At 44.0% G+C, this 72,089-nt stretch overlaps 2 protein-coding genes across 2 annotated transcripts; both read left to right on the top strand.

Annotated features, from left to right (window-relative positions):
* Nucleotides 1-29,166: 29,166 nt before the first annotated feature.
* Nucleotides 29,167-40,750, top strand: LOC115471057 (alpha-internexin-like). Its single transcript, XM_030204725.1, has 3 exons — nucleotides 29,167-30,222; nucleotides 37,332-37,456; nucleotides 40,486-40,750. The coding sequence occupies exons 1-3, from the start codon at nucleotides 29,167-29,169 to the stop codon at nucleotides 40,748-40,750; spliced, it is 1,446 nt and encodes a 481-aa protein (XP_030060585.1).
* Nucleotides 40,751-47,951: 7,201 nt separating this feature from the next.
* Nucleotides 47,952-69,740, top strand: INA (internexin neuronal intermediate filament protein alpha). The gene is made up of 3 exons (XM_030204724.1): nucleotides 47,952-49,010; nucleotides 64,974-65,098; nucleotides 69,428-69,740. Exons 1-3 carry the CDS (start codon nucleotides 47,952-47,954, stop codon nucleotides 69,738-69,740), a joined length of 1,497 nt encoding a protein of 498 aa, XP_030060584.1.
* The last annotated feature ends 2,349 nt before the right edge of the window (nucleotides 69,741-72,089 follow it).

Genomic DNA, 72,089 nt, shown 5'->3' with positions numbered 1-72,089 from the left:
TAGTATTACCATGCCCTTCACGCACATATCCAATGGTATAATCAAGGTTTTAAGAAGACATTGGCATGTGTTTCAGAATCTTGAATTTTGTCTCATAAAGAATTAATGATAGCATACAAAAGAGAATGTAATCCTAAGAGATCTGCTTGTGCCTTCAGCATTGCCTCAGATTATAACTAATAAGAAGGAACCCCCCACTGACCACTATCAATGTGGCAACTGTTCTGTTTATACAGTAAATGTTTTATTCATCTGACTGCTGGGGAAAATTTTGCTCTGAGGCATTTTTCCAATTATAAAACTGTTGGACTGGTGTAAGTTGCAGTATGTCCGTGTGGTCTGCTCTACATGGGGAAAAAACAAAAGAAAATTCAATATCAGCATTATGAAACACAAGGGTGTGATTAAAAGGCAAGCTAAGGATAAGCCTCTGGTAGACCACTCAACCCAAACTAGACAGTCTAAGGAGTTCATGGAGAGGAGGAGACCTGGATACCCTTCTTCAAGCAAAGCAAGGACTTGTTATATTTAGGTTCAAGTGTTTGACCCCAGTGGTCTCAGTGTGGAAACAGATTTATCAATGTTCCTTTATTTATTTATCCTTTTATCTAAAGCCTTTGAATTATTTAATTATGTAATTAATTTACTGATGTTTTTAAGTTGCAATGGAGCTCTTTCTACTAGTATGATTAACATGTTTGAAAGCTTTTTTTTTTGTTTTTGTTTCACACATATAGTTCCTGGTTTAGCTTCCATAGAGGTGGATTGTGACTTCATATCCCCTTTTTAGAAGTCTCTCCTGCTTTTTAACTTGTTTCAATGAGCACTTAGGTGTTTTAAAGCAGTGGCGTAGCCAAAGGTGGGCTCTGGTGGGCCCAGGCCCACCCACTTTGGGCTCAGGCCCACCCAGTAGCAGCACACCTATGATGTGACCGGCAGGGATCCCCAAGCCCCACCAGCTAAAAACTCCCAACAACTGTCCCTCCTGCATACCTTGTAAATAGCAGATCTTCATCTGCAGTGAGACGCAGCTGATACATACTGCTTACTCTGGCCCCACAGCCTTCCCTCTGATGTATTCCCGCCTATGCGGAAACAGGAAGATGCATCAGAGAGAAGGCTTTGGGGTCAACATGAGCAATGTATATTAGTTGCTGCTCGCTGCCAGTGAAAATCTGCTATTTAAAAGGTATGCAGGAGGGGGGGGATGTTTGATAGCCCATATGGCATGCAGGCGAGAGAGGGAGAGACCAAATCACTTGTGCGACAAGGTTCTTCTGCCCACCCATCTTACACCAAGGCCCACCCAAACTTGGGTGTCTGGCTACGCCCCTGTTTTAAAGGAGTTTCAGAAGTTTCCCTGCCATCATCTACCTTGTCCCGTGCTCAGAACGTCCAATGGCATCATCGACGTGTGATGCCATCATTGGAATGCACAAATTGGAATGCATGACGTTTTCAGCATTTTGAAGGCTTTCCTGGTAATTTAAACATGCAAAAATTGTGTTTTTGATGCTATTTTGCTTAGAATATTGAGCTCTTTCAAATAAGACCATTGGTTTTGAAACTGACACAGGTTTCAATTTTTTAGCGTTTTTAAGCAAGCATAATATAGTGCCTTTTAAACAGGGTCTTTTTATCGCTTAGTTACTATTTTATTTCTTATGTTTTTGAAAGAAATATCTTTTTACCCATTGACCTTTCACCCCTCTGGCTGGCTGCTGAGATATGTGTGCGACTCAGAAAACACATGCAGATTCACCACGTTCACATGCTGATCAGTGCTGAAGAAAGTGCTGGTAGGTGTTTTCCTCGTTGCCTTTTGACACTGCTTTTTAAAGACACATTGGGGTCCTCCTTTTACCAAAATGAATATTCATCAGTTAGATTTGCATGCACTGCCTTCATTGCATAAAAATCTAACCCATAAATATTCATTGCAGATATCCTGAAAACCTGACTGACTGGGGTTCTCTCAGGACAGGTTTGGGAACCACTGATATAGAGTGATTCGTATGTACTGGGAAACCTGTTGGTGCAGGTCACAGAGAACTGAAATACTAACAGCCTTATTTTCGAAAGTGATGGGCGCCCAGATTTTGACCCAAATCGGGAGATAGGCGCCCATCTCACAAAGGCACCCAAATCAGTATAATCGAAAGGCGATTTTGGGCGTCTTCAACGGCACTCAGTGGCGGGAACGAACAAAGTTGACGGGGGCGTGTCGGAGGCGTGGTGAAGGCAGGGACTGGGGCGTGTTTATCAGCCGAGGAGAGATGGGTGCCTTCGGCTGATAATCGAAAAAAGAAAGGCGTTTTTAGCGCGAATTTGGGTAACTTTTTTTGGACCTTTTTTTTCATGAACAAGTCCCCAAAAAGTGCCCTAAATGACCAGATGACCACCGGAGGGAATCAGGGATGACCACCCCTGACTCCCCCAGTGGTCACTAACCCCCTCCCACCAAAACCCCCCCAACTTTAACAACTTTGTTTTCCAGCCTGTATGCCAGCCTCAAATGCTATACCCAGCTCCATCACAGCAGTATGCAGGTCCCTGGAGCAGTTGTTAGTGGGTGCAGTGCACTTCAGGCAGGTGGACCCAGGCCCATCCCCCCCTACCTATTACACTTGTGGTGGTAAATGGGAGCCCTCCCAACCGCCCCCAAAACCCACTGTACCCACATGTAGATGCCCCCCTTCAGCCATAAGGGCTATGGTAATGGTGTAGAGTTGTGGGCAGTGGGTTTTGAGGGAGATTTGAGGGGCTCAGCACCCAAAGGAAGGGAGCTATGGACTTGGGAGGTATTTAACTTTTTTTTTTAATTTTTAGAAGTGCCCCCTAGGGTGCCCGGTTCGTGTCCTGGCATGTGAGGGGGACCAGTGCACTATGAATCCTGGCCCCTTCCATGACCCAATGCCTTGGATTTGTTCGTTTTTGAGCTGGGCGCCTTCGGTTTCCATTATCGCTGGAAAACGAAACCGCCCAGCTCAAATCCGCACATTTTCGATGCATTTGCCCGGCACAAACCGTATTATCGAAAAAAAATGGGCGCCCATTTTGTTTCAAAAATACGGTCTGTCCCGCCCCTTCACATACCTGTTCTCAGACACAGACGCCCATGGAGATGGGCGTTTGCGTTCGATTATGCCCCTCCACGAGAACTAAACTCACAGTGGTATTTTGCTTGGTTTTTCCTGGGGAAAAAGTAGGGAAATCCCACCTGCTAACACTTTTCTGCCCAAGTGGAGGCACCAGATGCCACACACTTAAGGGAACACAGCCCAAGGGGGACTCCTGCCAGTCAGGCCCCAAACTCAGGGATGCTCACAAAAGGGAGTTACATGTATACTTTAGAAGAAAAGAAAGGAGAGGTATGATAGAGTCATTTAAATAAGTTTGGTACAAATACAAGGTACAAGGTACAAATTAAAAAGAAGCTTTTGGAAGGAGGGATCATAGGACAAAGGTGAAAGGGGATAAATTCAAGAATAATCTGAGGAAATACTTCTTTATGGAAAGTGTAGTGGATGTATAGAATAGACTTCCCAGCAGAGGTGGTGGAGAAAAGACTGTATCTAAATTTAAAAAAAAAAGAAAAAAAGACATGAAAAGCACAAACAATGTCTGAGGGAGAGAAGAGATTGTCAAGCTTATTAGTCTACTAGGAAAAAATGCCCGTTTCTGAGCGGAATGAAACAGGCGTTAGCAAGGGGCCCCCTCCCTCCGTCCCTCGAAGCTACTTGCCTTGTTCGCTGTGGGCCGTTTCGGCCCTCGAGTGTCAATAGCTCCGCCCTCGACGTCATGACGTTTTGACGCGTCATGACGTTTTGACGCGAGGGCGATGCAGACACTCCAGGGCACACCGGATATCTCGGGTGCCTCAACTTCCGTGGAGGCTTCAGAACGTTGGGGTTGCCTTTTATATATATAGATATGGATGGGCAGATTTGATAGGCCATAGGGTTTTTATTTGCCATCATTTTCTTTTTTAATAAGTACTAAGTGGAGTGGAGTGGAGTGGAGGAGTGGCCTAGTGGTTAGGGTGATGGACTTTGGTCCTGGGGAACTGAGGAACTGAGTTCAATTCCCACTTCAGGCACAGGCAGCTCCTTGTGACTCTGGGCAAGTCACTTAACCCTCCATTGCCCCCATGTAAGCCGCATTGAGCCTGCCATGAGTGGGAAAGCGCAGGGTACAAATGTAACAAAAATAAAATAGATACTATTGGAGATTCTACATGGAATGTTGCTACTATTGGAGATTCTACATGGAATGTTGCTATTCCATTAGCAACATTCCATGTAGAAGGCTGCGCAGGCTTCTGTTTCTGTGAGTCTGACGTCCTGCACGTACATGCAGGACGTCAGACTCGCAGAAGCCTGCGCAGCCACATTGGTGGAATAGCAACATTCCATGTAGAATCTCAAATAGTAGCAACAGTGGAGGAGTGGCCCAGTGGTTAGGGTGGTGGACTTTGGTCCTGAGGAACTGAGTTCGATTCCCACTTCAGGCACAGGCAGCTCCTTTTGATTCTGGGCAAGTCACTTAACCCTCCATTGCCCCAGGTACAAATAAGTACCTGTATATGTAAGCTGCATTGAGCCTGCCATGAGTGGGAAAGCGCAGGGTACAAATGTAACTAAAAAAATAAATAAATACAAATAAAAATTACAAATAAGTGTGGAACGTTAAATCCCATTACCTGCCATCAGTACAGAAATCATGGAAATAGCTGGGCACCCAAAGTCACATGCCTGCCTTGTGCTGCAGCCTCTGAGCAATTTCAGAAGGCGTTTGTGTCACTACATCAGCATATGGAATGAGAAACATTCCCACTGAATCCAACTGGTGAAGCGAAGTACACAGCTTTGTTTACTGTAACACAGCGTCTGTGCTTTGAAAGAAAACCTTGTAGATGTTCTGTGTACAGGGTGATGTATTCCATATCACTTCAGCACCAGACATAGACAGAGCCAGGCACTTGCCAGTCATAGCAGTGATTTTACAAAGCACCATGCAAAATTATATGTTCTGGGGGGGGGGGGGGGGGGGGGGGGGGGGGGGGGGGGGGGAAGGGAAAGGGATTTGATATTCGGCCTTTCTGTGGTTATAGTAGAGGAGTGTGGTAGCCGTGTTAGTCCACTCTTAAGGTTATCAATAGAAATCAAACAAAATAAAACATGGAAAAGAAAATAAGATGATACCTTTTTTATTGGACATAACTTAATACATTTCTTGATTAGCTTTCGAAGGTTGCCCTTCTTCCTCAGATCGGAAATAAGCAAATGTGTTAGTTGATAGTATATATAAGTGAAGCTTCAAAGCATTTCAATGACAGTCTAGCAAGGTGGGGGTAGGTAGGAGGTATGAATGGGGACATCAAAGCATATCATTGATATTCTAACAGGATGGGTGTGGATAGGTGAGGAGTGGGGTGATCAACAGAGAATTACAGCTTTATGGTTTATAATGGGCTAGGAAACCCAGATCCTTGTGAAATATAAGGAACTAGACTTTGAGCCCTTAAAAACGGGCTATTATAGGAAGGGGGGGGTTGAAAGGCCCGCCCCCACCACCGAGTTCGCTGCTGCCCCTCCCCCTCCGAGTTCGCGCCCCCCCCACCGAGCCGTCACCACCCACCTTCCACCCGGCCGGGCCCTCGCTCCGCTATTGAAACAGCGAGGGTCCGGGAACGCAGCACTGAGCTCTGCTGAGCTGCCGACATCGGCCTTCGTTCTTCTAATCTGCTTGTCCCGCCCTCGTGTGACGTAACGTCATCGAGGATGGGACAGAGGCAGAGAAGAAGAAGGAAGGGCGATGTCGGCAGCTCAGCAGAGCTCAGTGCTGCGTTCCCGGACCCTCGCTGTTTCAATAGCGGAGCGAGGGCCCGACCGGGTAGAAGGTGGGTGGTGGCGGCGACTCGGGTGGGGGGAGCGTTAGACGGCGGTGTCCCTCCCTCAGCATTAATGTGCAGTACAGACCCTCTGTGTTCCGCCCCCGTCATCACGTATTGACGTGGGGGCGGGGCAGAGAAGGTCTCTACTGCGCATTTGCGAGTGAGTACGGTCACTCGCCGTTTATATGTTTGATTGTCTTTTGTCTTATCCGAGCTTTTCTGACCTAATCTTGGTTAACTTGGAAAAAGAAAAAAAATTAAAAACTAAATTTTCTTGCCAGAATAGAGGAGTGTGGTAGCCGTGTTAGTCCACTCTTAAGGTTATCAATAGAAATCAAACAAAATAAAACATGGAAAAGAAAATAAGATGATACCTTTTTTATTGGACATAACTTAATACATTTCTTGATTAGCTTTCGAAGGTTGCCCTTCTTCCTCAGATCGGAAATAAGCAAATGTGCTAGCTGACAGTGTATATAAGTGAAAACATTCAAGCATTACTATGACAGTCTGACAGGGTGGGAGGATGGGGGTGGGTAGGAGGTATGCATGGGGACATCAAAGCATATCATTGATATTCTAACAGGATGGGTGTGGATAGGTGAGGAGTGGGGTGATCAACAGATATGCTTTGATATGCTTTGATGTCCCCATGCATACCTCCTACCCACCCCCATCCTCCCACCCTGTCAGACTGTCATAGTAATGCTTTGATGTTTCTGTCATATATACTATCTGCTACCACATTTGCTTATTTCCGATCTGACGAAGAAGGGCGACCTTCGAAAGCTAATCAACAAATGTATTAAGTTATGTCCAATAAAAAAGGTATCATCTTATTTTCTTTTCCATGTTTTATTTTGTTTGATTTCTATTGATAACCTTAAGAGTGGACTAACACGGCTACCACACTCCTCTACTTAAGAGAAAAGGAAAAAAAGAAAAAAGGGAAATAAATAAAATTTACATCTTTGTCCACAATTTTTAGTCCAAGTATAGGAACTATCATTTACAGACATTTAACTGGTTATAGTAATATAATCATCTTTAGAATGGAAGGAGTTCAAAAATACACAGCCGAGTAGCGTTAATGCAATCGAGAGTGTCGCCAACTTACTTAATAACTTCCCAGGTTCAAGGAAAATGTATATAGAAGAGTTTAAAGAAACAATACATCTACAAGGAAATTTAAGGAGGAAAGTCCCTCCTAATCTAAGCAGTCTTGGTTTTAATGCCAAGAATTCCTTTCTTCTTTTTTGAGTGTCCCTTGATAAGTCCGGAAAAATCTATATTTTAGATCCTAGGAATAAAGCAATAATGTGGCGTAAATATAATCTAAACACATTATTCAGGTCTGGCTCCAAGGCAAATGTCACCAACATTGTTGTTCTTTCTGAAATAACTTCCATTGAGCTTTCTAGAAATTCTGAAAGATTCAAATCAGGCTGTGGATTTTGAGACAGTCTCTTTATCCCAGTAATATATTGAGCCTTAATTATTGGTGGAAACCCTTCTGGAGACATTCCCAAAATTTCTCTGAAGTATTTCTTCAACATTTCTATAGCTGGAATAATAGGAGATTTGGGAAATTTTAATAATCGTAATTTATTCCTTCTGGTCTGATTCTCTAAATATTCAATCTTACGTAATTGGACGTTATTGTCTTTTATTATTGCATTTATAGAATCTTTTGAGGATTTTACTTCTTTTTCCAGAACTTCTACTTTGCTGGCCTGATCTTCCACTTTACCGGATAATTTACTTTGAATTTGCTTAATTTCCATCACATCTCCCCTAAGGGACCCTGATATTTGTTGGAGAGTCTTATTCATTCCCTGAATTGTGTTCCATAGAGTTTCTAATGTTATTACAGCTGAGCTTGTTATTTCTCCAGTCTCACCGGAAGGATTAGTCTGTGTAATTACAGGTAATGGCGGAAAACACACCTGTTTTCCCTGTTGAGTTGTTCCCACAGGAGTCGATACGGCAACGGGCCCTCCACTCTCAGCCACCAAGTTCTCTCCCTCTCCGGGTGTCTTGGTCTGCTGTGATTCCGCTGCTGCCAATTCTCTCCCGGGTCTCGGAGGCGCTGTAAACGAGGGAGGACTAAGCGTCACTCCCTCAACGCTAAGGTCCTGATCATCTATTGGTCCTCCTGAAGTGTGCTCCTGAACTCCCGGCGTTCGCAGCCCCAGTTCTTCAAGGGTCGTCTGTCTCAGGGCAGGAACATTCACCCCACTCGTGGAGGTGAGCGTTATAGCTTTCCCTTTCCTCTTCCCCATTTCTGGTTAGAGGGTTGCTCCACTTGTCAGAGTTTTGCTAGAAGTCAAGAGCTGCGTCAACGCACTTCCACTCCAGGCGCCATCTTGGACTATTACTTATAGTCTTTCACATCTTTCAAACCCTTTTAGTCTTGCTTGCCAAGGTAGTAGCTGTAAGCTCCTCCCAGCTTCTTAGCTGTCAGTGTGTGGACGTGGCTGTATTGCCTAGGTCCCTCCTCTTTTGTCCTTGTAAGTCCACCATCTCCCAGTCCCCTCAGATCTCACCACTCTGCTAGAGAATCTTGGGCTGCGGCCACTGTGCTGGTCTTCCAGGTTGGCTATGCTTGTCCTTGCTGCAGCTTCCTGGAAGTTTTCCCTGAGTCAGCTGTCTTTCCAAGAGCTGTCCTCCTCCACTGGGCTTCTAATGCTGGCCATATCCAGTGAGCCTCCTCCTTGCTGGGTGCCTAGTGCCAACTTCACCCAGAGGCTTTGTGCGTCGTTGGTCCTATCTTCAAGAGGGACCTCTGGGGTTTCTCCCTGCTAGGGTGCTGGCTTACCAGCTGTAAACAAAGCTCTGCAACCACCAGTACCAGGAGAGGGAATCTTGTTATAGTGCTAATCACCCTCTCTATTGGGGTAATCCTTTCTCCATATACCGTGTGCCCTGGCTCTATCTCTGAAAAGACAAAACCTTATTTTAAATTCCCCTATTAGCATGAGATGGGTTAGTAATCAAGGGCCTGGGTGCTTGCTAATTACCCTCCTGCCAGTTTTTCAAGCACCTGCTCTTTCCTGATTCCAGCCCTACTGCTCGCTATGCAATGCATTCTGACTTTTTCCACCCTCATGTACGCACTCTTTAAAATTCCAGCCCTACTGCCTGTTGGGAAATGTAGTGTGGCTTTCTCCACCCTCAAGAATGTATTCCTTCCAATTCCAGTCCTACTTTGTCAAAGCAGCTTATGCTTTACATTTCTTTATGCATAAGGAATGGAAGTTAACCCTAACTTATATTCCTCTCTCACATGACAAGTGCTTTCTAGCTGCTTTTCACACTCTGAAACTTGTTGCCAGAGAATATAGAAAGAGCAGGTAGCATAACTGGGTTTAAAAAAGGTTTGGACAAGTTCCTGGAGGAAAAGTGTATAAACTGCTATTAGGATAGACATGGGGACAGCCACTACTTTTCCCTGAGACCGGTAGCATGGAATCTTGCTGTTCTTCCTGCCAGGTACTTATGACCTGAATTGGCAACTGTTAGAAGCAGGAAACTGGGTGTGGTTATTTATGGTCTATAAAATCTTGAGTGGAGTGGAACAGGTAAATGTGATTTGTTTACTCTTTCAAAAAGTACAAAGACTAGGGGACGCTCTATGAAGTTACATGGTAGCACATTTAAAACAAATAGGAGACATATATTTTCAGCTCTAGAACTCATTGCGGTAAAAGCAGTTAATATAACTGGGTTTAAAAAAGGTTTGGACAAACTCCTGAAAGAAAAGCCCATAAACCATAATTAAAGTAGACATGGGGAAAGCCACAGGAATCTTGCTACTTTTTGGGACTCTTCCAGGTACTTGTGACCTAGTCTAGACTGGCCTCCATTGGAGACAGGATACAGGGCTAGATGGACCCTTGGTGTGACCCAGTATAGCAATTTCTTATTTTCTTTTGGTCCCGTTTTTCCAAGAAATCTAGCCTAGGCAAGTACCACTATCAATAGGTACCAAGGAGGGGCTAAAAGAAGGAAGCCAACTGTTAAAAAATCAACTCTATCAAAATTCTATTATTCCAAGTAATCCAGCAAGTTTTTTTTTTGTTTACATAATTTTTATTGAAAACGTTTTAAATTACAAGATCATGTAGAGGTGCAGATAGGGTGATTGGATGTTCCGATCACGGTTCAGGGGTTCCCCACGCCCACACTCACTATTGAGAAGTTTTACAGAAAAAATGTGGAAATTCTTTAAACTATAGAGTGTGCAACTTTGAATGTTAGTTGAATTTCCCTTGATGTTCAGAATTTTTATAATGACAATGTTACACACTAAATCATGAATTAAATTGAAATAATTAATTGTACATGTCAATTTTGTACCTAAAAATTCCAATCAATATTGGCATTAAATGAATAAACATGCAAATGATCAATTGCAATCAAAAGGCATTACCTTACATGCGATTTTTAAAATTCTCTCTTTTATATCCCAGACGATGCGTGCACCTCCACCAAATCAGATAAGTACTTAAAACATTATCATAAAATTTATATTTACTTAAGCCTTTCATTCCCAAATTATGTTTAGACACCTCTCAGTTCTTGTAAGGACTGATCCTTTGTTTTTTTTCCTTTGCGGGTTTCTCACCTAGCCAACAGGTAAGTGGTTATTATAGTTTTTTTTCCCTTTAATTTCTCTGTGGTAAGTCAGACTTTGGTATAGTTCTGAATGGTATTACACTTAACTTTTCTTCCCGCTTTCTTGCAAACCTTCTTTTCTTCGCCTTTCTTTAACGTTGGGTACCGTGATACTGATGCCAGCTGGAAACAGGAGTCCGTTTTGCCGAATCTACTACTCTGAGCTTTAACAAAATCAAAAAGGCAAAACCCTATCCCTGACTAATTCAGCAAATCAATTCCCTTTTGATATAATTTTTAACTTATTCCCCTAACTAGCTTTCCCAAGTAAAGAAATATATAATCATTCAGCCCTGTTCTGATCCCTCCCACCAATAAAACTCCCCAGAATGTAAAAGTCTCAGTAAAACAATTTTACTTTATAATCACCCTTATCGAGACTACTGAGGAACATCAGAGGTCCGCCCTCACTGGCTTTTAAACCATATATTTTCCTCCTCTCAAAGTAATTAGCTATAGAATATACAGGGTTTTTCACTTATACCAGTTTCCAAAATCCCCTGTTTACACTTTAGCAATGCATGCGCATTTAAACAGAATCTTTAACCATGGACACTGTCCTTTTTTGTTAAACCTCCCCAGCTTAACGGACGGACGTTTTACTGTGGTATGGGCTATTAATCTGCTGTAATCTTAAAGCTTGCACTGAAGCCCCAGCACCAGTTGTCCCTCTAAAGCCAATAAACAAAAATTTAATCCTTAGTTCAGACACTCATTCAATGTGCCCTAAGCACTTTCACACTCCACCAAACCCCTTAATATAAAATTTTACTCCCAGCTGACCAGAGACCACTCATACAGGTCTTGTCAGCTTCACACCTACCTCCCAACTGCCAACTGTAAGGTTTAGAACCCACTTCCAGGGTTGCCAGGTGGAAAATTTTTTTCCAGCCCGATGGAGCCCAAAAAACAGCCCAAAACCCGCCCAAACACAAACCCCGCCCCTGACACCCCCACCCCCGCGTCATCACCCCCGCCCCTGCCGTCATCAACCCCACCCCCGCCGTCACCGGCCCCGCCTCCCACGTCACCGGCCCCGCCTCCCCGTCATCGCCCCCGCCTCCCACGTCATCGGCCCCGCCTCCACGTCATCGGCCCCGCCTCCCCGTCATCGGCCCCGCCTCCCACGTCATCGGCCCCGCCTCCCACGTCACTAACCCCGCCCAAAACGTCATTAACCCCACCCAAAAACGTCACTAACCCCGCCCCCCCGCGGCCGAAAAAACCGCCCTGAAGGCCAAAAACAGCCCAAAAAACCGCAACCCGCCGCGGGCAAAAATTTCCCGCGGCGGGTCGTGGAAAACCGCCCAATTGGGCGGTAAAACCGCCCACCTGGCAACACTGCCCACTTCCCAGCTCCAGCCACCAGCACAAGCCTCCAACACTCTAAACCCAGGTAAAACCCCTTTTAAAGGGGACATACTCTTATTTTTTTTCCAACCCTTTACAATCACATAAACAGTAACTAACAAACCAGTAATCCTTACACCACATATTATTAGTAGGATAACATGATGGGGAGAAATGAAAAAATAGACTTTTACTTCAGCAGATTTAGCCCATACGCAGCAGAGCTTTAGAAGTGTTAACTCCCATTTTTTTTTGTTCTCTCTCTCTCTCACACAGACTCTTGAATAAAAGATTCAATTACTCTCTCTTCTTTAACTTCCAAACAAAAATGATGTTTACTTACAGTTTCTTCAGATAACTATTTACATCATACTTGCAGTTACGGTTACCATATGGCTCCAGAAAAAGGAGGACGGATTGAGCCAGCCGGGTTTTACTTCCATTGCTTTCAATGGAAGTAATTGAGCCAGCCGGGTTTTACTTCCATTGCTGGCTCAATTACTTCCATTGAAAGCAATGGAAGTAAAACCCGGCTGGCTCAATCCGTCCTCCTTTTTCTGGAGCCATATGGTAACCCTAGTTGCAGTAGACATGGTAAAACTACTGAATACAAAATTCTGTCAGTTGGTTATCATACAGCTTGAAGAGAGATTGCTAACACCATCTTATGCTGACACAGACTGACTCACTCTCAGAGCAACTAGAGTGACTCGGACACACCCACAAGACATTACACTATATCCAATGACATCATAGCTCATAGAATTGTTGACAGTTAATGCATGCAGCACTTGTCTTTCACATATTCCTACATAACAAACAGATGTCACTTAAGTAATATTTTGTTATAAGATGGACGACTCCTATAATGGTTATAATTGAGTCAACTAGAACAAAATCTGGTAATAGGATTCCATCATTTCCTGTGAATGTGTTGAGTTTTGGAACGTTTAGCCATTACCAGTTTGTATTTATATATTAGACATACATTATTCCACCAAAGTTTAATATTTACCTTAGTATTACTTTTCCATTCTCCAAATACTGTCTTTATAGCAATAGCTAGCAATATATGAAGTAATTTGGTCTGGTCGGTGAAGAGGGTATGGCTAAAACCCAATGATAATCCAGCGGTTTTTAATGCAAACCTTATACTAAAAATAAAAGTGTCTCGCTTACCTATAAATGAGAATGGGGGGAAATAAATAAACACAACTTCAGAGCTGTCAAATTACCCAGTTCCAGGAGGGAGATTTTTGGCCAGTCTTGGATTTAAACTTACATCCTAAAGCAGTGTGGGATTTGTAGTACCTGATTCTTCCCATTGAAAATCAGCACTGCAGGGCCTATAATGCATCAGGATGAGCCTAGGAGAAATCCAGAACTGGCTTAAAATCGCCCTCCTAGAACTTGGAAGCTCTGCAACTAGCAGAGATGTTCAACAGTTCACTTGACAAGAAATTAGTTATCTCAGCAAGAGCAAGAGTGGGAGGCAAAAGGCAAGGAGATGGGATAATAGATGGTATGGATCACCAGACTGTCTACACTGCATGCAAATCTCTCTCATGAATATTCATTGTGGATATCCTGAAAACCTGACTGGCTGGGGTGCCTGGTTTGGGAACTACTGCCATATGGTCTTTATCTGCCTTCATTTTCTATGTTTCTCTATAAAGCCTGAAGTGCAAAGAGATAAAAAATCTTTTTGTTTGTTTTTTCCTCTGTACTAGCTATAAAGAAGAAATTTAAGGCCTTCCTTAAAACCTATTACTTTAGACTGGCTTTCCGTGTTCAAATATAAACGTTGTCAAGACCAGCACATGAAGAAACATTGATCTATTAATGCCATTTTATTAGAAAATCATTTTAAATAATGTTAGAATAATGTTATGTATTAGAGGGGAGGAATAGATAAATCCATCTACACCATGATACTAGATCTCTTCACAAATTAGTATTTTGAAGGCCATAATCGGAACAAAATCCATAGTCAGGTTGCTTAGAATAGTGGTTTCAGCTCCCTCATTGAAGCCTGGGGAAGCGATCAAGCAGCAAGGCTGCAATACTTAGGAGACAATATAGCAATCTGAAGAGAGATTCATCTGGAACACTGCATTTTGTGCTTTTCAATGAAATCCTGAAGCTCGTTCGGTTCCAAGTAATAAGTTGTTTTGTTGGCGCATGTCATCAGCATTCTGGCAGGGTAGAGAAGGCCGAATTTAGCACCAAGGTCTCTGAGATCATTTCTCATGACAAGGAAAGATTTTTCTCTTCTACCATAAGCCAAAAACGCTACTGCGGCTTAGTAAAAGACCCCCTGGTTATTATTTTGGCCACTTTGTCAAGACAGTCAGTTATTTGTATAGGTTGTTTTGACATTCTTTTTTCTTTTCCTTATTTTTAGTATGGATTATACACTGCTTTAGCCTGAATATAAGATTCAGCAGTATATCAAATGTAAATAACCATAAACAAATAAAAACAAAAAAAAACCAAACAGTTTGTTAGTTTGAGAGTGCAGTCTGTACAGTAGAGAATATAATCAACTGCTTAGAGAGCAGACAATCCATAGGAGCCAACTTTTCAGAATTGTTGGAGGTACTAAACCCAATGGCAATAACCCCTCCCTAGGCACATACAAGGAATCTTTATGCTGATGACACCCAGCTATACCTCTCCACACCTGACATCACTGCGGAGACTCAGGCCAAGGTATCGGCCTGTTTATCCGACATTGCGGCATGGATGTCCAACCGCCACCTGAAGCCTCCTCGATATCAGCAAAATTCGCCCTTTCCTCTCTGAGCATACCACCAGAACTCTCGTCCACGCTCTCATTACCTCTTGCCTCGATTACTGCAACTTACTCCTCACCGGCCTCCCACTCTGCCATCTATCCCCCCTTCAATCCGTTCAGAACGCTGCTGCACGTCTTATATTCTGCCAAAACCGTTATACTCACACCACCCCTCTCCTCAAATCACTTCATTGGCTTCCGATCAGATATCGCATACAATTCAAGCTCCTCCTCCTTACCTACAAATGCACTCAGGCCGCGGCTCCTCACTACCTCTCCACCCTCATCTCCCCCTATGTTCCCGCCCGCAACCTCCGCTCACAGGACAAAGCCCTTCTCTCAGTACCCTTCTCCATTACTGCCAACTCCAGGCTCCGCTCATTCTGCCTTGCCTCACCCTATGCCTGGAATAATCTTCCTTTACCCATACGCCAGGCCCCCTCCCTACCCATCTTCAAATCTCTGCTTAAAACTCACCTCTTCAATGCTGCCTTCGGCGCCTAACCGCTCGAGAAATATAAAATACCCCAATCTAACCACCCTATCAGATTAACTGTTCACTCGTCCTCTAGATTGTTCACTTGTCCTTAGTTTGTTCTCTTGTCTTTTAGATTGTAAGCTCTTTGAGCAGGGACTGTCCTTCTATGTTTGAATTGTACAGCGCTGCGTAACCCTAGTAGCGCTTTAGAAATGATTGTTGTTGTTGTTTGTTGTTGTTGAATCCTCTCAATATTGGGGGTGCTCAAGCATCCACAGAGCCGGCTCCATACTATTGAATAGTCATATAACTGATATCAGTCAATAGTATTGTGAAGCTGTTTTGTTTGTAGGAGATCAGGAGGGGCATAATCGAAAGGCGCTGGCCATCTCCAGCACCGCAAGCGGGCGGAGCCAACCGTATTTTCGAAAAAGATGGCCGGCCATCTTTTTCTTCGCTAATACGGTTGGGCCCGGCCAAATGTCAGACTTCACCAGGTTTGAGATGGCCGGCATCGTTTTTCGGCCATAATGGAAAAAAATGCCGGCGATCTCAAACCCGGCGAAATCCAAGGCATTTGGTCGTGGGAGGAGCCAGCATTTGTAGTGCACTGGCCCCCCTGACATGCCAGGACACCAACTGGGCACCCTAGGGGGCACTTCTAAAACTTTTTAAAAAATTAAAAATAGATCCCAGGTGCATAGCTCCCTTCCCTTGGTTATTTAGCCCCCCCAAAACCCACTCCCCACAACTCTACACCATTACCATAGCCCTAAGGGGTGCATGTAGGTGCAGTGGGTTTTGGGGGGGTTTTGGAGGGCTCACATTTACCACCACAAGTGGAACAGGTAGGGGGGGATGGGCCTGGGTACACCTGTCTGAAGTGCAGTGCACCCACTAAAAACTGCTCCACGGACTTGCATACTGCTATCAGGGAGCTGGGTATGACATTTGAGGCTGGCATACAGGCTGGCAAAAAAGTTTTTGTTTTGGTTTTTTTTGGGTGGGAGGGGGTTGGTGACCACTGGGGAGTAAGGTGAGGTGATCCCCGATTCCCTCCGGTGGTCACTTGGTGAGTTGGGGCTCCTTTTTGAAGCTTGGTCGTGAGAAAAAAGGGACCAAGTAAAGCCGGCAAAATGCTCGTCAAGCCTGGCTTTTTTTTTCCATTATCAGGCGAAGCCGGCCATCTCGTGAGCACGCCCCAGTCCCGCTCCCGTCCTGCCTTCACTACCCTACTGACACACCCCCTTGATGTTTCGCCGGCTCCGCGATGGAAAGCAGTTGAACCCGGCCAAAATCGGCTTTCGATTATACCGATTTCGCCGGGTTCAGGAGATCGCCGGCCATCTCCCAATTTGTGTCGGAAGATGGCCAGCAATCACTTTCGAAAATGAGCTGGCAGGTGTGTGAGAATTTGTTTGAAACTAGAGCCTGGTTAAAGTCTGCAGAGCCGTCCCTTGGAGAGACAATTGCCTAACAAAGATCCAGGAAAGCACCACTATCGAAAGTACACAGAACAGGCAAAGAGGGCAAGTAATAATAAAATTAAAAAAAAAAAGCATTCATAATCCTGTTTTCTGGAGAAATCCAGCCCAGGCAATCACCACTATCAAAGGTAAACACATAGGCAGTTTGCCTATTTCGCACGGAGTGGCAAGACATAGAGAAGTCAGATTAGTGGCAGAGGGAGAATTTTCTCCCCTTCCCCTAAGGTGAACATTGATTAGCTTACTCTCTCCCCTCCATTTCTTTCACCTTATCCTTGTGTTCCCTCTATACTCTTTCATTCATCTCTTTCCCTCCTGTCACACTCCTCTCTCTGCAACTTCCACACACATTCTTCCTCCCCACTGCTCCATAATTCCCTTATCCTTCACCTCTTTCTTCACTCCTCCCTCCTTGCTTCTCTCTTCCATACATACCACCGTTTTCCTCTTTCCTTCTTTCTACGTTTTGCGCTTCCCACATTTTTTCTCCCCACCCTTATTTTAGCAAGTTCCCTCCTTTCTCACCGTCCCTCTTCTCTTGCGTTTTTTTAATCTCTTCCCTCTACCACCTCTCTCTCCTTAATCTCCTTTCTTCTCACTCCTCACACCCTCCCCTCATGTCTCTCATTTTCCACCTCCCCAGTACACACCCCCTCTTTCTTTTCCTTCCTCCTCCTGGTACACACTGAGGCATATTTTCAAAGCACTTTGGGAGGCTAAGTTCCATAGGTTTCTATGGAACTTTGGGAGGCTAAGTGCTTTGAAAATATGCCTCACTGTCTCTCACCTCCGACCCTTTCTGGCACACCCTCTCCTCCATTTCTTTCTCCATCTCTCACTTCCCCTTCCCCTTCCCCTCCTTCCTGGTACTTTTCCTTAGAGGTAGGGGAACATCTTTTCATTGACACACGGAAAACATACACCATCATCGCCTAGTAAGAATAAGACTTCAAGTTACAAAACAAATATGTACACATAAAATTAAATGGCAACCCCAGACTCTATTAACAGTGGAACATTTAAGAAAGAGAAACAGAAATGTATTTTCTCCTGTACAGAACAAAATATAAGTAATGCACATTTTTTCAATGGTGACATTTTTCATTCTTTAAAAATTAAAAAAATAAATATTTTGTACCTTTGTCTGATCATGTATTTTTCCAGTTGGGTTGGTCATAGTAACATAGTAAATGACAGCAGAAAAAGACCTGCATGGTCCATCCAGTCTGCCCTACAAGATAAACTCATATGTGCTACTTTTTGTGTATACCTTACCTTGATTTGTACCTGTCCTTTTCAGGGCACAGATTGTGTAAGTCTGCCCAGCACTATCCCCGCCTCCCAACCACCAGCCCCACCTCTCACCACCGGCTCTGGCACAGACCGTATAAGTCTGCCCAGCACTATCCCCACCTCCCACCACCGGCTCTGCCACCCAATCTCGGCTAAGCTCCTTAGGATCCATTCCTTCTGAACAGGATTCCTTTATGTTTATCCCACACGTGTTTGAATTCTGTTACCGTTTTCATTTCCACCACTTCCCGCGGGAGGGCATTCCAAGCATCCACTACTCTCTCCGTGAAAAAATACTTCCTGACATTTTGGTCCTGGTCTGTCTTTTGCACTTCTTCTTATTTTTCTTAAGTCCTTTTACAGGATCTCACATCCATTTTCTGTTTCTTCATTCCTCCCATCTTCTTCCCTTCATCTCTCTCTGATAATGATCTTTCTGTTCCAGCTTTTTCTCCATTTCTCTTATCTGCCTTTTTATCTTAGCTAGATTTTATTCCCCCTTTTCCCCCTCCAGCCCTGCGTCCCTCTGCTTCATATGCTTATGTCTCAAGGGTGGTTGGAGGAGTAGCCTAGTGGTTAGTGTTGCAGCCTGAGAACACGGGGAACTGGGTTTGTTTCCCACTGCAGCTCCTTGTGACTCTGGGTAAGTCGCTTAAACCTCCATTGCCCTGGGTATAAAATAAGTGCCTGTATAAATTATGTAAACCACTTTGACTGTAACCACAGAAAGTCCCATCCTGTTAGTCTTCCCATTTCCATCTGTCTGTCATTCCCATCTTCCAGACACCTTCTAGTCCCCCATTCCCACCCTCTGTACTCATACCCTATCCAGTCTCATCCTCTGCCTTTCATCCCCTCACCAACCCTGTTCCTTCTCTGTCACTTATTCCCACTCCACCTCCAGAGCCTTTCTTTACATCTCACCACCATATCCAGGCTCCCATTCCCCTTTTTTACTTCCATATCTATCCTCTCTCACCTCCTTCAAAGATCTGTCTTTGTCTCTCAACCCTCTTCATGGCTCTCTCTTTTTCCCTTTTCCTCAGCATCCATTGCCTCATCTCTCCTTCATCTCTTCCTTATACCCCCCCTTCCCCAGCATCTCCATTGCCCCAGGTACCAAAACAGATTGTGAGCCCACTAGGGACAGAGAATACCTGCATATAATAAAATGAAAACTGCTTTAACTGGACCACAGAAATGCAGTATATCAAATCCTCTTACCATTGCCATCTGCCTACATATCTCCTCCTGCAATATTAATTCACCATGCTTTTCCTACTTGCTCCAGCATACATCCCTCTGCTTCTCTAGCTCCACCTTCTGTTGCATATGACCTTGCTTTGCTCCTTCAGCATTCTATCCTCCTCTTCTAACTCCCCAGCATCAATACCCGTCTCCCATTGTCACCTGCCAGCATCTTCCCTCTTTTCCCAGTTCCAGAATCCAACCCTTCTCCCCAAATCCCCTTCTCTCAATGCAATTCCCAGCCCTCTGCCCCCTTCTTTCAACCCCAGCATCAGCCTCTTTCTCCCAACTCAAACCCAAGCCCCAGCATGTCCCCTTCTCCCATCTTCACCGTCTGCCAGTCAATCTCCTTCTCTCACCCTAACATTTTTTGGTGTCATCCTTTTTATCTGTTCCCCCTGCATCCCCCCAATCTAGCATCTCCCTCTGTCTCCCTTATGGTTTGGCACCCTGAGACAACTTTTGCTTTTGCACCTCCACATTGGTGTCAAAGTTGTGGTATGAATTGTATGGATACCATGAGAATGGCCCCACACCAGAAGGTAACCTTTCCTCCAAGTCCCCGTGGAAGGGCATAATCGAACGCGAACGCCCATCTCCATGGGCGTCTATGTCCAAGAACAGGTATGTGAAGGGGTGGGACAGACCGTATTTTTGAAAAAAATGGGCGTCCATCGTTTGTTTCGAAAATACGGTTTGTACGGACCAAAATGCCATGGATTTAGTCGTTTCCGAGCTGGGCATTTGTTTTTTTTTAGCGATAATGGAAACTAAAAATGCCCAGCTCAAAAACGTCCCAATCCAAGCCATTTGGTCGTGGGAGGGGCCAGGATTCTTAGTACACTTGCCCCCCTGACATGCCAGGACACCAACTGGACACCCTAGAGGTCAGTGCGGTGGACTTCAGACAATGCTCCCATATACATAGCTCCCTTACCACGGGTGCTGAGCCCCCAACCCCCTCCCCCAAAACCCACTAATGTACAACACCGCCATAGCTCTTAGGGGTGAAGGGGGCACCTACATGTGGGTATAGTGGGTTTTGGAGGCCTCCCATTTACTAGCACAAGTGTTACAGGTAGGGGGGATGGGCCTGGGTCCGCCTGCCTTAAGTGCACTGCGGTACCCACTAAAAGTGCTCCAGGGACCTGCATACACGCAGGCCTCTAGGACTTGTTGCTGCTGTATAACCTTGGCACACCAGTTGACACCTGAAGACTAATGTCTCCGAAAACGTCCTTTACTGGAATAAACACGTTTACTCACAGTTAACTGCAGATCAGAGGTTGTGCCCCACTGGCAAAGAGTCTCCCTGGTACTGAGATTAGCAGTAGGTCAGAGTAGGCAGAATGCTGTACAATGCCCACTTTCAGTAACGTGGGTAGCACATGAAAGGGAGCTAAAACTGGCTTACAAAAATGGCCACTTCCTCATGAACGACCGGAAACAAAACAGGGCACACTCTGACCCAGTAAGCAGGGGGGAAAGCACCATGGGAGTAGAGCCTACCAACTACCAACATCGTGAGCATTTAACACAAGCTAGTGGAATCACGGAGCCCAATACCCTACACCCACCACAATGCATTGCTGATGTGACTCTGCAGTGCGCATAACAGAAAAGGTGTCACACTCACCCGAGAGCCACATCAGAACCAGGGAAAGGCTGTCAGAGGATAGAACACATTCTGCTGTCATGGAGGTGGGTACGGCATTTGAGGCTGGCATTCAGGCTGGGAAAAATAGTTTGTAAAGTGGGGTTTTTTTTGGTGGTAGGGGGTTAGGAACCACTGGGGAAGTCAGGGGAGGAGATCCCCGATTCCCTCTGGTGGTCATCTAGTCAGTTGGGGCACTTTTTTGGACCTGAAAAAAAAGGGTCCAAATAAAGCGGACCAAATTCTCGTCCAAAACGCCCTTCTTGTTTCGATTATCACCTAAAGACGCCCATCTCTCCTCGGCCGATAACCACGCCCCAGTTCCGCCTTCACCATGCCTCCTACACCCCCCCGTCCACTTTGTTTGTTCCTGCGACGGAGTGCAGTTGAAGATGACCAAAATCGGCTTTCAATTATACCGATTTGTTCGCCCACGGGAGAAAGACGCCCATCTCCTGATTTGGGTCAAAATATGGGCGTCTTTCTCTTTCAAAAATAAGCTGGATAGTCTCCAGCATAGGGATAAAGGTGAGCCAGTTTGGTGTAGTGCATGTAGATTTTCAAAAAGCCTTTGACAAAATCACTCATGAGAGACTCCTGAGAAAATTTAAAAGCCATGGGATAGGAGGCAATGTTCTGTTGTAGATCGAGAACTGGTTAAAAGATAGAAAACAGACAGTAAGGTTAAATGGCCAGTTCTCCTAATAGAAGGTGAATAGGGGAGTGCAGCAAAGACCTGTACAGAAACCAGTGGTTTTTAATATATTTATAAATGATCTGTAAATAGGAATGATGAGTGAGGTTATGTCACGTATGTGAATGTTTCCTTGTCTATGCTCACCTCGCCCTCTGGTGGCCAGAACCGGTGGCTGCTATGAACTGTCACACGTTCCAGACTTCAGCCTAGTCCGGTCCGGATCTTCCAGGCTGCCAGACTTGCTTTTCTTGTTTGGGCCTGAACAGCACCCGTAGCTGCCTTGTGATTCCTGCAGTGAGCTTCAGCAGCTGATGGGCTTTATTAATCACCTGGAAACTTCTGTGTTTGCCTTTGCATCGTCTCGGGTCCCTGGTTTGTTGGTGCTTTGTTGCACTTCTGCCTAGTCCGGTTTCTTGTTTGTTTCTTGTCCTGTTCTTGTTAGTCTGTGTGTAGTTTAGCTTAGGTTTATTGCTTATTTTTCTAGTCTTGTTTCTGGTCTGTCTTCCTGGTCTAGTTTCTGTTTGTCTATGTCTCTTTCTTAGTGGCTGCGTGGCAGCTTTTAGTCCTGTCTCTTTTCTGTCAGTGTTTGTACCGTTTCAGTGGCTGCTTGTCAGCTTTCAGTTCCTGTCCTTTAGCTTGTCCATTTCCTGCTTTGTGTAGTATTGTCTGTCTGTGAGTCCTAGCCCATTTTAGTCTTATGGGCCCTGCTGCAGATAACCCGAGCTAAGCTTTAGTAAAAGACCCCCCCACTATTTGCAAACTGAGTACCAAAAGTGAAATAAAATTCCCTTCTCTCCCACAAAAAAAAAAAAAGAAATGAATGCGGTTCACGCTTGATTTTGAAAAGAAACCAAACAAGCATGTTTCCTGGCATTTTTCATTTGTTTCAGTGCAAATGTGCATTCTTCCAGTGAATGTATTGTGCAATGCTCACCCCTGGGGCGTAGCCAGACAACAGATTTTGGGTGGGCCTAGGCAAGAAGTGGGTGGGCACCAATTGTTCTCCCCTTCCCCCAACCCCCCCCCCCAAAAAATCTCAGCTAGCGGGAAAACGCTTCTTTCCACCTTAGCAGTCTGCAGCAGGCACGCGCTGAAAACTGAGCATGCGTAGGTGCTGGTATCCTGGAGAATGGCGTTTTCATTACCATCAGGGGGAAGTCTTCTGCTGGCGGAGCTTGGGATCCCCACCTGCTACCGCTAATACGTGTGCCGCTGTTGGGTGGGCCTCAGCCCTAATTGGGTGGGTCCCGGCCCACCCAGGCCCACCTGTGGCTACGCCACTAGCTCACCCCTCCATGCTTTGAATTCTTCACAGAAGAGCCCAGAAGGCTGCAAATCCTTAAGGGGCCCTTTTACAAAGCGGTGGTAAGCCCACCATGGACTTACCACAAACCAATCTGGAGCTGCTGCTGACCCAATGCGGGTAGTTCCACCCCCAGCGTGTGCCATTTCCGGGGCTGGTGATATATTAAAAAAATATTTCCACTGCCCATTACCCGGCAGTAAAGGGCAGTGCAGCTTGCTACCCAGTTGCCGCTGGGTTAGTGCGGGAGCCCTTACCGCCACCTCAGTGGGTGACAGTAAGTGTTCCCCCTCCCCCCCAGCATGGCCAAGCGGTAAGTGCAATCTTACCACACAGCCATGTCATTTTTTTCAGCCTTTTTACCCACTGCAGTAAAAAGGGAACCAGCAGGCCGCAAAAATGGCCGCTGCCTCTAATGCAAGGCCTCTTTTACCGCAGCTTAGTAAAAGGGACCCTTAATGCATGAAGATGAGTTGTGAAAAGGCGTGCAATTTCTCCCCAAATCTTTCTATGAATGGTGTGGATACAGTTTGAAATTATGTTTATGTTTATCACTAACAGGCCCTTCTACTAAGCCGCGTAAGCACCTACGTATGCCCAGCGTGCGCCAATTCTGAATTACCACCCGGCTACCATGTAGCCCTTGTGGTAATTTCATTTTTGGCGCATGTCTGCTATGCGTTCAGGCTTATTTTCGAAAGAGAAGGACTCCCATCTTTTGACACAAATCGGAAGATGGGCGTCCTTCTCCCAGGGTCGTCCAAATCGGCATATTCAAAAGCCGATTTTGGGCGTCCTCAACTGCTTTCCATCGTGGGGAAGACCAAAATTCATGGGGGTGTGTCGGAAGCATATCGAAGGAGGGACTGGGGCATGCTTAACACATGGGCGTCCTCGGCCAATAATGGAAAAAAGAAGGGCGTCCCTGACGAACTCTTGGGCAACTTTAGTTGGCCTTTTTTTCTTTACGATCAAGCTTCAAAAAGGTGCCCGAACTGACCAGATGACTACTGGGGGGAATCGGGGATGACCTCCCCTTACACCCCCAGTGGTCACTAACCCCCTCCCACCCTAAAAAAAAAACTTCAAAAATATTTTTTGCCAGCCTCTATGCCAGCCTCAAATGTCATACCCAGCTCCATGACAGCAGTATGCAGGTCCCTGGAGCAGTTTTAGTGGATACTGCAGTGCACTTCAGGCAGGCGGACCCAGGCCCATCCCCCCTACCTGTTACACTTGTGGTGGTAAATGTGAGCCCTCCAAAACCCACCAGAAACCCACTGTACCCACATCTAGGTGCCCCCCCTTCATCCCTAAGGGCTATGGTAGTGGTGTACAGTTGTGGGGAGTGGGTTTGGGGGGGTTGGGGGGCTCAGTACCCAAGGTAAGGGAGCTATGCACCTGGGAGCAATTTCTGAAGTCCACTGCAGTGCCCCCTAGGGTGCCCGGTTGGTGTCCTGGCATGTGAGGGGGACCAGTGCACTACGAATGCTGGCTCCTCCCATGACCAAATGGCTTGGATTTGGTCGTTTCTGAGATGGGCATTCTTGGTTTCCATTATCGCCGAAAACCGGGGACGACCATCTCTAAGGATGACTACTACTACTACTACTACTTAACATTTCTAGAGCACTACTAGGGTTACGCAGCGCTGTACAAAATAAACAAAAAGGACGGTCCCTGCTCAAAGGAGCTTACAATCTAAAGAACGAAATGTCAAGTTGGGGCAGTCTAGATTTCTTGGGTAGAGGTGTAGAGGTTAGGTGCCGAAGGCGACCTTGAAGAGGTGGGCTTTAAGCAGAGATTTGAAGATGGGCAGGGAGGGGGCCTGGCGTATGGGCTCGGGGAGTTTGTTCCATGCGTGGGGTGAGGCGAGGCAGAAAGGGCGGAGCCTGGAGTTGGCGGTGGTGGAGAAGGGTACTGAAAGGAGGGATTTGTCTTGAGAGCGGAGGTTGCGGGTAGGAATGTAAGGGGAGATGAGGGTTGAGAGGTAAGGAGGGGATGCAGATCGAGTACATTTGTAGGTTAGTAGCAGAAGCTTGAATTGAATGCGGTAACTGATCGGAAGCCAATGAAGTGACTTGAGGAGAGGGGTGGTATGAGTGTATCGGTTCAGGCGGAAGATAAGACTTGCAGCAGAGTTCTGAACGGACTGAAGGGGGGATAGGTGGCTAAGTGGGAGACCAGTGAGGAGTAGGTTGCAGTAGTCAAGGCGAGAGGTAACGAGAGAGTGGATGAGAGTTCGGGTGGTGTGCTCAGAGAGGAAAGGGTGGATTTTGCTAATGTTATAGAGGAAGAAGCGACAGGTCTTGGCTATCTGCTGGATATGCGCAGAGAAGGAGAGGGAGGAGTCAAAGATGACACCGAGGTTGCGGGCAGAAGAGACGGGGACGATGAGGGTGTTATCAACCGAAATAGAGAGTGGAGGTAGAGAAGTGGGTTTGGGTGGGAAGACAAGAAGTTCGGTCTTGGTCATGTTCAGTTTCAGGTGGCGGTTGGACATCCAGGCAGCAATGTCGGATAAGCAGGCCGATACTTTGGCCTGGGTGTCTGCAGTGATGTTAGGTGTGGAGAGATAAAGCTGGGTGTCGCCAGCATAGAGATGATACTGGAAGCCATGAGACGAGATCAGGGAGCCCAGGGAAGAGGTGTAGATAGAGAAAAGAAGGGGTCCAAGGACAGAACCCTGAGGGACTCCAACAGAGAGCGGGATAGGGGTGGAGGAAGAACCATGAGAGTGTACTCTGAAGGTACGATGGGAGAGATAAGAGGAGAACCAGGAGAGGACAGAGCCCTGGAACCCAAAAGAGGACAGTGTGTCAAGAAGTAAGTTGTGATTGACAGTGTCAAAAGCGGCGGATAGGTCGAGGAGAATGAGGATGGAGTAATGACCTTTGGATTTAGCAAGGAACAGGTCATTACAGACTTTGGATAGTGCCATTTCTGTCGAGTGAAGGTCAACCTAAATGTTGAGATTTGAGCGTCCCCGACTGTATTATTGAAACGAAAGATGGACGCCCATCTTGTTTCAATAGTATGGGTTTCCCTGCCCCTTCGCGGGGACGTCCTGCGAGGACGCCCTCAGGAAAATTTGGGGTGCCCTGTTCGATTATGCCCTTCCACGTGCACCAAGTGGCATTTGACGTGTGTAGGTCATTACGGCCCGGTTACCATGTGAGACTTTACTGCTAGGTCAATGGCTGGTGGTAAGGTCTCAAACTCAAAATGGATGCGCGGCAATTTTCATTTTGCCACACGTCTATTTTCCGCAAAAAAATTTTAAATGCATTTTGTACGGGTGCACTGAAATATGATTCTGAACGCGTCCCAAACCCGTGCCTACACTACCACAAGCCATTTTTCAGTGCACCTTAGCAAAAGGACCCCTATACTTGTTATTACCACCCTTCAAGAAAAATTAAAGAAGATTACAACAATCCAAAATAATGCATAATAAAAAAATCAAACAACGTTATAAAGAAAGTTATATTTCAGCAGCAAAGCATAAAGAGACAAAGAGAAGAGAAGGACAGTGTCATTGAACCAGGTCTGCAGCTTTGCCTTCACCATCAACCAGTCTGCTGGCTCTAAATACAAAACTCACAGTTATCAAATGCCAAACTAAATAAATAAATAAAACATCTTCAGGCTAATTTTAAACTTCTTTAAGACTAATTTTTGATCTAAGATAATGGGGTACAAAATGCACCCTTACGCGTGCAATCCAAAAGCACCTTAACTAAAGAAGGCAGTGAAGTAAATGATAAGATTTGAGGGTTACCGAAAGCCAATATCAGTCACCACGAGGCTGTGGTTTCCTTTTCATGACAGAATTATTTAATATTTTCTTTTACTTTTCCCCATAAAAATCGATATCCATTCCAGATCACTTTTGCCATATCGTTAAGCAGACAAGGGGAAAAGTGTTGGGGGTATACATTAAATGAAACCTTTTTCCCCACAGAAAGTGAACTCTGCCTCCTGATCTCAAATTCCAGTAGGGATGAAGATGCTGCTTAATCGTAATGGGGTCTGGGGAAAAGGTATTGATGGAAACACAGTTGGTGTCAGGGGCGTAGCTACGGGTGGGCCTGGGTGGGCCTAGGCCCACCGAATTTCAACCCAGGCCCGCCCAGCGCCAGCCCCAGCTCCCATTGCCGGCCACTGCTGCTTTTCCTGATGAGCAGCAGGGCTGGCTCTACAAAAAGAAGAAGCGCTCAGCTGACTGAGCTGAGCCAACACTAACGACGACTCGACGAGAAAAATGTTTTTTAAAAAACGCGGCACCGCAGGCAGCCTCGAAGCATTGGCTGCTGGCTCTGCAGGCTCCTCCCGTCTCTTACGTCGTTAGCGTTGGCGCTCAGCTCAGTCAGCTGAGCGCTTCTTCTTTTTGTAGCGCCGGCCCTGCTGCTCAACAGGAAAAGCAGCAGTGGCCGGCAATGGGAGCTGGGGCTGGTGGGCCTGAATCGGGAGAGGGAAAACGGATGGCAGGATGGGGAGAAAGAGGGAAAGTGGAAGGATGGGGAGAGAAAGAGGGAAAACAGATGGAAGGATGGCAGAGAAAGAGGGAAAACAGATGGATGGGGAGAGAGACACTGGATGGAAGGATGGGGAGAGAAAGAGGGGAGATGGATGAAAGGATGCAGAGAAAAGGGAGAGACTGGAAAGATGTGGAGAGAGAAGGGACACTGAACAGAAAAGGGTAGAGAGATAGACACTGGTTAGAAGGAGGGAGAGAGACATTAGATGGAAGGATCAGGAGAGAGGGTAGATGGGTGGAAGGATGGGGAGAGAAAGAGGGAAAACAGATGGGAGGATGGCAGAGAAAGAGGGAAAAGGGAAGGATGGGGAGAGAAAGAGGGAAAACAGACGGAAGGATGGCAGCGAAAGAGGGAAAACAGACGGAAGGATGGGGAGAGAAAGAGGGAAAACAGATGGAAGGATGGCAGAGAAAGAGGGAAAACAGATGGATGGGGAGAGAGATACTGGATGGAAGGATGGGGAGAGAAAGAGGGGAGATGGATGAAAGGATGCAGAGAAAAGGGAGAGACTGGAAGGATGTGGAGAGAGAAGGGACACTGAACAGAAAAGGGTAGAGAGATAGACACTGGTTAGAAGGAGGGAGAGAGACATTAGATGGAAGGATCAGGAGAGAGGGTAGATGGGTGGAAGGATGGGGAGAGAAAGAGGGAAGACGCTGGATGGAAGGGTAGGGAGAAAGAGGTGACACGATGGAAGGATGCAGAAAGAAAGAGGGGAGACTACTGGAAGGATGGGGAGAGAGAGGGGAGAGACTGGAAGGATGGGGAGAGAAAGAGGAGAGCTGTTGCATGGAAAGGGGGAGTAGTGAAAGACTGGAGAATAAGAGGAAGGGGCATGGGGAGAACAAGGGTGAGAAAAAGATGAAAAGCCTTAAGTAGATGAAGGAAATTAAAGAATGGATAGTAAGAATGAATTAAATCTGGACATAGAGGCAGAAAAATATTGAAGAAAGCAAAGAAAAAGGAGAGAAAAATGACAAATGGCCAGGAAACCCTGGCAGAAGAGTTAAGCGAAAACGAAGGAAAGCAGAATCTAGAGACTGGGAGCAACACAATGAGAAAAAGTAAATGGCCATACAACAAAGGTAAAGAAAATAATTTTATTTTTAATTTAGGATAAAGTAATATGATGTTAATAAAGTTTCAGAGACCAATACTTCCTTCCTTAGGTCAGGAGAGGATCCCGTAACAGCATTATACTGACCTTAGTCAGGAGGTTTTGGCCTCTGAAAGCTCATTGAAAAGGGTGTTAGGCTATTAAATAAATTGTCTGAAATCTGATGCACTGAAAAGCAGCACTTTACCCTGTGTGACAAATGCATCTGATTAGTGTGACTAAATTTTGCTGGGGGGGGGGGGGGGGTGGAGTAGAGAGAAAATTTTGTGCCCACCCACTTTGGGTTCAGGCCCACCCAAAATTGGCAGTCTGGCAACGCCACTGGTTGATGTTGGTGGTGAGAATTCAGTGTGGCTAACATTTGCAGCACTAGTAAAATGGCCAGTGCCCCTCTTAAGCTCCCAGACAGGCGGGCACTCTTCAAATGCTGAGCACTGGCAGAATTCAAGCCAAGGGCAACGGGGAGCCCAGGGCAGGGGCAGGGCGCGGTCGGGGGGGGGGGGGGGGACGTGCGTGGGAGGCAGGTGTGTGTGGCTGAATTGCATTGAATTCTGGAGCTGCTCAGCCAGCATAAAAGGAAGGAGAGACGTGTAACTTCCAACCCCACATCCTATATCCGTCCTTCAAGATGAGTTTCAGCTCCAACTACCCCACTACTACCAACTACCGGAAGATCTTCGGAGATCCCCCGGGCAGTTCGACGCTTCTCTTCGGAGGAAGCAGCGCATTTTCCAAGACCACCTTCTCCGGAGGCGTCAGGTCCCAGTCTCTGTCTTACAGCAACGTCTCCCCCTTCAAGAGACCGGCTCCAAATGCCGTCTTCGCCTTTTCCTCCAGCGACAACATGCACGATGATCTGGCCCAAATCTCAACTCTGAACGACGAGTACAAGATCACCCGGACTAACGAAAAGAAGCAGCTGCAAGAGCTGAACGACAGGTTTGTCGTCTTCATTAAGCAGGTCCATAACGTGGAGCAGCACAACATGATTCTGGAAGCCAAGCTGGCGGCCCTAAAACAGACCCAGTTTGAGTCCTTCAGGCTGAAGGAGACCTACCAGCAAGAATTGCGAGAGCTCAGGGTTCAGCTGGATAAGCTGAGCTTGGAGAAGGCTCAGATCACCCTGGAGAGAAACAACTTGGCCGAGAATCTGCGGACGTTTAAAGGCAAATACGAAGCAGAGGTCAAAATTAGAGAAGAACTCGAGCTTAGTCTGAAAGCTCACAAGAAGGATGTGGACCAGGCCGCCTTAGTTAGGCTCGATCTGGAGAAGAAAGTGCAGTCCCTGAAGGGTGAGATCTCATTCTTCAGAAAGGTTCACGAGGAAGAAGTGGCTGAGTTCATGTCCATGCTCCAGACTGCTGAGGTCTCGGTGGAAACGGAGATCTGCAAGCCGGATCTGACCTTGGCTCTCAAGGAGATCCGAATCCAGTACGAATCACTGGCCGCCCAGAACGTGCATTCGGCCGAGAAGTGGTACAGCACTCACTACGAGCAGCTACGCAAGGAAGCGTCCCAGAGCAGCGAGACCATCCGCTCCTATGAGGAGCAAGTGAAGGAGTTCCGGAAGAAGCTGGAGTTCAGCACCACCAAGATAGACAGCCTGCAGGGAATCAAAGTGTCTTTGGAGAGGCAGATCCAGGAGATGGAGGAAAGACACAACGCGGAGGCAACCGGATTGCAGGTAAAAATGAACCCACTTGTTGTAACTGTGGTAAGTGTATTGGTGTTTTAGGGTCCAGAGCAATATTTGTAGTGCTGCCTGGCCATGGGTAAGGTACTTCCTGTTTGAATCGTAGGATTAGTGCTAATGTTGAATGTTTGCTGCTTCTACGTTGCGTTAGTAGTGGTGGAGAGGTTTGTATTGCTATTGCTTAGTTGACTTGAGAATCAGGATTTTTTTTTTGTTGGTATGGTGACTTCCATGGAGAGATGTCCTAGTTCTATTCTGCCATTGTGTGTGTGTGTTAAGCAATTCCGCCTTATCTTCATCAGCTTTTACATATTTCTCTCTTCCATCTTTGAGTCTCACAATGCCGCGTTTGCACTTCCTCCTACCCTGTTTCCCCAAAAGTAAGACATCCCCCGAAAATAAGACCTAGTAGAGGTTTTCCTGAATTGGTAGATATAAGGCCTCCCCCGAAAGTAAGACCTAGCAAATTTTTGTTTGAAAGCAGGGCCGCTGAGAGCCGGACAAGGCCGCCCCTGGGCCGCCCCCCACCCCCACCCGAGGTCGCTGGGCCCCCCCTCCACCCATCCTCCGTCGCTCCCGGAACTAACCTTAAACGCCTCCTTTCACCTTCGCAGCAAGCAGCAGCAGGGCAGACCTCTCCTTCCTTCCGTGCCCCGCCCTCGCAGACGTTACGTCAGGCGAAGGTAAGACACGGAAGGAAGGAGTGGCCTGCCCTGCTGCTGCTTGCTGTGAAGGTGAAAGGAGGCGTTTAAGGTTAGTTCCGGGAGCGACGGAGGGCGGGCGAGCCAACCCCGATGTTTCCCCGAAAAATAAGACAGCCCCTGAAAATAAGACCTAGTGCATTTTTGGGGGCAAAATTAATATAAGACAGTGTCTTATTTTCGGGGAAACACGGTATCACCAACATATCTAAAAAAAATGTCTTGTCCCCCCCCCCCCCCCCCCCCCCCCCCCCCCCCCCCCATTTACCGTATTGGCTATTTTTTTCTTCCATTTGCATCTTTGCTTTCCTGGCTACTTTACCAGCTTCTCTTACCTTTTCCAGATATTGTCGCCTCTCTTTCTCTGTCTATAGTCTCTTGTAGTTTATAAAGGCTAAACCTCTTTTTTTTTTTCTTACCCATTCAGCTACTACTTTGAGAACCAAAGTGGTCTCTTTTTCCTCTTACATTTATTTACTTTCCATACAAAAAAGGAAAGCTCCTTTAAGTTTTGCCCACCGTTTTCCTACTTCTTCCAGATTCTCCCTTCCAGCTAACAACTCCTTGAGGTAATCCCCTATCTGAACAAAGTTAGTTTTCGAAGTATAGAACCTTCACTTTTGAATAAAACTTCTCCACATCTGTCTTAATATTAAACCACACCATCCGGGGATCACTGGATGCCAGGTAATCACCCACAGAAACACTCGTCCCATTTGTAAGCACTGAGGGGTCCTTTTACTAAGCCGTGTAAGCATCTATGCGTGCCCAACAAGCGCCAAAATAGAGTTACCGCCCGACTACTGTGTGGCTGTTGCAGTAATTTCATTTTTGGCACGCGTCCGCTACACGCGTCTAAAAAATATTTTTTTATTTTCTGGCACGTAATGGACGCACGCCAAGTAGCATTTGGTACACGTAGGTCATTACTGCCCGGTTACGCTTGGGTCTTTACTGCTAGGTCAGTGGCTGGCGGTAAGGTCTCAGACCCAAAATGGATGCGTGGCCATTTTCATTTTTGTCGCACGTCCATTTTCAACAAAAATTTTAAAAAGGCCTTTTTTACAGGCGCGCTAAAAAAATGGATCGGCGCGCACTGAAAACCCGCACCTACACTACCGCAAGCCATATTTTAGCGCGCCTTTGTAAAAGGACCCCTTAAGTCCAGTATGGTCCCATCCCACATGGGTTCTCTTACCAACTTCTGGAACAGTTCTCCCTGGATTCAAAGTCCACCAGATATCAACCGTGTCCAATTCCATTACCCAAAAATGATTCTTTTCTGTCTCCCTCTTTTTGAATGGGTCTAGGTGGGTTTCAATCCAGGGAGGGGTCCATAGTAATATTATATGTCCTCCTGCTTCTAGATGATGCTCTTCAACCACCAACAACTGGGCTGAGTAAAACTGATGGTTATATTTGTTGGGGTTATATATACTTCTTCACTTACTGACCTTCAATCGCACTCATTGCTATGGTGAATACCTCTCTTTGGGATGTGGCATCTCTGCAGTGATCCAGGTATTCTGACATTTTCTAATTAAACCCAATGATCTTATATGAAGAAACAGTGGGTTTTAAGTCTGTAAAACGTATTGGATATTTTCCTGCCTTAATTATGTCCTAAAGTGTATTCCTCCTATTTGGCCAGCAGGTGGTGTTTCTGAATGTTCTTTTCTTTAGTTTAACACAAGCAGGAAGCAAGTAGCAGTATATTTTTGAAATCTTGTTGACTGGGCTCTGATTGGCACAGGAGCTCATTTCCTTTAGAGTGTACTGGTTTTGCCTCCAGTCTTATTTTTAAAATGTTTTTTTGAGGGTCGGAGGGGGTTAGTGATCACTGGGGGAGTAACGGGAGGTCATCCCCAATTCCCTCCGGTGGTCATCTGGTCATTTCGGGCACCTTTTATGCCTTATTCGTAAAAAAAACCACGTCCGGATGAAAACGTCCAAGTGTTCGTCAGGGACGTCCTTGCTTTTTTCAATTATGGGTCAAAGACGTCCAATTGTTAGGCACGCCCAAGTCCCGCCTTTGCTACACTTCCGACACGCCCCCTTGAAATTTGGATGTCCTTGTGACGGACTGCAGGTTGGAAACGTCCAAAATCGGGTTTCGATTATACCGATTTGGACGTTTCTGTGAGAAGGACGTCCACCTTCTGATTTGTGTCGAAAGATGGTCATCCTTCTCTTTTGAAAATGAGCCCGATAGTCATGCATGAATGTATGTGAGGGGATTCTACAAAGGGCAATGTGGAAAAGGGCAATAGTGGGAGGGTGGGGAGGATACGACAGGAGGGCAAGGTACCAGACAAGGGAGGAGAGGTGTAGGAGAGTTCAAGGGAAAAAGGGGTCACCAGGTTCACCTCAAGCAGTAGGGATCTCCAAGAGGCTCAGAGGAGAGGCCTTATGGGGATATGTAACTTTGGAACCTAAATGTGGAAAATATCAGATATGAAAACTGGGAATTGGCCAACTTAAAATTTCTTAGATTAAATGTTGGAGGGATAGTCTCCAATTAAACACAAGAACTTGCTAGGGTATTTGCAGAAGGAGACAGTGGGTGTGACACTTCAGTTGGAGGAGGGGGAACACAAGAAACTACAAAAGGGGTGGGAAGGGGACCTAGCATTTTCAGCCTATAATAGTTGGAAGCGAGGTGTGGCTATACTGGTGCACAAAAGAAGAGTAAGAAGGAAGAATGATCAAAGTTAAAAAAAAATGAAATTCTGAGAAAATGACTCCAAGGTTCTAAAGACTCCTTTTTGTATATTAAGAGGGTATTTTTTAAAGGCTACTTGATATCACTTTTTATGCGCTGCCTACTAGTGACAATGTTGATGACAAGTTCTGAGAATGAACATTAGAATGAAGCAGCACTAACTACATTTAATGTGTACAGGAAGGAGGAGAGGAGGGTAGGTGGAGGCGAGTGGTTACAAGTGGTTACGAGTCAAAAGCAATGTTAAAGAGGTGGGCTTCTTGTTCTGTTTTATCTGTAGTAGGTGTGTTGGTGTTTTAGGTGCCAGTGTAATATTTGTGGTGTTGACTATTCATAGGTAGGGTTCCTGCTTTTTGAATCATAGGATTAGTGCTTACTGTTGTATGGCATGTTTGCTACATATATGTTGATTTAGGAGTTTTTTCAGGTTTTGTGTTATTTCACAATGTCCCTGGTAATGGAGAGATTTATGTTGCTATTGCCCAGATGACATGAGATTAGAATATTTTTGTATGCTGACTTCCATGGAGAAATGTCCAAGAAGTGTAGTTATTAATATAGCTACTGTTAAAATATGTTATTTTACTATTAACTCATGCTATTTTATCACATGTTCCATTTTATGCAATGAGACCTAGTTACTAATAACTGGGGTTAACAGTAAAATAAAAGTCTTAACAGTAGCCCATATTGATAACTATGCCTCTCAGTTCTGATCTGCATGGTTACTTGGTAAATAGACAATAGACTCAGAGCCCAGCTTTGCACATGAAAGTTTTATATTGGGGGAGGTTGGAATTTTGTGGATGTAGGACCATGTTTAGATTTAACTCATAAGAAATGCTATATTATATCAGACCAAAGGTCTGTGAGGGTCATGTATGCAAAGAGTGGAGGAGTGGCCTAGTGGTTAGAACACCAGTCTTGCAATTCAGAGGTGGCCAGTTCAAATCCTGCTGCTACTCCTTGTGATCTTATGCAAGTCACTTAACCCTACATTGCCTCAGGTACAAACTTAGATTGTGAGACCTCCTGGGACAGAGAAATATCCAGAGGTGTGAGCAAAATCTAAATAAATATGTGAACATTTTCCATTTAGAGTATCCCAACTGATAAAAGGTTGAAAATCATTGAACTAGAGAGTCTTAGCAGCATTTAGAAAGCTAAACATGCAGATCATTCCAAATTATCCTGGTTACACCACTGGAAAACTTCCAGTCTCATATATCTTTTGGTGCAGGCCCCAAATCATTTTGTTGCCTTCCTCTGGACTGCTTCTAGTCTTTTTATATCCTTATCAAGATAAGGGCTCCAAAACTGAACACAATACTCAAGGTGGGGCCTCACCAGCAACTTGTTTAGGGGTATCAACACTTCCTTTCTTCTGCTGGTTACGCCTCTCTCGATGCAGCCTAGCATCCTTCTGGCTTTGTCACACTGTTTTTTTTGCTTTAAGGTCTTTGGACACATCACCCCAAGGTCCCTCTCCCTGTCTGTGCATATCAGCCTCTCACCTCCTAGGACATACAGCTCCCTTGGGTTCCTACTCCCCAAATGCATTATTTTGCACTTTTTTTGCATTAAATTTTAATTGCCAAATGTTAGGCCATTCTTCTAACTTTTGCAGATCCCTTTTCATGTTTTCCACACCCTCCGGGGTGTCCACTCTGTTACAAATCTTTGTATCATCCACAAAAAGGCAAACCTTACCTTTTAATCCTTTGGCAAGGTCACTCACACATATATTGAACAGAAGTGGCCCCAGCACCCATCCCTGAGGCACTCCGCTACTTACCTTTCCTTCCTCCAAGTGAATTCCATTGACCACCACCCTCTGGCATCTGTCGGTCAACCAGTTTCTAATCCAATTCACCACTTTGGGTCCTAACTCCAGCCTTTAAAGAAAGCTAAATAAAGAGCTTTCTATGAGAGATTGTGTCAAAGGCTTTGCTGTAATCCAAGTAGATTACATTTAGCGCATGTTGCCCAGTCAAAGAATTCAATCAAATTCATTTGGCATGTTTTACCTTTGTTAAAATCATGTTGCCTCGGATCTTGTAACTCATTGGATTCCAGAAAATTCACTTTTCCTTTTCTTCAGCAACACTTCCATTACTTTTCCAATAGCCGATGTGAGGCTTATCGGCCTGTAGTTTCCCACTTCTTCTCTGTCGCCACTTTTGTGAAGAGGGACTACATCCGCTCTCCAATCCCACGGAACCTCTCTGTCTCCAAGGATTTATTTAACAAATCTTTAAGGACCCACCAAAATCTCTCTAAGCTGCTTCAATATCTTGGGATGGATCCCATATGGCTTTGTTGTGGTTCTTCTCCAGGATTTTTATCCGAGAACACAGAACAGAAGTATCTGTTTAGCACATTCGCTTTTTCTTCATTGCTCCCCACATAGCTATCCACAGCATCTTTCAGTCTCACAATTCCATTTCTAGCCTTCCTTCTTTCACTAATATACCTGAAAAAATGTTTGTCTCCCTTCCTTGCATTTCTAGCCATTTGCTCTTCTGCCTCTGCTTTCGCTAGACCTATCTCCCTTTTGGCTTCTTTCGATTTCTTGTGGTATACTTTTCTGTGTTCCTCTCCTTGAGTTTTCCTGTATTTCATATTGGTTTCCTTTTCTTCTTGCTTTTATTTACTCTCCTCATGGAAAGGTCAGTAGCCATTTTAATAGCTCCTTTCAGCCTGGAGCACTGTCTTTCCACTTCTCATATGTCTTACCATCCCATCAGCTCTTTCTTCAGGTGTGCCCCCATTTTGTTAAAGTCAGTATGTTTGAAATCCAGGACTTTGAGTTTTGAGTGTCTGCCCTCCACTCTAGCTGTTACATCAAACCAAACTGTTTGATGATCACTACTGCCCGGGTGGGCACCCACTCTGACATTAGACACATTTTCCCCATTTGTGAGTACCAGATCCAGCATTGCCCCATCCCCATTTGTCTGAGTAGAGCACTTTGAAAGGCATCCACTATCTCCTTTCCGATTCTGCAGATGGAACTTTCCAGTCCACATAACAGCACTTCCCCTGTCTTTCCCAACTTTTGGACATCTGCAACCAGATCTTTATCAAGCTGCCCCGATTGTGTCGGAGGTCTGTAGACAGCACCCATGTGGATAGAAGTTCCATTTTCTCTTTTCAAGGCAATCCATGTTGCTTCTTGCTATCCCCAGACCCCCTGCATTTCAGTCGCTTTAATATTGTTTCTGACATACAGAGCTACTCCTCCACCTTTTCGACCATCTGTATTCTTCCTAAATAGATTATAGCCCGGTATGTTTGCGTCCCATTCATGAGAATCATTTGAATCATGTCTCCATGATAGTGACAACACCTAAATCTGCCTCTACCATCAGGGCTTGCAGATTGTGAATTTTGTTGCCTAGATTGTGAGCATTTGTGGTTATTGCTATCCAGCTACATTTCAGTGGTAGTCTCATCTTCTGTGTAGTTTTTTGTTTAGCCTCACCTACCGTTGTATTGCCAAGAAGTAAATTGCTAAGATTGTTGTACTGCTGTAGCTTGTCTTTTGTTGGGGCTGACTACCTGAAATTACCTGTTTCCAACTGCCACCCCCAGCTTCTAGTTTAAATGCCTAGACACATATCATCTGAATTAGAGGTGAATATAATTCACTGTTGTAACTGTTTGTTTGTTTTAAGGTTACGATAAGTCGGTTAGAAAGTATTCTGATGTCCACAAAGAGTGAAATGGATCGTCGTGTGAGAGAATACCAAGACCTGCTCAATGTCAAAATGGCACTGGACATGGAAATAGCAGCTTATAGGTAATGGTTCATTGACCTTCCTTCCCTCTTGTTAAAGAAAAAAAAGGTGCATTTTGCTGGTTAATGTTATTTGATGTAAAACCATATTGTCTAGTATTTCAGTTGAAAAACTGTGAAATCTGAAATTGTTGGTGTGCATAGACTTGTAATCACTTGAAGGTGGTTTTATACTTTTTTCCAATCCAACAGAATGTTGGAAAGAAATTATAGCCAGCAAACCCATATTTTCTGCATCCATTTCTGTGGCAAAATAAGGGGTCCTTTTACAAAGACGCGCTGAAAAATGGCTTGCGGTAGTGTAGGCGTGGCTTTGGGGTGTGCGCCAATCCATTTTTCAGTGCACCGGTAAAAAAGCCCTTTTTTGCCGAAAATGGATTTGTGGCAGAATCAAAATTGCCACGCGTCCATTTTGGGTCTGAGACCTTACCGCCAGCCATAGACCTAGCGGTAAAGAATCTGCGCATTAATGACCTACATGCATCAGATGCCACTTGGCGCACGTCCGTTATGCACCAGAAAATAAACAATATTTTTCAGACACACCTAGCGGATGCACACCAAAATTGAACTTATCGCAAGGGCCACGCAATAACTTCAATTTGGCGCACGTTGGCCGCATGTAGGTGCCTGTGCGGCTTAGTAAAAGGGGCCCTAACTTTCCAAAAATTGAACTACAAGGGGCCAAATTTGGCACATGGAGAAGGAGAACTAGAGTAAACACGTTGGGCTGAATTGGGCAGGGGGTTCTAATAACACAGTCCCCCCAAGAAAGCCCAGTACATTTCTAGCTGCTACAGAATGTTGAAGAGCTCTCCATTCCATTAAAAAAAAAAAAGATTTGGATAATTTCCTAAAAGAAAAGTCCATAAGCCATTATGAAGATGGACTTGGGAAAATCCACTGCTTTCTTAGATAAGCAACATAAAATCTGTTTGTTACTGTTCTGGGATCATGACAGGTACTTGTGACCTGGTTTGACCACTGTTGGAAATATGATGCTGGGCTTGATGGACTTGCGGTGTGATAGCTGTTCCTCCCATTCTCCCCCCCTCAGGGACATAACTCTCATTGGAATGTGGGTCGCAAGCTTTGTGCTCCTCCTGTGGGATAGGAGACCACCACCCCTGGTCTCTATGGTATAAGTGGGGAGCAGGGTGCTCCTACATTTCTTCTGCTTCAACAATGTGGTGAAAGTACACTGGTAACACAAATGCACATACCCTGATTATGGGCTGTATGCCCCTATGTTCCTTGTTTAAGAATCTAGGTGCAAACATTTACATGAGTTCTATGGCTTGTATAAGTGCTCGCACGTAAAATATAGGTGCATAGTTATGGTAGTATTCTATCAAGAAAATTTGGAACTTACTTTCTTTACTTTAGAATAAGTTCCAAACAGGCACCATTTAATAGACTTACCCTCTTAGTTGCCAGGGCCACAGCAATTTATACAATAAACAATGAATTTAATTATGGACATTTATATTTTACTTTACCTCAGGACGGTTTGAGGCAGATTAGAAATTAAAAAAGAGAGAACAATTATTATAAACCATTTCATTTGTTTCCTTGCAGAAGTGTTTCATTGGTGTTTATCAGTTAAAATCTAAAACCAGAGGCCCTGATTTTCAATGATTGACACAAACAACAAAGGCCATTGTCACTCAGAAAGACATAAGCTGGATCTCACCCTACCATCACTACTACTACCATTACTCTATTACCACCACTATCACTACTACTACTATTCAGTGGCGTAGGAAGGGGAGGCGGGGGGGGCGGTCCGCCCCGGTGCATGCCACTGGGGGGTGTCGGCTCCACGCTGGTGCACTGTTCTCTCTGCCCCGGAACAGGTTACTTCCTGTTCTGGGACAGAGAGAGCAGTGAACCAGTGCGGAGCCGACACACCCCAGCAACGTGCAGTCGGGGCGGATCGGCCCTCCCGCCCGTCCCTCGCCGCAGGTATGCGCTCCGGGGGGGGGGGAGGTATGCGCTCTGGGGGGGGGGTGCGTTCCAGCGGGAGGAGGGTGCGCTGTGCTGCACCCGGGGAGGATGCGCAGCGGCGACCTGCCCCGGGTGTCAGCTCCCCTCCCCACTACCGTTACTTTTAATACTACTGTTACCACCACCACTGTTACTACTATTACCATCACTACCATGACTACTACCACTAACACTACTACTGTTACCATCACCACCACTACTACTACTATTACCATCACTGCCACTATCATTACTACTATTACTACCACCACCACTACTACTACTGCTATTACCATCACTACCAGTACCATTACTATTATTACTTATCATTTCTCTAGTGCTTTCTGTACATCTTGACTTGAATCTGACAACAATTGTTTAGTTTAAATTGTCAAAGAATGCCAGATGGAGGCTGGAAACAGAAAACCAATGAATACTTCAGTTTCCCTTCAATATTAATTTCCTATGGCTTTAGGACTGATTTATAGCTTGGCATGCTACAGCACCCTGCCATTTCATATCTTGAGGTGACCAACCAGGTAGAAAAGGTGACAGCAAAAGCCAGAAGGATGCTTGGGTGCAAAAGGAGAGGAATGGTCTGACGGGAAAAGGAGGAGATAATGCTCTAAATGTGATCCTGTCTTCTTGGATTTGCTAAATGTGATCTCACCAGAGACTTATACAAAGGCACTATGTGCAATTCTGTAGATCACACCTGCAAAAAAAAGATGTAAACAGGATGGAGTTGGTCTAGAAGGTGGCTACTACAGTGGAGTGGTCTTCATCGTAAGGTGTATGGGGGCAGACTTAAGATCTCAGTATGTATACTTTGGAAGAAAGGAGGGAGAAGGGAGAGATGACAAATGCAGACTGTGACGAGTCTTTTTTATTGACTGCTTTTAATAAACCACTGGTTTGGAACTTCATTGGTCTACCCTCTTCTTCTATTTTTATTTCTGTGTTGTGACTCTTGTTTGGGGGTTTCTTCTTTTTTTTTTCTTCCATTTAAAACTAATATCTGTTTTTTTTTTCTAATATGCTTGCAGGAATTTGTTGGAAGGGGAAGGAACACATTTTAGTACCGGAGGAATCAGCATTTCGACTCTAAGTCTAAACCCCGATTCTCTTCTGACCACACAATTTAGCTCATCATCCCCAATATTTCTTAAGAAAGGGGAAAAGGATGAGTCTTTGAAGATGGTCTCTAAAACATCGGCTCACAAAGAGGAGACCTTTGAGAAGCATACCGAGGAGACCGTAGTGTCAACTAAGAAGCTGGAGAAAGCAAAGCACGAGGAAGTAGACAGCTAACCACAAAATCTGAAGCATGAGAAAAGTCAAGTTGATATCTAGGGAGAATAATATACACTTGATCCTTTTAGTTGCATACATGAGTAGTGAGGCTTGTTGCATAATGGAACGGTCTCAAGGCTCTAATATTAATCTCGTTCCCCAGTGAAACATCAACATCATAAGAAAGCATCTACTATAATCACTTTTCATTAGGAAGCACTGTAGTCCAGCAATAAAATTGGGAAGAGCACTGAAAATAGCATTTCCTTTTGTAAAGCTTTCCTCTGAAATCTGAAAGACTACTAAGAAGGAAAAACTTTCGTTGCACGGTCATTGCAATTGGAAGAAAGACAACATCTTCTCTGGCAGTCCTTCAGAATCAGGAACAGCTGTACACTGGAAAGTGTTTGAGGAAATCGTAGTATTTCTATATTTCTGAATTGAAAACCATGATTCCTATCAGTAAGTTCTGTTTCTCTCCTTCACACACAACACAACAGTGGAACCTGATAATGGTTTCGTAACTAAAATGTGACTTTAGATATCGATTTATCCTTTACTAATCATCACATAGTTCTTCTTCAGTGAAGATTAAAGATTGACTTTCTAATATTTACTGTAAACCACATTGAAGCCAGTTTTGGCCTTTATGATATATCAAGCACTTAAAAATAAATAAAGAAAGAAAGAATGCCAAGGTATTTTAACAAAAGCATATAAAACTCAGTAATTGCCACCCTCAAGAACAAGTCGTAGATAATCAGTGAGGCTTTGAATTTTATAAAGATCTGTTGAAATATAGAAAATAAATTAACAGATCTGCTCTACAAATAGTGAAAGGACCAATGCCAAAGAACATCTGTTCCTTAGCTCTTCCTGCAGGACACTTGTGATCCCCCAAATTGTACAAATGTATAGTCATGATTCCTTAGCATCTTTTGGTGTATATTCTTCCCCCTTTAGCATTGTCAGGTTTTTGAAGTTTCTCTACGAATTACCTGTTCAAAAGTTTAAAAAATGCATGTTGGTCATAGTGGTTTATCATCACATTCATTTCACATCATTCTCTCTCTCTTGTGCTGGCCATGCAACATCTCATCTCTGTTTCTTTCCCCCATCCAACATCACCCCTCTGTCATTTTCTTTCTCTGCCTTTCCCAGCCATCCAGGATATCTTCTGTCTCTCTCCCCCCCAATCTAACATTGCCCCACTGTCTGTCTTGCCCCCACCATTGTATCTTTCTTCCCCCATTCCATCATCATACTCACCCAACATTGCCCCTTCTGTCTCTCTCCCCCACTATCCAGCATTGCTCACTGTCTCTCTCTCCTCACTATCCAGCATTGCCTCTTCTCTCCTCTATCCATCATTGCCCCCCTCTCTCTCTCCTCCATCCAGCATCACCCCTCTTTCTATCCTCCTTCACTATCCAGCATTGTTGCATTGTTCTGTCTCTCTCCTTTAACCTCACTATCCATCTTCACCCCTCTGTCTCCTGCCCCCTCCCCCACCCCATCATCCGGCCTCTTTCCTCCTATTCCCCACATCTAGCATCACCACATCACTCTCTCTTTTTCTTCCTATTCCCCATCGCTAGCATCACCCTCACCACTCTCTTTTTTTCTCTCTATTGGAGCAATCACTCACTCATGGGCACCTCTGCCAGTGAGCTTCCCCAACTCATTGCCCATCTGCTCACTCTGCTTACCCACTTGCTCGACCCACTGCCTCCCTGACTGCAAATGCATGCAACTTTGCAGAGCTATGAGCACTGTGAGCGCTGCTATCTGCTCTGCCGGTCCTGCCCCCTATGATGTAAGTTCCTGTTTGGGGAGGACTGACAGAGGCAGCAGCGGTGTACACAGCTGTATGGCCCCACATGCAGTTTCTCTTCATTTGCAGTCAGGGAGGTAGTGAGTCAGGCAGGTGGGTAAGCAAAGAAGGGAGCGGGTGGGCAGCAAGGAGAGGAAGATTACAATTTTTCTTTTCTTGTTCCTGCCCCGAACTTGAGGAGGCAGCGACCTGGTATGACAAGCTTGGTCCTCCGGGAGATGGGGGGCTCAGGCTAGGATGCTAGATGCTGCTGCATGCATAGTATGTTTAGCTCTCTGGGACCTGGTTTCACCAACCTACCCAGACACGGTGATACACCAGTTTTCCTCGTGCAGCAGACAGTAACGCATCCAGAATTGGGTTCCTGCTGCCTTCCTACACTTTTTCTGTTGGCTGCGCTGTAGCTGGCTGCAGACATTCCATGATCATTCTTCCTCACTCTCCTTTGCCTACAGCATTCTCACCGCTCTGGGATTTTTTTTAGCTTCGGGCCAGGCGGGGACTCGGGGAGGTGCAACTACAGCATTGCCGCCGGGCGGTCATGAATTTTGAAACTGCTTTTTGTCTATGTGTGGCTGCGCCATGGTGGCATACACAACAGAGTTCAGTTGCGTTCTTGTCAGACCCCAAAATATTGGGGGTGCTCGAGCACCCACAGAGCCAGCATCTGTGAGTTGTCATATCTAAATATCCATAGACACCCACTATTCAGTCATAAATGGATGTTAGCTGGTCTTCAGTGGCAACACAGTAGGAAGATGTTAATCTAGCTTTGAATCACTACGCAGGAGTAATGTAACTGCATAAAATTTAATTCTGCCAATTATGGGTGGAAAACTCCATGCTGATCTCTTTGAGTGTTACCTGTCATTAATATCTTTGATTCTCTGATTTGGTTTTGAGATTAGTGCTTGTATGATTTTTTCTTTATTGATGGGTGTGGTTTTAATAAAGATTATTAACCATAAATTTAATTTTGCCAATCATGTAAATGATAAAGGAAAGGGCTCCTTCTGTGCCCTACAGCATCATTGTAATGGCATTACAACCACCCTTCATTCATAAAACTGAAGACGGAAGGGGCACTTTGCTGTCTGTGAAGGGTTCTTGTGGTATCGTATTCCACTATCTTTTATGGCATGGGTCTAAATGTTAATGTGTGCACACCAAGACTGATGGAAAACTTCCTCACTTAGGGGGTCTTTTACTAAGCCACGGTAGCGTTTTTAGCTCATGGTAGAAACCAGCTGACAGTAAATGCCAAGATACCCATTATATTCATATGGGCGTCTCAGCGTTTACTGCAGCTGATTTCTACCATGTGCTAAGAATGTTACCACATCTTAGTAAAAAAAAACACCTAAATGGTCTTTAAATGCCTTAATAACAGTGTCTGTTTTACGAGACTGAAATATTTGTATACTGTGTGTTTTAATTATAGAACGGTTGATATCGCTAGAACACTGCCTTAATTTTTATGTATGGCACAAGTAAATAAAATTGATGAATCCCAGCATCCAGATTTTTGGTCTGTATTTTCTTTTACATAGCTTTACAGTGCAAAAATAAGTACACTGTCATCCTAGGGTACAAATTATATCGTAGTGATAGGGTGGATCGAATTGGTGGAGGGGTAGCATTGTATGTTAAGGAGAGCTTTGAATCAAATAGATTGAAAATTCTGCAGGAAACAAAACACTTATTGGAATCACTGTGGATTGAAATTCCATGTGTAAAAGGGAAAAGGATAGTGATAGGAGTGTACTACCGTCCGCCTGGCCAGGATGAACAGACGGATGTAGAAATGTTATCAGAAATTAGAGGTGCTAACAAACTGGGGAACACAATAATAATGAGTGATTTCAATTACCTCTGTTGACTGAGTAAATGTAACATCAGAGCATGCTTGGGAGGTAAAATTCCTTGATGAAATCAAGGACAGTTTTATAGAGCAGCTGGTACAGGAGCCGATAAGAGAAGGAAAGATTCTAGACCTAGTTCTTAGTGGAGCATATGAACTGGTGCAGGAGGTAATGTGCTGGGGCTGCTTGATAACAGTGATCATAATATGATCAGATTTGATATCAGCTCTGGAGTAAGTACACACAGGAAATCCAATATGTTAGTATTTAACTTTTAAAAAGGAGACTATGACAAAATGAGAAGAATGGTGAAAAATACCTTAGAGGACAGCTGCGAAGGTCAAAAATTTACATTAGGCCTGGATGCTGTTCAAAAATACCCATCCTGAAAGTCCAGGCCAGTTATATTCCATGTATTAAAAAAGATACACATTACTAACCACAGGATAAATTCACAATAATTAGTCACAAATATTAAATACCACTACCACCTGACTAATACATTACTTTGTTCTTTTAAACATACTCAAAACACATTGTTTGTGTGCATTAAATTTTTTACAAACTTTATTATGAAAACCTCACTAACAATAAAACACTATCCAATACACTCACAGTATTCTCTCCATGTAATATATTTCACAAATCGTTCATCCCCAGTACCACTAATCAAAATCAGCTGTAGCTCATTTCACAGTGTTCCAAATGTTCCACGTTGATGACCCGTTTCACCACACATTGTTTTCCCCCTAAATCAGAGACAGCACACGTCAATGAGCAAAATATTTCTTTCAGCTTGCTTTCAAATCTTTATTGGTTTCTGAGAAGAACTCATCAATCCAAAAAGAAAAACTGGGGGTTTATTCCATCCACTTATACTAAATAGCTTCTGGTCCCATAAAAAGTGAGGTGAAGGAAGCTATTAGAGCTAAAAGAAAATCGGTCATAAAATGGAAGGATTTGACTGAAAATATTAAGAAACAGCATAAGGAATGGCAAGTCAAATGCAAAGTGCTGATAAAGAATGCAAAGAGGGACTTTGAAAAAAAAAGATTGCGTTGGAGGCAAAAACAAATAGTAAAAACTTTTTTAGGTATATTAGAAGCAAGAAGCCGGCAAAAGAATCAGTTGGACCGCTAGATGATCGAGGGGTAAGAGGGGCGATCAAGTAAGACAAAGCTGTAGTGGCGAGATTAAATGAATTCTTTGCTTCGGTCTTCACCAAGGAAGATTTGGGTGGGATACCATTGCCAGAAATGGTATTAGAAGCTGAGGAGTCGGAGAAACTTAATGAATTCTCTGTAAACCTGGAGGATGTAATGGGGCAGTTCTACAAACTGAAGAGTAGCAAATCTTCTGGACCGGATGGTATTCATCCCAGAGTACTGATAGACTTGAAAAATGAACTTGCAGAACTATTGTTAGTAATATGTAATTTATCTTTAAAATCAAGCATGGTATCGGAAGATTGGAGGGTGGCCAATGTAATGACAATTTTTAAAAACAGTTCCAGAGGTGATCTGGGAAATTATAGACTGGTGAGCCTGACATCAGTGCAGGGCAAAATGGTACAGACTATTATAAAGAACAAAATTACAGAGCATATTCTAAAGTATGGATTAATGAGACAAAACCAACATGGATTTAGTGAAGGGAAATCTTGCCTCACTAATCTACTACATTTCCTTGAAGGGGTGAACAAACGTGGATAAAGGTGAGCCAGTTGATATTGTGTATCTGGATTTTCAAAAGATATTTGAGAAAGTACCTCGTGAAAGACTCCAGAAGAAACTGGAGAGTCATGGGATAGAAGGTGGTGTTCTATTGTGAATTAAAAGCTATATGCATCCAGTTTCTGTGTGTTTGGCACCCTTTTGAACCCTGTAGGATTTCAACATGTACCATGGCAATATTTTGTGAGATCCATGTTTATCTCCTATATGTTTATTCCACTTTTCAGATGTCTGGTGGTGGATAGAGATATGTCAATTTTACTAGACACACAGGTCTTGTGAAATATGTCACATGTTCTGCACGTTTTTACAACCATGTTGATATTCTCACATCCATGACCAATCTAAAATAGTGGTGTGTTTATCAGCCCATAATTGTATTCTTTTAAATTGGAGAACTAGAGATCCCCCAACAATAATGCGATGACAGAATGTATTATACCGAGTAAAGATACTGGATGCCACCATGTCAATCATGGAATCAGATATCAGAAAATACGGGAGCCTCTGTACCACACATGGCATGAAGCTGCTTATTAAACTATCAAGAAACACTAAGGATGTAATTTCCAAGTAGGGACTGGAACAGCTTTGGACTTCATCCAGATTGGGTGTCAGAGCATGACATGGATTCTGAATTCGAATGACTGGATAGGGAGGGGGAGGGGAAGGGTGATGATAATAAAATACAAAAGGAAAATATGATACCAATTAGACCGTTTAGATGTTATCCTGTTTATTATGGAAAGAAACTACCCAACTTGTAGAAGGGTACATTATACAATATTAAGATATGTTTATGATTTGTTGAAATAAAAATAATTGGAAAAAAATGTCCTAGAAAAAGTAAAACCATATCACACCCTTGTTGCCACACCCTCCTTCCTGAAACTGGTGGATATGCCTAATCTGACTGGAATATATTCCAGGAAACAATTATGACATTCTTAATCTCATTACTTGGAGAGGTGTATAAACCAGATGTCTGTTTCATTTTGAGTGGGTTTCCCCAGTGGGTTTTCATTTTGGTCAAATTCTTTTTGTTGCGTTTGGATATTAGCACATGCTATTTGCAAACTGCAGAACACCTCCCCCCCCCCCCCAAATCATGTGATTTTCATTTGGTTTTGAAAGGAAGGCAAATAAGCATGTTTCGTTTTCTTTTCTTTTTTTTCAAGGTAAATGCACATTCCTTCATTGACTGCATTGTGCAAAACTCGCCCTTCAACGCTTTGATTTCTTCACAAAAGAGACCAGATAGCTTCGAATCCTTAAATGCATGAAAATGAGTCCTGAAAGGAATACGATTTGTCCCCAAATCTTTAAAAAACAAATGTGTGAATACAGTTTGAATTTAACTGGCGAGTTACCTAATGCCAGTATCAATCTGCAGAAAAGGTATTGATTGAAATTGGTGGTGGGTTAAAAAAAAAAAAAAAAAAAAAAAAAAAAAAAATATATATATATATATATATATATATATATATATATATATATATATATATATATATATATATATATATATTCCAGTGTCGCTGATATCAGCAGCACTGCGGCAAAATGGCCAGTACCACTCTTAAGCAGCCGAGCAGGTTGGGGACTCTTCAAATGCTGCGCACTTTGATACAATTCAAAACGGAAGGCAAAGGGGAACCCAGGAGGCAGGGCGCGGTCAGAAGACGTGCGTGGAGGCAGCCGTGTGGTTGAGTTGCATTGAGTTATTGAGCTGCTCAGCCAGCATAAAAGGAAGACGAGAGGCGTCCTCCCCCTCATCCCAGCCAGCGTCCAAGATGAGTTTCAGCTCCGACCATTACCTCTCTTCCTCCTACCGGAAGATCTTCGGCGATTCCCCCCGCAGTTCAGCTGCCCGCTTGGGAGGGAGCAGCTCATCCTCAAGGACCACCGTCTCCGGGGGCTTCAGGTCCCAGTCTCTATCCCGCAGCAATGTCTCCTCCGTGGGATCCTACAGGAGATCGGCTAGAAGTACTGGCTTTTCTCCTTCCTCCAGCGAAAACTTAGATCTGTCCCAAACCTCTGCCCTGAACAACGAATACAAGATCATCCGGACTAACGAGAAGGAGCAGCTGCAAGGGCTGAACGACAGGTTTGCCATGTTCATTGAGAAGGTCCATAACCTGGAGCAGCAGAATAAGGTGCTGGAAGCCGAGCTGGGGGCCCTCAGGCAGAGGCAGTCTGAACCCTCGAGACTGGGGGAGATCTACCAGCAAGAAATGCGAGAGCTCAGGGCTCAGCTAGATGAGCTGAACTCGGAAAAGGCTCAGATCATCCTGGAGAGAGACAACTTGGAAGAGGATTTGCAGAAGCTGAAGGGCAAGTTCGAAGACGAGATCAGGGCTAGAGAAGAAATCGAGTATGCTCTAAAGGCTCATAAGAAGGACGTGGACGACGCTACTTTAGCTAGGTTGGATCTGGAAAAGAAAGTGGAATCCCTACTGGATGAGATCTCATTCCTTAGGAGGGTTCACGAGGAAGAGGTGGCTGAGCTGATGTCCATGCTCCAGGCTGCTCAAGTCTCGGTGGAGATGGAGATGTCCAAGCCGGATCTAACCTCGGCCCTCAAAGAGATCCGAGCCCAGTACGAATCGCTGGCCGCCAAGAACCTGCAGTCAGCCGAGGAGTGGTACAAGTCCAAATACGTGAACTTAAGCGAACAGGCAGCCCGGAGCACCGAGGTCATCCGCGCCAGCCGGGAGGAAGTGAACGAGTATCGGAGGCAGCTGCAGTCTCGCACCATCGAGATCGAGAGCCTGCGAGGAACCAACGAGTCCTTGGAGAGGCAGATCCAGGAGATGGAGGAAAGACATAATGCCGAGGCAACCGGATTGCAGGTAAAATTGACCTGAATGGCCTGGGGTGGGCACGGTAGTGGGACATTCTGCGCCTAAACCCAGTCCCACACGTCTTTCCCTCATTTTTATTATTATTATTTTTTTCTTTCTCATTTTCTTTTGCCTCTCCTTACCCTCTGCCTTCAGGGGAAAAATACAGCTCTACCTGCCATTTTAGTTGCCTGTGCACCTGCTGATAATATTTTAATTCTGGTTGTGTTTGGGGTAAGGGTTAATAATTTACTGCTCCTAGATTTGCATGGACCAGTTTAAAATCCTAGAGTCGCTGTTTGGAAAGAGAAACTTTCTTAAAACCATTCAGTGTTATTCATCATCCTCAAAGAGCCAAGCTGAATGGCTCCGGCGGGGAAAATGATGCCCTCCAGATTTAAGCCTCTTTGAATTTAATAGCTCATCTGGGAGAACAGCATGTACGTAAAATAATCTAGTGTCTACTGTATCCCTACTAGAATCATTGCAGTGAGAATGGAAAACGCGGTCTCTGTCCATGGTGCTGGTTCTGCTGAACACGGTCTAATTCACTCTAAGGTTACATGCTTCTTGCGTTTCATTAAATACTGGACATTTCTTGTTGTTTGTATCATATGATAAAATACTTTTTATTTAGACAACCTATTCAACTGTTTAGCCTAGGTATATTTACATTAAAGATGATTTATAAAGCCTAGTCTCTGAAAATTACCTTCTAAAGGAAGATCTTTTCCGAACTGCAGTCTTCAGCGTCTCGTCCTTTTCAGTAAGTTGACGCATCTATTTTTAACAATGTTGCACTGCCGTTGTTTCAAATTTTAAATATTTACTACTACCACTTATAATAATAATAACGTTTAGAGAGAAATCAGCAATGGACGTGTTAGCGATTCCCTCAGGTACTAGAACATACAGATAAAAATCCTCAGCTGCAGGAATACACTTGATAAGCTGCTGGACGTCCTCACGTTAAATCAAGTCCAAATTTTGTTTTATTAAGAATTATACATCTGGTATTGTTGTTACCGAGATGCTGCAAAATAAATAATATACAACCCTAATATGGTTCATGGACTGAAATTTTAAAAATAAATAAAATCTTGTATATCTGGATTAATTGAATTATTCTTGTGCACTTTTAATATTATATTCACTAAGGTAATATTTACTGATTTCTGACCTTAAGGACATCTATTCAACCTTCTCTCCAAAGTGAAAATCAGTCCAGTTTACATATCTTTATTCAACCTTTGCTTCCTCACCTATCAAAGCTATTCATCTGGGGATTTCTGTGCCTTTGAGATTTCCATATTATTTTCTCTGATAAGGTTTGAACCACATTTTTTTTCCTTGATCCTCAAGTTTGTACAGTTTTGAGGAGTATCCTAGTGGTTCCTGCAGTAGGCTTTGATCCTGGGGAACTGGATTCAATTCCCACTGTAGTGTCTTGTGACTCTGGGCGAGTCACTTAACCCTCCATTGCCCCAGGTACAAATAAGTACCTGTATATACTACATAAACTGCTTTGAATGTGGTTGCAAAAACCACAGAAAGGCAGTATATCAAGTCCCGTTCCCTTTCCCTTCCCATGCTCTTGTTATGTTGCCAAAGGGTTTGAAAGACAAAGGGAGGGGGAGAGCTTGGGCGTGGCAGTCCGCTGAGACAGTTCTCTTCAGACAAAAAGCTACACATCTTTCTTAAGCTTGTCAGAGGGTGAAGCAAATATAGTCTCGAATTAAATTTGATTCTTATTTTCCCCTTGGAATTTTATTTATACAATGAGAATGATTAATTGAGTATATTACCTATGTGTTGTAGGGTGAATAAATACAAACAAAAATATATTTAAAAATAATTACAACTATTCAAATACAGTGATAGGTGTCTTGGAGTGAAAGACAAAAATGTGAACCCAATGTTTATTAGAAAAAAATGCTAATTTACAAGGTAGGTGTCCTGGCTTTTCCATTTTATTTATTTTGGACTGAAATCCAGTTGGAGATATCAGTGGAAAGTGCTAGTTGAATCCAGTAACAACCCCTTTCAAACTTTTGTCTGTATTATAGCACTCACAACTTAGTTGAATTTCCTACAGTAATCTTCTGATTTGTTCAGGGGGGAAAAAAAGTGTTGTAAGGTCAAAATTGGATTTCATTACAAGAAGCCTGAATAGCTGGATGACTGTCCTGGCCAATTTCACTATGTATTGCTAACCAAAAAAAAGAGGCTAATATGTTATCAAGCATATATGCAAAAAATATGTTGCATATTGACCCTAATATCTACATAGTAACATAGTAGATGACGGCAGAAAAAGACCTGCATGGTCCATCCAGTCTGCCCAACAAGATAAACTCATATGTGCTAGTTTTTGTGTATACCTTACCTTGATTTGTACCTGTCTTTTTCAGGGCACAGACCGTATAAGTCCGCCCAGTACTATCCCCGCCTCCCCAACCACCAGCCCCGCCTCCCACCACCAGCCCTGGCACAGACCGTATAAGTCTGCCCAGCACTAGCCCCGCCTTCCAACCACCGGCTCTGCCACCCATTCTAGGCTAAGCTCCTGAGGATCCCTTCCTTCTGAACAGGATTCCTTTATGTTTATCCCACGCATGTTTGAATTCCGTTACCGTTTTCATCTCCACCACCTCCCGCGGGAGGGCATTCCAAGCATCCACCACCATATACATATACAAGTTGACCAGGCAAATAAGAAAATTTCTGGGTTATGATGTTTATAAAGCTTTTTTTTTATAAATAACATCTCCTAACACAATTTCTCCCGTTTAAGACAAGCACCTCTTAGTGCTCTATGCCCGCATGTCCACACCCATCCATTTACCCATGCATAATCAGAAATCTTAAGAATAGATTTAGAAAGATGCATTATTCCTCTGCTGTGTCCCACCTACGCTGACACAGGAAGTTGTGTCAGAGGAGGCGTGACACAGCAGAAGAAATGTATGCAGGGCTAGCCAGAGGAAGTTTGCTTTACTTTCTGATGTTGCTGGCAGGCATAGAAACACTGGAGGACTAGCGAGGAGGAGGAAGAAGAAAGGATGATAAATACCAGGCCCGGGGAAAAGGAAGAGTAAAAGATGCCAGACTGTGAGTAAGGGAAGGGAGGATGAGTAATTCCAGAATGCAGGGAAGGGAGGGACAGAGGCACAGAGGGGAAGATGCTTTATAGGAAAGAAGGGACATAGAGGGAATGATGGTGGACCTGGAGTGAGACAAAATGTCAACTGGAGAGGAGATCTAGAAACAGTAGCATATGGATGACACTTGGGGAGGGGGAGAAGGGGAACAGAGCTGAAGATGGGGTTGGGGGGGGGGAACAGAACAGAGAAGATGATGAATGGAGCTAGGGGGTGGGAAGAAAGGGAAAAGAGCAGAAGATGACTGAGACTTGGCAATCAAATGAGGGTTGAGGAACAGAGCAGGGAATTATAGACAGAAAAGATGGAGTGGGAATTTTGAGGGGATAGTGAGTACTTGGCAATTGGTAGTTATGAACAGGTATATGTTAATAGGTTGGGAGAATGAGTGAGAGTGTGAAATGAGAGATAAGAGAAGAGGGGCAAGAAAAGGGGATGACGTTTGGGGAAAGGTTGAGACATAATATGAATGACCTGGAAGATTGGAGAGGATGAGAGGCAATGAAAAGGGATGGGGTACTGGGGAGGGGTATGAGTCTCTGACATGGTTGAGTGAGGGTGGAAATGGGGATAAAAGATGGTGAAAGAGAGGCAGTAGGACATGGGGTATAGGATAAGAGACAGAAGAATGGTCTGGAGGAAAGGGAAGGAAAGAGAGATAGGGATGAAGCTGGTGAGGAGATAGGAGGCAGTGGAGGCCAGGGTAGAGGAGGATTTAGAGGATGGGGGTGGGCAATGGGAATGTTGGGACGAGAATGAGAAGAAGAAAGGAAAATCCAATAGGTAGATGAGAAGTGAAAAGGAGACCAGAGGGTGAGAGAATGGGAGCCTAATTAGATAGATAAAATTCACAGACAACAAAGGTAGAGGATACATTTCAAGTAATACTTTAGGGACTGAGATGTGCCTGCTTTGCAAAATGTACATTTTTTTTTCTAATTTTATTTTGCAAAGTACAGGGACAATACATTTCTGTTTCTCTTTTACCAACATTGACCTGCTTAATTTATAGTCTGGATTTCTTGAGGGGGAGGGGGGGGTCTCCATTTCAGCTTTTGTCTGCATGTTTCTTGTGGGCCCCTATTTTGTATCAGGTGAGGGTCTGTCCATTTTCTACATGTGCAGCTGAGGTGAAGGATTCTGCTAGTGTGTGGTGTCTGTGTAAGAATCTGTTAACGGTCCAGCTTGTTCCAGTTTCCCAGTAGCAGGTGCTCTAGGGCCCAGTGTAATTTTATAGTAGTAGCTTTTCATAGGTGGATTAGGACTGCTATGGTGTGGTAAGTTTTCTGTGTAGGTTTTAGTGTCTTTTTACAGGGCTTTGTGTTATTTCATAAACTGTCTGGCCTTATTTGAAAGTAGGCTCTGGGGCAAGGGCTGCCTTTGGTGGCCCTTTTCACCCAAAATAAAAATGCTCAGGACTAATGGGCTCCACATCCTGTAGAGTAACCACACAAACAAAAGCCCATCTGATTTAAACAAAGTTTCTACCGGTGAAAGGAGCATTCCTGAGGTGATAATCACAATTTGAATAATTTTACTTGCAGTTAAGACAGGCTGCCTGCACTGGCTGGTCCCGAGACCTCTGCTACCTCCCGCTTCCTGATGTAACTGCCAGTTTCCTTGTAGGTGGGATGCAGCAGAGGCAGCCCGTATTAATCATTGCTGGCCATAGTCACTGCACCTGAGCAACAATACCGGCACTGCTGCCTGTCGGACACTGACCAGCGCCTAATTTACAAAAGTCTGCTCCCCCTGATGTCAAAACCTGGCTACGCCTCTGGCAAGTCACTTAAACCTCCATTGCCCCAGGTACAAAATAAGTACCTGTATATATGTAAACCGCTTTGAATGTAGTTGCAAAAACCTCAGAAAGGCGGTATATCAAGTCCCATTTCCCTTTCCCTAGTTGAGATTCTACATGGAATGTTGCTACTATTGGAGATTCTAGATGGAATGTTGCTACTATTGAGATTCTGTTGCTACTATTTGAAATTCTACATGGAATGTTGCTATTCTACTAGCAACATTCCATGTAGAGGCCTGCCTTTGCAGATCAGTAACGCGGCTGCGCAGGCTTCTGTTTCTGTGAGTCTGACGTCCTGCACGTACGTGCAGGACGTCAGACTCACAGAAGCAGAAGCCTGTGCGGCCGCATTGCTGATCTGCAAGGGCAGGCCTCTACATGGAATGTTGCTAGTGGAGGAGTAGCCTAGTGGTTAGTGCAGTGGACTTTGATCCTGGGGAGCTGAGTTCAATTCAAAATAAATATCTGAATATATGTAAACCGCTTTGAATGTAGTTGCAAAAGCCTCAGAAAGGCGGTATATCAAGTCCCATTTCCCTTTCCCTTTCCCTAAAAGTAAATTAAAACAGCCGATACTATATATAGGAAACAGAAGTAAAAATGAACAGTGCCAAAAACCTCCACTTCAGTGGTATTCTATAAGCCACACCTAAAGTTTGGCACGGTTTACAGAATTAACGCTTAAGTGGAGAGGTTGCATGTGTATGTAGGCGTCGCCATTTGCACCAATGAAAACGTGGTGCAAATGTCTGTGCTTAAATTTATGCACGGAGCACTGTTATTCTATAATTATGCATGTAACTCAAAACCATGCACTCAATCCACCCGAAAACGCACATCTTCCATTTCCATGCCCCTTTTTTGGGCCTTGTGTAGATTTTAGGCATGGATCCTGTGCCTAAATTTATGCATATAAGTCCCAATGAAATCTAATTAGTGCCAAGAATTGCTTTAATTGGCTTGTAAGTCTATTAAATATGCACACACAAGTTTTGGCGACTTTTATACCAATAGATGAATCAAGTGAAAGACTCATTGCAACCTCTGATCTCAAATGTCTGCTAGGACGATATAACACAGATGTTCAAATATTTGAAAGGTATTAATCCGCAAATGAACCTTTTCCGGAGACGGGAAAGTGGTAGAACTAGAGGACATGAAATGAGGTTGAAGGGCAGACTCAAGAAAAATATCAGGATGTATTTTTTCATGGAGAGAGTGGTGGATACTTGGAATGCCCTCCCGCGGGAGGTGGTGGAGATGAATACGGTAATGGAATTCAAAAATATGTGGGATAAACACAACAGAATCCTGTTCAGAAGGAATGGATCCACAGAAGCTTAGCAGAGATTGGGTGGCAACACCAGTGGTTGGGAGGCGGGGCTAGTACTGGGCAGACTTCTATGGTCTGTGCCCTGAAAATAGCAGGGACAAGTCAAGGTCAGGTATACATATAAAGTAGCACATATGAGTTTATCTTGTTGGGCAGACTGGATGGACCGTACAGGTCTTTTTCTGTCGTCACCTACTATGTTACTATGTTATAGAATTGGGGATAGGGGGTAATTCTATAAGAAGATGCCTAGTATTAGGCAGCAATACTATGCATAATACCGATATTCTAGTCATTTATGTGTGGAAGGGCATATAACTCTGCCCTTCCAAAAAAATAAGAAATCCAAGTCAAAACTCTACCATCTAATCCAAGTTTAGCATACCTCAGTACCAATAGATCATGATTAATGATGCTACAGGCTGAGGACAAATCCATTAAAACTAACAGGTCTTGATTAACTGTATTGTTAGCCACATTGAACTCAGGTTGCTCAGATAATGTGGGGAATAAATGTCATAAATATATAAACAAAAAGTCTTCACCTCTATCCAAAAGCCTAAGAATAGATCTGATACTGCTATCAGAATCAGTTCTGTACTGAGCCCTTTTTGAAAACCCATCTGTTTCTCATCCAGTCTTCCAAGATTCTCCAAAATTTCTTGAGTACAGTGATGTGGTAGCCGTGATAGTCCACTTTTAAAGGTAATCAATAGAAATAAAATAAAACATAGAAAAGAAAATAAGATGCTACCTTTTTTATTGGACTAACTTAATACATTAATACAAGCTTAACACAAGCTAATCAGAAAATGTATTAAGTTAGTCCAATAAAAGAGGTTTTATCTTATTTCTTTTCTATGTTTTATTTTATTTCTATTGATTAAATTCAAAAATTCTGATATTCACAAAAAGGCTACCTTATCCAACAACTTAGCCAGTGTGAGTTGGTTGGGCACTGGTCTATAGCTACCCCAATCCAACCTGTCTCCTGCAGAAGCCTTCAATATTGGTTTTACCATCACTTATTTCGAACCCCTAGGAACTCCCTTTTGAAAAGACAAATCTAACGGTGATTTAAGAGAACCAAAAGAGGGCAATCTTCCAAACTATGCGGTCCTCATTTAACTTTCCTCAGAAGGTACTGTTAAGGCAAATTCCTTCATCACTTCCCAATTCTTATCAGCCTCATACTCATACCACTCATCTAAAACCTCCATATTGTTCAATAGCTAATCAAATTATTCTTCAAAGAAGTACCGTAATTGATCACAGTTAGGCATAGGGGCCAAACTATCATACCCAAAGCCGCTGCCCACCAAAGAGGACACCACCATGTACAATTCATGTAATGGGTTTGCAACAGAAGCAATTTTAGAAAAATACCCTTAAGCCTAACCATCTTAAGATATTTCCTACTTGCCATGGCCCACAATCTATGCACCTCCAGTTGCTTACACTTCCTCCATAATCTCTCCAATCTTGTCTTCCTTCTTTTTAACTCCATTAAATCCCTTACAACCAAAAGCCACTCATACCAACCCTCTCCTCAAGAAGGCCACTTCATCCAAAGCACTACACAGTGCCTCCTTCCAAACATCCACCCTCTTCTCCAAAACCATGTACCCTTTTACCACAGCCTCTACCTATGAGTAGAAATTATCCTGGAAGACTCATAGGTAGAGGCTGTCCATATAACTTAATTGACCTACTCTTTCCTATCAACATTTTAATCTAGAAGTTAGGTGTGATGTTATAGAATACTGTGATTTGCACACCAAGCTCCCCAAAATTAGGCACCAGCATTTATACCAGGTCTTGACAGGCGTAAATGCTGATGACTAAAGTTTGGTGTGAGAATCCACTCTAAGTGCTATTCTTTATGGAGTGTCCTGTATAGAATTCTAGTTTAGCACAGATCGTTCTGTTTCTGATTTTTCGGTGCCATTTACTGCCCTTAGAGCCTCCTATTTAAGATAAGTCAGTTAGTGAGTGGTAGGTCTAGTGCAGGGGTAGGTAACTCCGGTCCTCGAGAGCCGCAGGTAGGTCAGGTTTTCAGGATATCCACAATGAATATGCATGAGATAGATTTGCATACCATGGAGGCAGTGCTTGCAAATCTATCTCCTGCATATTCATTGTGGATATCCTGAAAACCTGACCTGCCTGTGGCTCTCGAGGATCGGAGTTGCCTACCCCTGGTCTAGTGCATTAAGCTGTAATAAAAGGGGGCCTGTGCCAGTATCAACACATGTTTTGATATGTGCCAAGGCCTCCTTTTACTGCAGTGGGTAAAAGGCTGTGTTTTTCTGAAGTAAAGAAATGGCCATGTGGTAAATGAAACACTTACTGCACGGCCATTTTGGAGGTGTCATGAAACACCTAGCAATCCGCCTGTGGGTACTCTGCAGCCACTTAGAGGGTCTATCTCCAGCACAGCTCAGGTCCACCTGCACCTGTCGCTTGTGTTGTACACTAGCACCCTCCTCCCACTGACTGGGTCACATCTGCCTCTGGGTGAGTCTCCCACTCTCAAATTATCCCCAGTGATTTCTAGGTTACTGGGGCCACTCCCAGCGGTCCCACAGTTCCTAGGAAGCACTCACAGAGCCAGACAAGCAGAGTCAACAACCTGAAAATGTTTATTGTCAGAACTTGAATAGTGAAACAGAAAAAGTGTACATGCTAATGGCATACATAAAGGCACTTAACATGTCTCTGCATTGGCTGTTACTGCACACTCAACCACCTGTTAACAGCCTAACGCAGTTTTGTAAAATGGCCCCATGTTATTAATAATAATTCTTATTTTGATGGACCACCACAAATCTTTTGAGACTTCATAGAGTGAAAAGTTACTCATCTCTTTGTGGAATTTAGGTAGCAAATATTTAAATGACACCATGGGGCCCTTTTACTAAAATGTATAAATATGGTGCACAACTTTGAGCAAGTCAGCAACAATAATCGGGTGCCAACAATCAATTATTGTCACTAATTGAACACAATTTGGATTTACACATTCACCTTGCTATGCACTATTCTATAAAGATGCACGTGTAAATCTTTTAGTGCGCAACTGGAAAGGGGGAATGACTGAGGGAGAGAAATGGGTGGGCCAGGGTGTTCGCTAAAGATGCATGCACTGTTATAGAATATGGGGGATCCATACGAGGATTTACACCATATCAGTTAGTATAAATCCTCACATTCAAAGTTGGGCATGGGTCCCGGCGCTACGTACTGTTCTATAAACAGCGTCCCACTCGGAGTGCCATTTGTAGAATAGCCCTCGGCACACACTTTTTTCAGCAGCCAAATTTGGGCACCATTTACTGAATCTAGTCCTTATCAGGTGGTTTACCGTGTGGTAACTGCTAGCACAGTACCACAGTAAGGGGTAAACCATGCGTTGAGGGCTTTTTGTGCTAGGGTTGAGGCATGGGTGGAGAATGAGTGTGGAAGTGTTATCCACAGTGCTGCAATTACTATGTGTTAATTGGCTAATGTGCAGTTCATGAAGGACTACTAAGGGCTCCTTTTACTAAGCCACACTAGAGATTCTCATGTGGCAAATGCAACAAAGCCCATTCATTCCAATGGGTTTCGTCACATTTGCTGCGCCAGGACTCATTACCGTGGCTTAGTAAAAGGAGCCCTAAGTGCTTCCCCGTTACTTGCCAGCAGGTACCATATGCTAAAGAGAACATTAATGCAGGACTTATACAGGAACATGCTGATTATGCCCCTACTACGTGTCCTGTTAAATTTGCAGTTACCATGTGGTAAAGTCCCGCATTAAGCTTAGTAAAAGGGCCCCTATATTTTAGGTTAACTTAATTTAGATAGGACAGATTATTTTCTACTTCTGTATACATTTTTTAAGAAAATGTTATGCTCCATTTGTTGACATGTTTAATTTTTGGGCAGTTTCTGTGGACATTTATAAGTGTCTTAATTCTTAGGTTAGGATAAAGCAATAGAGGGATATTGATAGGATATATAGGTAGTTCCCCGCCCCCCCCCCCCCCAGCGTGTGCCATTTCCAGCGCTATAAAAATATTTTCTATTTTTGTAGCGCTGGTGTTTACCTGACGGTAATTGGACAGTTACTGCCAGGTTAGTGCAGGAACGCTTACAGCCACCTCGAAGGGTGGCGGTAAGTGCTACCCCTAAAATGGCTGCACAGTAAGTGGTTCACTTCAGTGGCGTAACTAAGTGGGTCCTCGGGGGCCCAGCCCCCCTCTTTCTCCTCTCAGGCCCCCTCTACTCTGGTGGCCAGTCAGATGCCCGATTTTAGGCAGCACTTCAGCAAATGTAGTTTCCTGCAGCTTTGGAGGACATCGTTAATCTTGAAGTGTCCAACTTCCCAGCAACACTAGCACCTGCCCTCTGGCCCCCCCACACCGACTTCTGCCCATGTGACTCAGAGTGTCACAGGCACTGCTGTGGTGAGCCCGAATTGATACCACAAACCTTCTTGACTAGTTGACTGAGCCATGCAAAGAGCCCCACCCACAGATCAGTGGACGCATGAAGAGCGCCCCATTCATCGGATTGCAGGAGCTGCAAAGAGGCTGTGAGCCTCCGCCATCTAATCTGATCTAGAAAGCTGCCTGACTAAGGTGCCGCAGCAGCTTCTTCAAGAAAGCCTCTCTATTGCAGTGAAGGGCAGGCATTTGGAGCACTGCTTGCGAACTAAGAGCCTGCTCCACCTGACGAAGAAGGCAGGAGCAGAACCGCCTGCAGACCTCATCTACTTTGGGTCAGTCCCCCAGGTCCACAGATTTCCCGCTGCCTGCTGGCTGTGCCCACCCACTCACTCCACCGTTGCACCTCACATGTCAAAGTCCTACCTTCTGGACCTGATCTGAAAGCTGCAGCCCGTCTTTAGAGAGAAGCGGCCGAGTAACAGCGTCGTTTGCTGCTGCAGTACAGCTGCTGACTGAACGAAGACTCTCCCCTCCCGTGCGGTGCAGGCATTGATACTGCCTGCTCTGCTGCCTTGCCTTGAGTCACCTATAGTAATTTCAGATTGGGCCTCCAAGGCTCCAAGCCTCCACCACTGTGCCTGCCTGCTGCTCACATACTCCAGGTAAAAAATAAAAAAAATAAAAACTTGGGGGACAGGAGGTGATGCTGGGCTGCAGTAGTGTGAGAATTGTGTTGACTCAATGCCGGGTGGAGTTAGAAAAGTAGAATTGATGTTGGACTATGGGGATGGTGAAGTAGAGAAGAGCAGGGGGAGCTATGAGAGGGTGGGGTATAGAGAAGAGTAGGGGTATTGCAGGTCTATGAGGGGGTGGGGGTAAAGAAGGGCAAGGAATATGCTGGGTTTTATATGAAGGGGTTGGGGGGGTACAGAAGGGCAGGGGAAATGGAGGACCTGGTTGGGCAAGAGGTGCTTTATTTTTGTTGTAGGTGTAAATGTTTGGAATATTAGCTTATATGCGTTATGTGTCCACTTACATATGTACGGTAGTATGTTGTCTAACTGCTTCTGGCAAATACCCCTTTAACTTACATGGCATGTCTTTCTGGAATATATTTAATCCCTGTTGCTGGCGATGCTGTGTCTCACAAGTTTTCTTTTTTAACATTTCATGGGTATTCAGATAATTAATTTATTTATGAATTTCATTTTGGGTAGTAAGTGATCTTGCATTTTGCTCCCTACCGTCGATAATGCCTTTTTATTTTAGTTCTTCTATGCTGTATTGCTTTTAGAGAATGTGATTTCTCAGTATTTCCTGTTCTAATTGTTGGTGCTTTATTCTATCATTGGTGAGGGTTGGTCTGTGTTCTGTGAGTTGAAGGATATGTGCCGCTGCGGTAATTATTTTGCAGGATACTGTGATGTGTGTTGAGAGTTTGACCGGATTCAAGTCTACTGTAATGGCGAAGGTTAAATTACAGGATAATGCAACTTTATGTAAAAATGTCAGTGTTTCCAAGGTTTCCATAAATGTGTATGTGGTTTATATTGATGCAGGACAGACTTAGTAATCCATCATCAAGAACACTGTAAGGCACTGTAAGACATTATTTAGGAGTAGCCTTGTGGTTAGTGCAGTGGACTTTGATCCTGGGGAACTGGGTTTGATTCCCACTGCAGCTCCTTGTGACTCTGGGTAAGTCACTTAACCCTCCATTGCCCCTGGTACAAAATAAGTACCTGAATATATGTAAACCGCTTTGAATGTAGTTGGAAAAACCTCAGAAAGGCAGAGTATATCAAGTCCCATTTCCCTAGTTGAGATTCTATATGGAATGTTGCTACTATTGGAAATTCTAGATGGAATGTTGCTACTATTGAGATTCTGTTGCTACTATTTGAGATTCTACATGGAATGTTGCTATTCCACTAGCAACATTCCATGTAGAAGCCTGCCCTTGCAGATCAGCAACGCAGCCGCGCAGGCTTCTGTTTCTGTGAGTCTGACGTCCTGCACATCAGACTCACAGAAACAGAAGCCTACGCGGCTGCATTGCTGATCTGCAAGGGTAGGCTTCTACATGGAATGTTGCTAGTGGAGGAGTAGCCTAGTGGTTAGTGCAGTGGACTTTGAGCCTGGGGAACTGTTTGATTCCCACTGCAGCTCCTTGTGACTCTGGGCAAGTCACTTAACCCTCCATTGCCCCTGGTACAAAATAAGTACCTGAATATATGTAAACCGCTTTGAATGTAGTTGCAAAAACCTCAGAAAGGCGGTATATCAAGTCCCATTTCCACCTTTCCCTTATGACATCACAATATCAGAAGTGAGCCAAGTTATCAGGCAATCCAGCCATTGTGACATCACTGATCAGGTTGGCTCTTATTGGTGGAACAAGTGGAGGAGCAGCCTAGTGGTTAGTGCAGTGGACTTTGATCCTGGGGAACTCAGTTTGATTCCCACTGCAGCTCCTTGTGACTCTGGGCAAGTCACTTAACCCTCCATTGCCCCTGGTACAAAATAAGTACCTGAATATATGTAAACCGCTTTGAATGTAGTTGCAAAAACCTCAGAAAGGCGGTATATCAAGTCCCATTTCCACCTTTCCCTTATGACATCACAATATCAGAAGTGAGCCAAGTTATCAGGCAATCCAGCCATTGTGACATCACTGATCAGGTTGGCTCTTATTGGTGGAACAAGTGGAGGAGCAGCCTAGTGGTTAGTGCAGTGGACTTTGATCCTGGGGAACTCAGTTTGATTCCCACTGCAGCTCCTTGTGACTCTGGGCAAGTCACTTAACCCTCCATTGCCCCTGGTACAAAATAAGTACCTGAATATATGTAAACCGCTTTGAATGTAGTTGCAAAAACCTCAGAAAGGCGGTATATCAAGTCCCATTTCCACCTTTCCCTTATGACATCACAATATCAGAAGTGAGCCAAGTTATCAGGCAATCCAGCCATTGTGACATCACTGATCAGGTTGGCTCTTATTGGTGGAACAAGTGGAGGAGCAGCCTAGTGGTTAGTGCAGTGGACTTTGATCCTGGGGAACTCAGTTTGATTCCCACTGCAGCTCCTTGTGACTCTGGGCAAGTCACTTAACCCTCCATTGCCCCTGGTACAAAATAAGTACCTGAATATATGTAAACCGCTTTGAATGTAGTTGCAAAAACCTCAGAAAGGCGGTATATCAAGTCCCATTTCCACCTTTCCCTTATGACATCACAATATCAGAAGTGAGCCAAGTTATCAGGCAATCCAGCCATTGTGACATCACTGATCAGGTTGGCTCTTATTGGTGGAACAAGTGGAGGAGCAGCCTAGTGGTTAGTGCAGTGGACTTTGATCCTGGGGAACTCAGTTTGATTCCCACTGCAGCTCCTTGTGACTCTGGGCAAGTCACTTAACCCTCCATTGCCCCTGGTACAAAATAAGTACCTGAATATATGTAAACCGCTTTGAATGTAGTTGCAAAAACCTCAGAAAGGCGGTATATCAAGTCCCATTTCCACCTTTCCCTTATGACATCACAATATCAGAAGTGAGCCAAGTTATCAGGCAATCCAGCCATTGTGACATCACTGATCAGGTTGGCTCTTATTGGTGGAACGAGTGGAGGAGCAGCCTAGTGGTTAGTGCAGTGGACTTTGATCCTGGGGAACTCAGTTTGATTCCCACTGCAGCTCCTTGTGACTCTGGGCAAGTCACTTAACCCTCCATTGCCCCTGGTACAAAATAAGTACCTGAATATATGTAAACCGCTTTGAATGTAGTTGCAAAAACCTCAGAAAGGCGGTATATCAAGTCCCATTTCCACCTTTCCCTTATGACATCACAATATCAGAAGTGAGCCAAGTTATCAGGCAATCCAGCCATTGTGACATCACTGATGAGGTTGGCTCTTATTGGTGGAACGAGTGGAGGAGCAGCCTAGTGGTTAGTGCAGTGGACTTTGATCCTGGGGAACTGAGTTCGATTCCCACTGCAGCTCCTTATGACTCTGGGCAAGTCACTTAACCCTCCATTGCCCCTGGTACAAAAATAAGTACCTGAATATATGTAAACTGCTTTGAATGTAGTTGCAAAAACCTCAGAAAGGCGGTATATCAAGTCCCTCTTCCCTTTCCCTTTATTTATTTATTTGTTACATTTATATCCCGCATTTTCCCACCTATTTGTAGGCTCAATGTGGCTTACATAGTACCGGAGAGGTGTTACAGACTCCGATGTAAACAAATACAAAGTGATGTTGTGGTAAGATAAAGTTCATTTGTTTGCTTAATGCCCCCCCCAAGTTAACTCTGGGCCCCCTCAAAATGTCAAGTCTAGTTACGCCCCTGGTTCACTTACTGCACCACCATTTCTTTCTAAAAAAAAAAGCCTTGCGGGTAAAAGGGGGTCTCAGTGCGCATCAAAAACATGCACTGACGCTAGCGCAGGCCCCTTTTACTGCAGCTTAGTAAAAGGATCCCTAAGTAACAATACTAGGGGCCCTTTTACTAAGCTGCATAGGCACCTATGCGTGTACAACATGTGTCAGTTTGGAACTACCGCCCGACTACCGTCTGGCCCGGGCGGTAATTCCATTTTTTATGTGCATCCACTACACGCGCCCGAAAATATTTTTTATTTTCTAATGCACTACTGCCTGGTTAATGCGTGAGATCTTACCAGTAAGTCAGTGGGTGGCGGTAAGGTCTCAGACCCAAACTGGACGCATGTCAATTTTTATTTTGCAGCACGTCCATTTTCAGCCAAAAAAGGGCCTTTTTTTCAGGCACGCTGTAAAATGGATCTGCGTGTGTCCAAAAGATGCGCCTACACCAGCACACCTTAGTAAAAGGACCCCCTAGTTTTTCACTGGTGTCCATTGCTACAATATATACATCTTTATTCTTAATATTTCTTCACATGAAGCAACAGTGGTATGCACACAAATGTTATTTAGCTACTGATTTATTTTGCTTTGTCTTCCCTTCCTGTTGATGTTTCCTTGATTGTTGTATTGTTGAAATAATGTATTTCTATCTATATTTTCATATTTTAATCCACTGGGACATTCCCCTGTGCGCTCGACTGGGCTCTGGAGTTTGCTTCCATTTTGTGCTGCCTCTTTGCCGCTGCTGCTGTCCAGTCATATTTCCACAGTTTATTTCTGGTTTTTGGGACAGCACTTAGAGGCGAATGTAATTCACTGTTGTAACTGTTTGCTTGTTTGTTTGTTTGTTTTAAGGATGTGATAAATCAGTTAGAAAATGATCTGAGATCCACAAAGAGTGAAATGGCTCGTCATCTGAGAGAATACCAAGACCTGCTGAATGTCAAAATGGCACTGGACATAGAAATAGCAGCTTATAGGTAATGGTTCATTGACCTTCCCTCTTATTAAAAAAATGAGGTATTTTGCTGGTTTCCTTGTTTGATGGTAAAACCATATTGCATAGAATTTCAATTGAAAAGCAGTGAAATCTGAAATTGTTGATATATGTGGAGGTGCATTTTCGATAGTGTGTCTAAGTCTAAGTCATCTCTCCCTACATTCCTCCCTGTGAACTCCGCTCACTGGACAAATCTCTCTTGTCGTCCCCCTTCTCCTCCACTGCTAACTCCAGGCTTCACTCTTTTTCTCTCGCGGTACCTTATGCCTGGAATAGACTTCCTGGACCTATACGTCTAGCTCCATCTCTACCTGTTTTCAAATCTATGCTGAAAACCCACCTTTTCACTGCTGCTTTTTAGCTCCTAGCCAATACTCAATTGCCCTCCCCTTGTCCCTTCCTTCCTTCTCACCCATTACTTCCCTCACTCGTAACTGTTTTGTTTGTCTGTGTTATTTAGATTGTAAGCTCTTTTGAGCAGGGACTGTCTCTTTGTATCAGATGTTCAGCGCTGCGTGCGTCTGGTAGCGCTATACAAATGCTAATAATAATAATAATACAGTCAGAGTTTGGACGTTTTGTGCTAAACATACCAAATCCGAATAGGAAATATACCCATGTTCGAAAAAAGAAAAATGTCTATTTTTTTTCGAAAATACCATTTCGAACAAGGTTTTCTGCTTTGTGTGTTTATCAACACTATGCTAAATGGTGCAGGGGTGACTAGTGTGATAATCAGGTAAATCTATATGAACGCTTTCGAACACTAGTCAACTCTTATGGTTTTTCACTTTCACAAGGAGAAAATCCCTCAGAAGTCTATTGGATTTGCACAAATCCTAGGTTTACAATGGCAGGACTTTTATGCCGTTGTTAAGTTTCTATCATTGTATTTGTTTTATTGCTTTTTAACGTATTTTAACTCAATCATCTTTCAAAATATCTTTCAAAATATCTGTATATACTTCTTAAGTTTTAGTCGGACTCTATACATCAGCACCAGGAAAAGAACAACAGCACTTAGCTTAAAGGACTAAGAGCTGTTGTTTCTTTTATCTTTTTAGGCCATTTAAAAAAAATGCACAAGATAAAAATGGACAAAATCAAGCCATTGGGATGTAGAAGTGGCCAGCATTTTAAACATAGCATTTACTGTGTGGCTATGCTGTGGGGAATCCTTACTGCCACTCACTGAAGTGGCGATAAGGGCTCCCACGGTAACCCTGCAGTAATTACCTCCAGGTTACTGCCACGCAAGCCATTTCTGGGGGTTTCTTTTTCCCCTGGAATTGGCACGCGCTCGGGGCAGAACTACTGCTGGTGGCCACGTTGAGCCGGTGGTAGTCCCAATTTAGCATTCGGTAAGCCCACGTAAGGTCCTAGGGTCAGTGGGCACTTACCAAATCACATTTCTAGGCCTTTTTTATGCATTAGTAATCACTCACTGTTAAGAAGTGTTTTTGATGCGTGCCGAGGCCCACTTTTACCGCAGCGGGTAAAAGGTAGGTCTTTCTTTTGTAAAAGAAATAGCCATGCGGCAAGTGAAGTACTTGCCATGTGGCCATTTCAGGGGGAGCCCTTACCGCCACCCATTGAGGTGGCGATAAAGGCTCCAACGCTAACTCAGCGGTAACCGGTCAGCACGCGGCACTGCCCGATTACCGCCAGGTACACACCGACACTACAAAAATAAACATATAAATATATTTTTGTAGCACCAGAAATGACGCACTGGGGTGGGAACTATTGCTGGGCTGCTGCGGTAGCCCAGCGATAGTTCCTTTTTCGCAAGTAGTAAACCCGCGTTGGCCTTGCCGCCACTTTGTAAAAGGGACCCTTAGACATTAGCTTTCCCAATAAATAGTGATGTTAACTTGCTGCCTCAAATTAAGTCAAATTTTAAGCTTCGGAAGTAAAAAATAAAAATCCATGCATCCTCATTTGGAAGTATTCTGTGGAGTATTTTTTTTTTTTAAATATGGGCCCACACTGGGGAAGATCATTTTGTCTTTCTCCTTTTGCAGTTCCCTCCCCCAAAAGTATAAAAAGATTTGCCTTTTTTAAGCATTTGATGATGTCTCAGGCTCCTAATATTTGGAATGCACTTGCTTTAAAATTGGAGAATTTGAATAGCTACAATGGTTTTCGGAAATATCTGAAGACAATTCTTTTTAATTCCCGAGGTTCTGTCCCAGCTTTTATTCGTCGTAAACTGCCCAGAAACTTACAGGTCAGGTGGTCTACAAATATAATTTTGGTGGTGTTTATTGTTTTTGAAGTAAAATACTTTGAAACCATGGGTAACCAAATCCTTGGCCTTGCCTCTGAGTGTTGCATAAATGGCATTTCATTTATGTCAAAGGGAAGAAGATTAATGGCCTTACACATTGATTACATCTTCCTTTATTAGCGCTCACTAAAATCCCTCTTGCAGTTTGTGTCTGGTATTTCCTGGACTTGATCCACTTCTAAATAGGAGACATGACTGAAAGCATTATTTTTAAATACTGGAGAAAAGCCAAGGATACATGTGTTGAAATGAAACTCCTGTGAATAGAGCCAAACAAACAGAAAAGAATGAGGTTCAATAATACATCCAGTACCTTACTGAAGTTTTTCTTTAGCTCTGCAGAGTTATTGCAGAGAACAATGAATTTCTTAAGAAGTTCGTTGTTTCATCTGATTGAAGCTTGATGATTTGACATTCTTAACTGCCACCATAATAGCGCTTAAGAGACAATGGCAGCAAATTAGAAAACGTTATACGTTTGGCAAAGTACCAAACATATGATTGATTTTTGAATATCAGGTCCAGTATAATCAAAGGCTTGACAGCTGAGAGCTGTTCAGCTTGGAGAAGACTAAAATATGATATGATCAGCAGCAAAACCAGAAACATTTTACAGGCGGTGCGTCTCCCCCTGCCTCCTGTGCCACCCCTCCTGCACTGTCGCTGCCCCCCCCCCTCCATACTTAAAAACCTCTTGGCTTTAGTCTTCACCCGGGCAGTCACATTCAGAGGCTGCCTGTGGCCTACTCCGGGACTTCCTCCCAGAACCATCCCCCTCTTCGCAAAACAGGAAGTTGCATCAGAAAGGGAGGGACGGTCCAGGGATGAAGTACCGGAGCAGGCTGCAGGCAACCTATAAGTGCTGTTGCCGCTGTCTGGGTGATGACGAAAGCTGAGAGGATTTTAGAACAAATTTACAAAAGTATTTTTTTAGGTCAAGCTGTGGAGGATGTGGTCAAGGTTAATAGTACAAATGAGTTTAAAAGCAGGATCTCCCGTGGCTATGCCACTGGTGATAAATACCAATAATTGATGTTACCAAGCATTAATTGGCACTAATTTGCCTTTGTGCATTGAACAGACTTACACACCTACTCCATAAACAGCGTGCCTAAATTCTCTCATGCACTAAAGCAAAGAGGGTGTTAATGTGGGAGGGACATAGGCATATTAGGTGTTGTTTTATGTTTTTGTTGTTGTTTTATTATGTTATTTTAATTATTATGTATGTGATGATGTACTCCGCCTAGAATTGATAGTACGGAATATAAATGTTGAAATAAATACAAATAAATAAATCAATTATTGCATGCCCTTTATAGAATACTTGCATTTTTGCACCCAGCTGCTGCTTTTAGGTGCCAGCATTTATGCCAGCCATAGACATGGTCATAAGTGGTTGTGTCTAAAGTTTGGCTACTATTCTATAACAGATTTGCCCCCGGATTATATATAGCGTGCCTAGCGTTCCGTGCCGAAATCCAAGCGTATTCTATAACAAGCCAATCAGTGTGGTTAACAGCACTTAACAATCAATAATGAGCACTAATTGGCAACAATTAGATTTTACACGCACAACTCCCTAAGCATATTGTGTAACACCCTGTGCCTAAATTTCAATGCACGCAGGCAAAGAGGTGGGGAAATCAGCATTTCAAAGTTTACGCTTGTTGTTATGGAATATGGCCCTCTGCGCCTAAATCTTCTTACCGGGATTTATGCCACATTTTCATTGGTGTAAATGGACGTGCATAGTTTTAGGTGCTAGAATATCAACTGAGCATATTCTATATATTGCACCTAAATCTGGTCACCACTTATAGAATACGCTTAGGCGGAAATGTTTTCCGCACGGAATTTTTAAGCACCACACATAGAATCTGACCCTTGGAGCGCAACTCTGCTTTTACAGAATACTAGCTTAGCATCCAGGTGTACGAATATTTATTATACCTGAGCTATTAATGCACTTGATGTTTCCATTTACAACTAACACTTGTCTTTCTCATATGCTTTCAGGAAGCTGTTGGAAGGGGAAGAAACACGTTTTAGTACAGGAGGAATCAGCATTTCGACTCTAAATCCAAACCCCAATCCCAGTTATTCGTTTCATTCCAGAGCTTTTAGCTCTTCTGCCTCAAAAATAGCACCCACCCCAATAATTCCTAAGAAAGGGGATAAGGAGGAGCCTTTGAAGATGGTCTCCAAAATGTCGACTCAAAAAGGAGAGACCTATGAGGAGATTATTGAGGAGACCATAGTGTCTACTAAGAAGGTGGATAAAACAGAACATGAGGAAGTGAACAGCGAAATTGCAAAATTTAAAGCTTGAGAAATGACATTTTAGGGGGAATAATATACACTTGATCCTTTTAGTTGCATATATGAATAGTGAGGCTTGTTGCATAGTGGAGTGGTCCCAAGGTTTTAATATTAATCTCGAACCCAAATGAAACATGATCATTGTAAGAAAATATTTACTATAATCACTTTTCATTAGGAAGCACTGTAGTTCAGCAATACAACTGGGAAGAGTACTGAAAAATAACATTTCCTTTTGTAAAGCTTTCCTCTGAAATCTGAAAGGTCACAAAGAAGACAAACGTAGTAACATAGTAAACGTCGACAGATATAGACCTGCATGGTCCATCAACTCTGCCCCAAAAAGGTGACAGAAATTGAATCTGGAACTATGCACAGGTTCCACTTTTTCTTAATTAAACATGAAAAACATTCATTGCAAAGTCAATGCAGTTGTAAGAAGGGCAACATCTTCTCTGGAAGTCCTTCAGAATCAGGAACAGCTGTACACTTGAAACCATGATTCCCATGTTCTGTTTCTCTCCTTCACACACACACACACAAGAATCTGAGAGTTGTTTCATAATTAAACTGTGATTTTAGACATTGACACTTCTTCAATGAAGATTAAAGACACAAACACTAAGGGATACTCACAAAAGCATATGAAGCTCAGTAATTGCCACTTTTGAGAACAAATGACAGATAATCAGCAAGACTGTGAATTGTACAAATATCTCAACAATGAAAGGACCAATCCCAAAGGACATTTGTCCCTTAGCTCTTCCTGTAGAACACATGTGGTCCCAAGATGTAAAAATTGATAGTCATGACATCAGTCCAGAGGGCGGCTACAAAATTGATAAGCGGTCTTGAACACAAAACATATAGAGACAGGCTTATGAACCTCAACATGTATACGCTGGAAGAGTGGAGGGGGAGAGGAGATATGATAGAGACGTTTAAATATCTCAAGGGTATTAATGTACAGGAAGTGAGCCTTTTTCAACTGAAGGAAAACTCTGGAACAAGGGGGGCATACGATGAAGTTATGAGGGAACAGGCTTCGGAGGAATCTAAGAAAGCATTATTTCATGGAAAGGGTGGTGGAAGCATGGAACGGCCTCACAGAGGAGGTCGTGGAGAGGAGGACTGTGTCAGAATTTAAGAAAGTGTGGGACAAGCACGTGGGATCCCTTAGGAAAAGGAAGAGTTAGGGATTACAGAGGATGGGCAGACTGGATGGGCCATTTGGCCTTTATCTGCCATCATGTTTCCATGTTTCTATGACATAATTCCTTAGAATCTTTTGGTGTATATTCTTCCCCCTTTAACATTGTCAGGTTTTTGAAGTTTCTCTTCTCATTACCTGTTCAAAAGTTTAAAAGATGCATGTTGGTCATTCTTCAAGTGCATAGTGGTTTATCATCACATTCATTTCACCTCATTCTGTGTAGTAAGTGGCTGTTTAAGAAACTGAATAGAATTATTGTTGGAAATTCTGCCTAACACGTTTTGCCAACATTAGCCTCTAAGAGCACTGTGAAATCTATGATCCTTTAACCTTAACTTTAGAAGCACAGTGTGGTACCACGATGCTGCTACTTTGAATTTAGAAAAAGCACCAAACAAATCACAAGCATTCCTGGTTATCAGCACATAATCCTGTTTTTATAGTGTTAGATCTTTAGTGTGAGGCTTCCATACTTTCATAAAAAAAGACTTATCCATAGATCATGTAGAATGTGAGTCCTGTTGTCGTACCTAAGTATCCACAGATGTCCGTTATTCAGTCATAAATGGGTGATGGCTGGTCTTCAGTGCAGGAGCGTAGCCAGAAAACAGATTTTGGGTGGGCCTAGGCAAGAACTAGATGGGCACCAAGTGTTCTCCCCCACCCCCACCACCAAAATAAAACCTCAGCTGGCGGGAAAATGCTTCTTTCCACCATGTGCAGGTACTGGTATCGTGGATAGTAGCGTTTTCGTTACCATCAGGGAGAAGCCTTCAGCTGGCAGAGCTTGGGATCCCCACCAGCTACCACTAAATATGTGCTACTATTGGGTGGGCCTGAGCCCTAAGTGGGTGGGCCCTGGCCCACCCAGGCCCACCTGTGGCTACGCCACTGCTTCAGTGGCGACACAGTAGGAAGATCGTATCACGACTCAGACATAAAGCAGAGGCACAAAATATAATTCTGCCATTTAAGTAAACAATGAACAAAAGTGCACCTTCTGTGCCCTACAACATCATTGTAAGACATTACAACCACCCTTCATTCATAAAATTCAAGACGGAAGGCGGAAGAGGCACTTTGCTGTCTATGAAGGGTTCTCGTGGAACCGTATTCCACTATCTTCTACGGCACGGGTCTAAATGT

Source organism: Microcaecilia unicolor, chromosome 5 (genome assembly GCF_901765095.1).
Source record: "Microcaecilia unicolor chromosome 5, aMicUni1.1, whole genome shotgun sequence".
In the NCBI taxonomy this organism is placed as follows: domain Eukaryota; kingdom Metazoa; phylum Chordata; class Amphibia; order Gymnophiona; family Siphonopidae; genus Microcaecilia; species Microcaecilia unicolor.
Note: the sequence above shows the minus strand (reverse complement) of the source record. Positions and strands in the feature narration are given on the sequence as shown.

Excerpts from the sequence above, each read along its gene's own strand:
- INA (XM_030204724.1), top strand. The coding sequence starts at position 47,952 with ATGAGTTTCAGCTCCGACCATTACCTCTCTTCCTCCTACCGGAAGATC. Across the intron at positions 49,011-64,973 it reads CCGAGGCAACCGGATTGCAG|GATGTGATAAATCAGTTAGA; the intron begins GTAAAATTGACC and ends GTTTGTTTTAAG. Across the intron at positions 65,099-69,427 it reads ATAGAAATAGCAGCTTATAG|GAAGCTGTTGGAAGGGGAAG; the intron begins GTAATGGTTCAT and ends ATATGCTTTCAG.
- LOC115471057 (XM_030204725.1), top strand. The coding sequence starts at position 29,167 with ATGAGTTTCAGCTCCAACTACCCCACTACTACCAACTACCGGAAGATC. Across the intron at positions 30,223-37,331 it reads CGGAGGCAACCGGATTGCAG|GTTACGATAAGTCGGTTAGA; the intron begins GTAAAAATGAAC and ends GTTTGTTTTAAG. Across the intron at positions 37,457-40,485 it reads ATGGAAATAGCAGCTTATAG|GAATTTGTTGGAAGGGGAAG; the intron begins GTAATGGTTCAT and ends ATATGCTTGCAG.